General features: G+C 44.4%; 6 protein-coding genes across 8 annotated transcripts in view; 2 read left to right on the top strand and 4 right to left on the bottom strand.

Annotated features, from left to right (window-relative positions):
- Nucleotides 1–3045: 3045 nt before the first annotated feature.
- clmnb (calmin b) lies at nucleotides 3046–11264 on the bottom strand. Of its 2 annotated transcripts, none has more exons than XM_080491204.1 (10): nucleotides 11045–11161; nucleotides 10701–10762; nucleotides 10531–10626; nucleotides 9673–9756; nucleotides 9466–9558; nucleotides 9159–9385; nucleotides 8883–9076; nucleotides 8041–8123; nucleotides 5584–6914; nucleotides 3046–4079 (listed from the first exon to the last, which is right to left on the bottom strand). In XM_080491204.1, the coding sequence occupies exons 1-10, from the start codon at nucleotides 11070–11072 to the stop codon at nucleotides 3950–3952; spliced, it is 2328 nt and encodes a 775-aa protein (XP_080347330.1). In that variant the 5' UTR covers nucleotides 11073–11161; the 3' UTR covers nucleotides 3046–3949. The 2 variants fall into 2 exon arrangements, with proteins under 2 accessions (XP_080347330.1, XP_080347331.1); XM_080491205.1 differs by having other exon boundaries at nucleotides 3047–4076; nucleotides 11045–11264.
- A 2117-nt stretch (nucleotides 11265–13381) lies between these two features.
- On the bottom strand, nucleotides 13382–14787 carry prkrip1 (PRKR interacting protein 1). The gene has a single exon (XM_080490110.1). The coding sequence runs from the start codon at nucleotides 14754–14756 to the stop codon at nucleotides 14169–14171; it is 588 nt and encodes a 195-aa protein (XP_080346236.1). The 5' UTR covers nucleotides 14757–14787; the 3' UTR covers nucleotides 13382–14168.
- Nucleotides 14788–15183: 396 nt separating this feature from the next.
- glrx5 (glutaredoxin 5 homolog) lies at nucleotides 15184–18853 on the top strand. Its single transcript, XM_080490112.1, has 2 exons — nucleotides 15184–15597; nucleotides 17395–18853. The coding sequence occupies exons 1-2, from the start codon at nucleotides 15321–15323 to the stop codon at nucleotides 17565–17567; spliced, it is 450 nt and encodes a 149-aa protein (XP_080346238.1). The 5' UTR covers nucleotides 15184–15320; the 3' UTR covers nucleotides 17568–18853.
- Nucleotides 18854–22164: 3311 nt separating this feature from the next.
- Nucleotides 22165–51947, bottom strand: kif26bb (kinesin family member 26Bb; the record flags this gene model as incomplete). The annotated part of the gene is made up of 14 exons (XM_080490330.1): nucleotides 22165–24021; nucleotides 25602–25752; nucleotides 28900–29069; nucleotides 31165–34297; nucleotides 35067–35226; nucleotides 35875–36013; nucleotides 36103–36280; nucleotides 37230–37501; nucleotides 40390–40483; nucleotides 40839–41048; nucleotides 45314–45485; nucleotides 45584–45705; nucleotides 47955–48398; nucleotides 51717–51947. 14 exons carry the CDS (start codon nucleotides 51945–51947, stop codon nucleotides 23879–23881), a joined length of 5619 nt encoding a protein of 1872 aa, XP_080346456.1. The 3' UTR covers nucleotides 22165–23878.
- A 3694-nt stretch (nucleotides 51948–55641) lies between these two features.
- On the top strand, nucleotides 55642–64087 carry hnrnpub (heterogeneous nuclear ribonucleoprotein Ub). 2 transcript variants are annotated; one of them, XM_080491510.1, is made up of 14 exons: nucleotides 55642–56318; nucleotides 58040–58154; nucleotides 60052–60128; nucleotides 60214–60353; nucleotides 60442–60541; nucleotides 61057–61169; nucleotides 61303–61566; nucleotides 61675–61794; nucleotides 61876–62004; nucleotides 62098–62266; nucleotides 62346–62666; nucleotides 62739–63010; nucleotides 63117–63254; nucleotides 63346–64087. In XM_080491510.1, exons 1-14 carry the CDS (start codon nucleotides 55790–55792, stop codon nucleotides 63394–63396), a joined length of 2538 nt encoding a protein of 845 aa, XP_080347636.1. In that variant the 5' UTR covers nucleotides 55642–55789; the 3' UTR covers nucleotides 63397–64087. The 2 variants fall into 2 exon arrangements, with proteins under 2 accessions (XP_080347636.1, XP_080347637.1); XM_080491511.1 differs by having other exon boundaries at nucleotides 55642–56291.
- A 4549-nt stretch (nucleotides 64088–68636) lies between these two features.
- Nucleotides 68637–70213, bottom strand: part of lft1 (lefty1) — a gene marked incomplete at both ends in the record, with an annotated part of 2469 nt that continues 892 nt past the window's right edge. The window contains 3 exon segments of the mRNA XM_080491294.1: nucleotides 68637–68955; nucleotides 69850–70092; nucleotides 70200–70213. The exon segment at nucleotides 70200–70213 is cut by the window's right edge and continues 224 nt beyond it. Of these exon segments, the coding sequence (XP_080347420.1) occupies nucleotides 68637–68955; nucleotides 69850–70092; nucleotides 70200–70213 (576 nt within the window).

Raw genomic sequence — 70213 nt, forward strand, 5'->3', positions numbered from 1 at the left:
GCACCTCAAAAGCAAAGCCTGAAAGTGAATTCATATTATTCTGAATTGTTGACGGATGTGATGCAGTTATCATTTTCACATGGCAGTAAGTGACATGTTCAATTGCGCCGGAAGCCGTTTGTAGACCTGCGCCTTGTGGTCTGCATGAGCCATGCAAGTCAGTGGGACCCTTCTTGATTAATAGGCTGACATTTCTTGTTCCATGTGATAGATCTGCTGTCCTATTCATCAAACTGTCCTCTATTCATCATATCCTGAATGAGCTAAATATCAAAAGTGATATCACCGTCGGACTGAGGTAAAAATCAGCCACTGTTCCAGATCTCCTTCACCCCACCAACAGTGAGGATATATGGCACCGTTTCATGGTTGTTTCTTTCTTATCTTCTTTGTGTCGTGGAATCAGCCTTGATGCTCTTACAGAGCAATTTCAAATAATTGCATAAGATGATAAAGGGACGCTCGACGCGGAAATGGGTTTCCAAGTGGGGAAAAGAACAGCAGAGCTGCTTTGGTAATGGAAGAAAACTGCTTTATGTTCTGTGAACGTGTAGCAGAGTTTCAGTCACGTGGATGGATTGCAGCCATTTCAACTGGCTTTTCATCATTTTAGGAAAATGAAGCAATAACCTATAAATCAATGCTGTAATGTCTGAAAAACAGAACGCCCTTATGCAGCTTCTGTGAAACTAATGGAAATGCATTTCACCTCCTGGAATGATGAGACAAACACATTTAAACCAAAAGTTTCACGCTCAGTACGGAAATGGGAGTGTGGTATTATATCAATAGGTGAAAATGGGGTGAAAAGGGAAGATTGTGATGACTGTAAGTCTGGACATCCTGACCTGAACTGTTAGTAGTACTATAACAAAGTGGGAGTGAATGGAAACAACAGCAACTCAGCCACGAAAACCAATAACTAATAAAACCAGATGACACTTTATCAATCCCTTTGGGGGAATCATGGAGCGGGTCAGCGGATGCGGAGGAGCATAGTGAACAGAGGTGGCCAACTTTCTTGCAGAGTGCAAATCGTAGAGAGCTTCATGGAGGGTTTCCACGGCTGATCAGCTGCAAACCGAACATCAAGAAATGCAAAGCGTCGGATGTAAAAGCTCTTCCCCACTTTCCCTACTTCCCTACTTTACGCACTCACCTACGCTAATACACATACATTTATTTAGATTTTAAATTGTTAAATGTTATTCGAAAATAATTCCTCAGTATGTTTTTTCTGAATACCATGAGTGACTGTCACAAGTTTCACTGTAGTACAAACACAGATTTAATACAATTGTCATGTATTGACGTTCAACATTAGTGCTTTTATAAACATGTTTTTCATCTACAATGTTGGACGTCCTCCACAGCTCCAGCAGCAGCAGCAGCAGCAGCAGCAGCAGCAGCAGCAGCTCCAGCAGCTCCAGCAGCTCCAGCAGCTCCAGCAGCTCCAGCAGCTCCAGCAGCTCCAGCAGCAGCAGGTCCTTGGCCTCCATCAGCGGTTGAGAAATAGCGATCTTTGTATCTTTAAAAAGCAGTAATGATAACCGGTTAAAAAGAGACACACATACTTTACCTCAGATCGAGAAGCGTTGCAATGCAGCACACTGGGATTTTTCCCCGTCACTGAGGCGCCTCTTGACGCCTTGAGCCAAAGTCCCCTTCATCGTTTCAATGTTTAATAGTTTAATGGTCCTCGCCTGTTTCCCTGGTCAGAAGTCTCATGAGCATGCTGGTGTCACGACTGAATCCCTCGGCTTCTGTGTTGTGCTAGGATTTCAATTTTGTGTGTTTTTTTTGTTTTTTGCAGTCACTTGATGATAGTTGTATGGTATTCCATTACAACAAACAAATGTATGAGCTTTTCCTTGTGCAACAGTTATAAATATACAAATAGAAATAGCTGACGCTCCAGAAGGGTTTAGGATTTCCTGAGTTGAAACTTAGCGAGGCCAATTTTTTTTTTTCCTGCCAATATAAACAACACTCAATGAGTTAATGGATTTGCTCTAAACTGCCTTGTTACGACGACTGGGACCCCGCAATGCAGGGTTGCGCTCACTGATGTATAGAGAGCAGTAATTACAGCTGGCGTAGAGAGTACCCAGCATCGTTCAGCAGGCTCCACAACAGCAGAGAGCGAGGAACGGCGAGCTGTGACAAGGTTTGTGGACGTACCACTATCCATCCATCTACTGGACCACTGAAGCCGATCTCAGCTTTCTATCAGCGTGTAGGCCGCTCCACAGCCTGAACTGGGATGTCATCCCCAGGGCTTTTCACAGCTCCATCATCTGCATCAGGTTTGGATTTCAGACCCCCCCCCCCCCCCCCCCCCCCCCCCGGTGCCGCCTCCTGAACATTGCCTCCACCCCCTCCCCCCCGCCCCCCCCCCTCCCCCCCCCCTCCCCCTCTCCCTCCCTCCCTCCCTCCCTCCCTGCTGGATGCTGAGGCTACGTTGCCAGCCTGCCAGAGCAGATATAGTGGCCTCCATGCTGCAGTTGGCTGCCTCCCCCAGGGGCCTCCGGGGTCTCATTCCTGCTATCAGACTCGGCACAGCGGAGTGAGAGGTGATGCCAGGTCTTTAGGGCAAGAACGAGATGTTCTGCTGCTGCTGCTGCTGCTGATGCTGCTGCTGCTGATGCTGCTGCTGGACGCCAGGCTCAGAGTCCGTTTTGGTGGCCACGTCAGGGTGAAGGTCAAAGGCCAGAAGAACCATGTTTAAGCCTGATGCATTCATTTGCTGCTCCTGACTGACCTCTCCACCCCTTCAGAGCACCAGCCGGAGAGTTTGTTATAGTTTTCACATCAGCAACGGGAGCATTGTAAAAATTTGTAAGCGCGAACGCAGCAGTCGTCGTCACCGCTGCTTCTTCTCTCACCATCCCGGCCTCCTCGTGCAATGAGCCAAACTGCTGCCCTGGGGAAGTGTGTGTTGTGGTACGTGGGCAGGCGGGGGTGTTGAAAGTCCATCGATTCCCCCGGAGGGCTAGGACTTTGAGCCTTGGATGGAGCACAAGCAAATAATAACAGCTTGTGTTTAGTTTCTTAGAATTTAATGAATTTTTGTGTGTAATCTATGGGCAGTTACAACACAGCAGACTCATCCCCCACCTTTAATACACATTTTGGTCAATATTGACTTTGAACATTTACACGACCGATGCAAACTTTCATATCACTGGAGTTTGATGGTGGACATAAAGCCTGATATACATATGAGCTTCCCAAAACTCAATAATGAGGGCATGCAAACATATCACAAGTTTATTTTTTACATCACAGTCAGAAAAATATCAGGAGGAAAGCACGCCTTTCTAACGTGCCGCAACTATTCCCCACGACTGAGATGAAAACAGCAAAACTGTACACATCTTAAGCCACAAATGACACATTAAGAGGCTGCGAAATGCCATAGAGCTCATTAAACACTAACAGATTAATCCCGGCACGTCAATACGGCTTTAATTAAACAGCAGGCCATGCAGGAGTCTCAGCAGGCAACAGAAAGCCGCACAGGCGACGAGTCGCAGGAGAGGCTCGCAGCTCTGAAGCAGCGATGCCCTCGTGTGGTTGGCTGTGTCAACTGAGATTGGAAAGGATTGAACCTCTCGTGTTCTAATCTGCACATGCATGCAGCAAATAATGATAATTAAAAGAAAAAAACCAACAACCTCAGATAACGTGTGCGGCATGAGACCGAGCAGCTGCGAATCTGTGTAATAATGAGGATTACAGAGTTTATCTGGCATAAATAGCTCGAATTATTACAAATTATATCTGCCGGCAGACAGAAACAAACACAATCATTAAATAATTGCCACAAGGGAACTTTTGTGACACAGATAAAAGAGTGGGCCTCAGCCTGAGGTGTCCCTGTTTGGCTCATTAGTGGAAACTGGGCTGATAAGCATATCTTAATAAGAAGGGTGCACTGCGGGGAGACTCAGGCGTTCATCTGAGGCAGGACGATGCAGCAGTACAGCAGGATCCACAGGACAAAGAGCACCTCCAGCTCTAATGGGGTTATGTCACAAGAGGCGGCTGGAGATTGCGGGGTGAATCCTCCATCGCTGCTAAAAAAAAGCAGATAAACACACAACGTTAAAGCCAGGGCCCCTTCGCACTCAATAAGTTGTATTAAAGCAGCAAAATGAAACATAGTCAAATGTAATTATGCACATTTTAAATGAAAAATTCAGTTAAATCAGAATGAAGGCTGAAATAAGAATTTTGAACAGAGACACAAATAAAGTGAACTGAAGACCTTTGAAACATTTAAGTACAATTTAAAGCATCTCAAGCTAAAGCGGAGATTTAGATTATTTAATGTTCCCTTGTGTTTTTAGATAATATGCCTTAGATCGTGTTTACATGAGGTTTCAAGTGAAAACGCCAAATTATTTAAATTTTCGTTTGAGAAAAGTTTTACGAGAATGGTTTTTAAAACGATGTCCGTTTACACAGAAACTGCAGAGACGATGTAAACGATGTAGTTGCATGTCGGGCCACTAGAGGGTGCTGCTCACAGAGAACAATACTTCCTAAACGTTACCACGGGAGCACACAGACATTCATATGGACAGACAACCAAATTGGATTGTTATTAGTCCCAGGACAATATGAACTGGGAGTCATGACACTCTGGAGGGCCGCCATTGTTGTTATTATCCATCTCCGCATGCACGTGGACTATTTACTAAATTTCAATGTCATACTGTGTTTGCCAGTGTGGATACAAGCAGCTGTTAATATCAGTGACACAGATTATGATTCAGCTTTTATCCTTGTTTTGAGACCTAAACTGAAAAAATAACTATGAATAATTATAAAGCAGGTGATGGTCATTCCTGAATTCATCACCTTCTGTGGCTTCAGTGTGAATACTTGTTAACTCCTTTCACTGTGACTCTGAATCCTCCTCATAGAGGTCAGACCGAGGAAGGGAAGGGAAGGTTTTCTTGTATGTATGTGTAATTTGTGAAGCATGTAAATTGGGCAACATGTTATCTTATGAATTAAGGACCATGGGGCAAACAATGCTGTTCCATTTCTTTTGTATGTAAATCGCCGATGGAGGGAGGCGCCATTACACTTTTCTTGCTGCATAAACATGAACATCACCACATCAACATTTAGAATAAGGAAAGAAAAGATGGCTGATGTTGCTGCAGCTTGCACAGTTATTCACTTTCATTAGCCAGAAGGGCCCCGCCATGTTTGTCTCCTGCTGCTTCGACTTTTCAGCATTTAAACTGAGCAGCCTTATGACATAAATGAATTAAATGCAGATTTCACTTCTTTTCAAGACATATAGAATTGCAACACCACTTAAAATCAAGATACTAAAAGTTTGTCTGCAACTATGAAACCGCTTACTTTTTTTTTCGGCATAAAACAAATCAGCAGGTTTAAAAAGCTTTGCCTTAACTCGGCCGACTGAGACCGAGCATTTCAAGGGGACCAGAGATCGCTTGTTCACTCCGGTTCAGAGTTCGTGGGAGATTCGGAGAGACTCAAACAGGGGAATGTGAACCCGCCCCTGAGCAAACAGTTTCTAGTGTGTGGATAAATCACTACCTGATCAGCTGAGAGGCCAGAGTCCAAGTATTAACCTGACGGTGGATGTCAGCCCCTTCGTCTCGGCACTGTGCTGCGGTTCCCCGATCTCTGTTTGACTTAGTTTCTTCTATCTTTTCTTCATCTGTGGTGGTTTTGATTGAATGTATTCCGTCTGGGCACTCGTAGACTCGACCTCCACCGACTTGATGACTCTCTGACTTCAGCATTCGCTCTTTTCCCCTCACTTCACTCTCCTCTCCAATGTCCCCTGAATTGTGCACATTCTCAGATCTCGCCAAATGTCCTCTCTCATCTTCCACTCTCCGCTCACCCGCTCGTCTTTCAGAGAGCTCCCCCTCGTCGCCTTCCCCAACACTTTTCTGCCAACAAGCCACTTTAGGAGCCTTCGCTTTCACCGCATCATCACTGATTTCATCAGAGACTTCTTTCGCCGGTCCTACATTTTCCATTTTCTTCTCCTCCACTCTCTTGCTGCAGCCTCCTCCGTCGCTGTTACTTTGTTTGGCAACAGCTCCCCCCCGATGCCGTTCCTCTTTTCTTCCACTCTCAGCTCCTGGCTCCAGGTCAAACTCACTTCTGTTGTTCGCTCTTCCTCCGAGGGTACTTTCATTCATGTCCAGATAAAACTTCCTGTGAACTTCTGACTCGGCCTCAACAAGTGATTCTTGATCTAAATCTTCCTTCTGTACCGCGAAGCTTTCCCGGCCGCCATTAAATGTCCGACACGCGTCTGGATGTTTTGACTCTTCAATCATTTCCTCTGCCGTTTCCTCCTCAACCTTTGGTACTTGTCTCTTCAGCTGATTATACGGTTGAAAAACCTCTGTATTTAGATCGAGGATGTAGCTGTAAGCGTCCTCTTCATCTGAGTCCAACATTGGCAAGGTATATATTCCTTCCTCGGAGCTCAGGGAAATGTGATTATCATCCGATCTCTTCTTGCTGTGGCCCTGACCTGAATCCATCTCCATCCAAGATTGGATTTCTGGACTGATTACGGCGGCATCCAGTGGACTGGGCGGCTTCAGAAAGCTTCGACTCCTGCCTGTCTTCTTGATTAATGGCCCACACGGTCTCTCCGCAACACTTTGGTCTCTTTTCCTGCAGAAGACGTCAGAAGCTTCAGCGCCGTCCGCGCAAAGCAAAGCGGGACGGGTGCTTCCGGATTTCCTGGACCACCGTTTCCACAGTAGCTGCTCGCTGCTGATCTCCAAGCCTCTCAGGAACGCCTGGGCTTCCGGATCCTCAGCCAAAGTTTCACCGAGACCGACTGACTGCAGGGATCCAAAAGTGGGGATTTCAGGAAATTCCAGATTTGTTGTATGATCCTGTAATAAAAAAGGAACATCGTAAGGATTACATGAAAAAAAGACAAATCTTCGATTTAATGTTGTGGTAATGAGCTGACTGTCCTGAGGTTAAACATACAGATTGTAGATTAAGAGTCTCAATCCCTCTGATAGGATAATTAATTCATACTGCCTTGTGAAAATCAATTGTACTTCTTCTGTGATTTGTGAGCTTCTCATGAATGAGGGGTCCCTCAATGTTCAGCTATAGGCCTACTATTGTTTACCATGAATATCAACTGCCACGAGCAAGAAATTCCTATTTCAGGGTTTCATTTCTACACTATCTACTAACATTGACACGCTTTCATCAGAGTTAAAAATAGAAATAAAAAATAATCCTGTTGATTCGATCTCCTCTAAAAAACAATTTTGTGCTTTACCCTCCGTTTTCACGGAGACGGAGTCGCAGCATTTTCGAACAGACCCCCAAAACTCAAGGAAAGTTTTACGTTTTCACTTGATAACATAAACGTGGTCTAAATAACACAAACAGGATGTGACACTGAAAAAAAAAAGAGTTGAAGAAAACAAATAAACTCCAGAACTTCATAAGACTAATGGAAGTTAGTCTGTATAAAGTCTGTAGGGCTTAAAGTCCACAGTGAAAATATTCAAACCACTACACATCATGCAGTGATGAACTGCCAGTGCAAATTTTACATCAGTAGAAAATAAGTATCAAACTTTAGAAGACCTTTTACTGTTGAATCATACACCTCAAGAGGATTTAAAAAAAAAAAAAAAAAAGACTTCTGAAGAGCTTCTAACCGAAGTAGTGCTTGCTTTTTATTTGGTGCGTCATTATCGTATCCGCTTGACGCTCCGTACTGTTTGATGCCGTCTGTTTTCAAAGTGCTTTATAATATGTTGTTTTGAAAATGAATCTTCACACACTTTCTTGTTTATCTGTCACTTGAAGAACCCCTCCAGGCACAGAATGACACTTGGAATACTAATTTGTGCCTGATATGTTTTGGGGTTTTTTCCCCCACCCTACAAGGCACATCTCTCTGAAGAAATGTTCCAGCACAAAGCCTCAATTAGTTTTTTGTATTTTGTAAAAAACAAATAAATAGAATATAAAATGAGAGAGCACACTAACCTCATCTGTGGATGAATGAAGGCCGAGGAACATCGACACATAGACGATGATCGACTTTTCATCTGGTGAAGTGCTTGTTATGTCTGAGGAAAGAATGATTTTAGACTGTGAGTCAGGAGACCTTCACAGTTTTTTTTAGGACCACACCGTGCTACTATGTGATGAGGGAAACATATAATACAAATAAAATACTCTCGTGGTTATTTCAAGTGAGGTGAACATGAGGAGCGATCTACTGCGAGCTGTAATCTAGCACCTTACGGACGTATTTACGTTCCCCCGTTTGTTTTTATTAATTTTACTTTGAGCTGTGCTACACGCTACATGCTACATGCTAAAGAGTTTTGGGCCTCACATACCAATGGTGCTACGTGCTACATGCTTAACAGTTTTGGGCCCCACACTAACGAATGCTACATGCTAAAGAGTTTTGGGACCTCACACACCAGCAATGCTACATGCTACATGCTAACAAATTTCAGGCCTCACACAAGAATGATGTTACACGCTACATGCTAAAGTGTTTCAAGTCTTTGCACATCAACTATGCTACGTGCTAAACATGATAAAAGTATGACTAATACTATAATACTACGCACTACTCTATGCATACTGTAGATGTAGTAGTATACTGGAGCCTTCAAGGCTGTTGAAGGTGGTTCACGGTAATATATAGCGTTTGTGTATTGTTTGCGTATGGAGTATAAGTATTTGCTAAAGGTTAGTACTCGTACTTGTACTCGTCCTTTAAAAAAGTGGTATCTGTGCATCGCTATAATAGACGCCTCTGAGGACGAAAATAGTTGACTGTGAAGTCTTTACACCTTTCAGGAGGCTTTTACCTTCAGGCTCCAACAGAGGCGGTATGTCCAAACTTCGATGGGCTATGGTGAAGGCCTGCTGGATGTTTTCCTTGGGCTCTTTAGATAAACTCTCCCTCAGGTCAACCAGGTCTGGGTTTATGGACTTAATCAAGCCGAGGAACGCCAGTCCACTTCTCCAGCTCCTCCCAAAATCCTGCACGTCAATTCCATACCTGTCATGGAGATTAAATGACTCGTTGTTGGGTTCCAGGTGACCGTAATGGTTTCATAGGCATCGGGATCGTTCATACTTACTTCGAAGTGCATCTTTGGACCCACTGCAGGAGCAACTTGAGAGCTTTCCCATGGTACTTGGGCTCCCTCGCAGCTCTCTTGCCTTTACTCGGCAGCGTGTTCGAGGAACTGCGGCCAGGGTCGTCTTCCCGGGGTGAGAGGTCATCGAAGGATTGGTAACTGCTCACGGATAAGGAGGAGACGCTTGAAGACAAATGTCTTTGAATGCCTCCCATCACCTCCTTCACCTGTTTGTTAAGACAAGACAGACATATAGATAAAGTGTGGAATAACACTTCAAGATAATGAGGGAGGGTGGAAAAAAAACCTGGAAATGCAGGATGACGTTCCAAATGAGATTAAGAACAACGGAAGGAGTTCCGTCGGAGATTCCACTGGCATCAATCCCGAGCAGCTTCACCTAGAAGATCATGAGGGCGGGGTTACATCAATCTCACACCAGCTACCGGATTTTAAATTAAGATTGGAGAACATGTCAAGTGTTACCATGATGTTTACAGGGAACGACACTCACATGTCTGTCATCCAGGAAAGCCAGTGCCTTGGAAATGTTGTTAAGTCGGAAAATGCGATGAGAGGATGACCTAAATCTGTAAAGCTAATTAAAAAAAAAAAAAAAAAAAGCATCAAACCTACAGACAGAGTAGTGTTAGAGAAATCTTGTTTTGTCTCATAAAGACTGATGTGTAAATTACAGTCTGTGTTCAAGGATGACCTGTGTCAGCACTTTTGGAACGTCTGTGCTACTTTTGGTGACCTTCAATGCAGACTCAAAACAATCCAGCCTTTCAGAAGTCTGACTTCAATGTTAGACAAACTCCTGTATGATCATTCAAAGGTTGGACTGTGACACTGTCTCTTCTTGCAAGAATGATGTAATAAAATTGTTTTGAACTTTTTTTAAATAGCATTGAGAAAAAAAATCGAATCGAAACTCGAATTTTTCTTTATAAAATTATAGATTTTTTTAATTTTTTTAGGCCAAATCGTCCATCCCTATGTCATATGTTTAAGCATTGACATTAAAAGTGTAATATCTAAAAGAAGAGATACTTTTTTAAAGCAACAAACACAAATTTAAGCTGGCAAAGTCAGCAGCGGGAGAAAATAAAATTATGAATCAGTCAAAAAAAAAAAAAGAAGAATACCAAGAGAGTTACATTGAATGTCTTCATTGACAGATACATGTAGAGCTGAATTCATCTTTTGCTGTGAAAAAATGGACTAAATGAAAGTTTGAAGTGTAAACCCAGTGATTCTACAGGGTGTATGCAGAGTTACTTATGGTCAAGATTTGACAAAACGTTGGGAAGCACTGATATAGCGGATTAAAAACGTCACAACTCTGAAGTGGCGTTCCCGTCGTTCTTACCAGTCCACAGCCAGACAGCTCCTCCAGCAGGGCCATGAGGATCCTGCCGTCCTGGATGTCCTTGAACAGGTCGAGCACTTGGATGGGAGGATCCCCCTGGGGATGACACGAGGTGACCCTGGTTGGTGATTGCGTGTGTGGCCTGAGGCCGCAGTGAATTGCGACCTTACCCTTTGCAGAAAAACGTTCATCCATCTGGTGAAGACTCTCTGCTGGACTGCTTCCCTCTCATCTGACGGGAAGGAAAACGTGAAAACACGGTTGAGACGAGTTACAGTCAGAACGGGTGAATCTGTATCTTTAATCTCTCTCATCGCGCCGAAGCGGTTCAGACCGAAACTATCATTGGGAAATCCATTGCTGAAGATACGTGCTTGAAAAGTTACTTCACAAAGTAGCTGAGAAAGAGTAGAAAAGTGACAAATGGCAAATACTTTCTTTCCCCATACAGCTTCATATAGTGCGATTAAACTAATAATATGTCGAGGTATGAGTCATTCCTATAAGACTGTACCTCGAGGCTGCACAAGCTGATCTGTCATCTCTCCCGCTGGTTTCCTCTGTGGATCCCAGTCGTCCTGCCTTCTCAGTCAGACTGAGTCACTCTGCTCCTGCTCCACTGTGGGGATATGAAAGACGTTTAAAATGTCAGCAGCAACGAGAGGTGCTCCGAGGTTTCCCTACAGAGTATAGCGACGAAGGGAAGGCAGCGAGAGCGAGAGACAGCTTGTCCTGCCCCAACATGCTGAAGCTTCTGGCACCACTCCTACTCGCACAACTCCGGCATGCCGGGGTTTGTAAAAAGTCTGTGCGCTCACATAGTGTGCTCTTGAAATGTCCAAACGAAGGAGGCTGGAGAAAACATCTCCTGGTAGGCTGAGTCCACATTTCTCCTGATTGTGTCCTGCACAGTCCGGGACAGGAGTGTCCAACTCATTTGATCTCAGGTGGGCCGGAACTGTAAATAATAGCTTTGTAATCGATAAATGACTAAATCTGTTTGTGTTTTGTTTCTTTGACACTGTAAACTTGTCTTATGTACTGCAGCCAGGACACACTTGTAAAACCTCTCGTGGTGCCATGTGCCAGAGCAGAGCTGCCGAATTGTGGGAGGAGTCAAAGGGAGGGACTACCTTGATTGGGATTGGCTAAACCCCCCCCCCCGATGACACTATATAGGGTTTGATTTCTGATTGGCTGGTTGGAGCAACACACTTTTTAAAAACTGAAACAAGCCAGGGAGAGAGAGGACAGACTGTCTTCACTTCTGGGGCGTCATTCCAGGTGTGGGGACGATTAGTACTGATAGAAAACCTTTAGAAAATGAATTTTGCATCATATGACCCCTTTAAGAAGTTCACATTTAATAAACTATCCTTTTCCAACACATGACAAATCTGAACGATGGAACTGCAATTCCAACAATATCTTTCCTCGGGTCGCCATGAGCTTTACAACTAACACATCACAGTGAGTTTTTATGACACTATTTACATCTTAAAAAATGATAAAACATTTGTCCACATGTCGCTGGAACACAAAAATATAGTAGCTAGTTCATAGAATGATCAGAATAACTTGTCAAAATCTTGAAATCCTCTTTAATGTAGACACATTTCTACATGTGTGTAGTTAATCCTGATTGCCTGAATTGACTCACCACATCTTACAGACAAAAGTGTGCCCCCGGTGGTCAAATAGCTACATTGCAATTAAACTCATAATTTTCTCACAGCTGGAAAATGTCATCAGCCTGATTGGACTCCATAGAGGGCCGGTGGTATGTTTGACACTCCCAGTCGAGTAGTTATCATGTAGTATAATTATCATTGTGTGTTTTTTACTATATTCAACAAGCATTTCACTTAAAACCAAGCTAGTATACAGAGGAGTTGGTTTAGTTGGTGGAGTTTGATACGATGATGAGGCGACGATACGTGATCGACGGGGCTTTTTCAAACAGCTGCGTTAAGAGTGCAGAGTAATATGAAGGACTTCACATCAGTTTATGTTGTAATCAACACCGATACCATAACTCTGACTCATGAGCGTGACACAGCTGGGTTTTTTTTTTTTTTTTTTCCTTTGGGTGGATTAGAGACGGGAACTGACGGTATGTAGAAATACTTTAATGAGAAATCACGTGTTGAGTAACAATCACTTCATCGATGAACTAATATGACACTACGCACTCTCATGTGATGTGGAAAGAATATTTCTATTTTCACAACTTGAAATGAAATGTTTCTTTAAGATATGATATATGTGAATAAGTTCGCATAGTTATTGACAATAACTTAATATGATGGGAAACAATTTTGTTCATCTGTTTATTTCAACATTTTAAAGTCAGTGACCACAACTCGGCAGTGATCCACTCAAATGTTCTGATAAAGGCGCACTGATATCAGGTCATGTGATACGTGATGTTAGTGAGTCTTGTGATAATATCAGGAGCAATAAATACATCAGTGATAGAGGAATCTGTTTAGTTCCAGCATGGGATACTTTTTGCCATTGTGAATGTAATTAAGCCAAAACTGTAGTAAAGTGACAAACCTCGTTAATAAAGATTTACAATAAATGTTGTGTTGATATATTATTACATTATTGGCAGTTATTGCATTTTCATTGTTATTTTTCAATGCTACTCCAATAATGTATAAACTTATTCAACCGGAGATGTCAAAATCATTTTAGTTCAGGAGTCACATTCAGCCCAGTTTCATCACGAGTGGGCTGGACCATTGAAATAAAGACATAACCTTTAAATTTAAAAGTTTATTCTTTTTGAAGTGCAGAATATATGTGATGGAAAAGTTTATATTTTGGCAAAACCAAACAATTATTCAATTTATCACATTGGTATTTAAAAAAAAAAAAAACACATTTCAAATTATGTTTCCAACACATGCCAAGCGGAATGCTAGTAGAGGAACAAGAGTACTGTAAAACATAATGTTTCTCTCTTTAATACAAAAACCCGTGGTGCGACTGTGACAGCTGGCAGTGCCTGACAGGAAGAACTCGCCCCCAGTGTCAAACAATATCTGGCTGCCGGGCTTATTTCTCTACCTGCCTCAAGAAAGGCGGCGGCCACCGAGCGAGGCCGCCGCCGCCGTGGAAAGCAGGAAATCTGTTTGTGCAAGGAACATCGCACGTGGAACTCCCAATCCTCCGGGGGCCACGCCTTTTCATTCCCTGAGTTGCTGTCTGCAGCCTTGCCGGACGCCCGCGGGCGACGGGCTTCGCCGGGGGCAACTTTAGCAAGGCTGCGAAACAAATGACGACACGCGAAGAGAACTTCGGAAGAGACTGGAACTTCAGGTGTGATCTTTTATTCAGACATTTAACAATGGAAAAAATTCAGATCCGACAATACATCAGCGAAACAAAGAACCTGCTGACAGGTTGGTGGAAGGAGCCTGAACATGACAGTAAGTCTCTTCAATCGAAGCACAGAGTATTTTCCTGTCTATCAAACTAGACAGGAGGACTCAAAGTTCAGGTTTGACGGTTTAGATCTCGCAGGCTTCAGTAGTTCAGTCCCTTTTGAAAAGTTTTCTTGCTTTTTGTTGGGGAAATATCCAATGTCACGAGCCAGGAGCTCAGGAAAATCCAAAAGTCTCTAAGAAGTTTCATTTCCTCCCCATGATGAAGCTCGGAACTTCAGCATCATCCTCAGCTTCCCTGTCCTCCTCCTCCTTCTCCTCCTCCTCACTGCTCTCGGAGCTCTCTTCCTCTTCCTCCTCATCTCCCTTCTCCTTTTTCTTCTTCTCCTCCTCCTCTTTGGCCTTCTTCGCCATCATCTTCTTCTGCTTCAGCTTCTCCCGCTTCTTCCGCCGCTTGGCGGTCCTCTCCTCCGCGGCTTGCTTGTTCAGCTCCACTTTGTCCAGATACCGCACGTCCCTGTCGCACTTCTCGGACATCTTGTCCAGGAAGTCCTGCCTCTGGTACTCCCTGCGCCGGAGGTGCCGGTAGACGTGGAACTCGCCGCTGCCCGCTCCCGCGCTGGAGCCCATCACGTCCCGCACGAACTCCGGCGGAGCCCGCGGGTTCCACTCTTTGGGCCGGTCCGGGATGGGAGCAGCCTTCTCCGGGTTCCGCATCAGCCGCTCTAGCTTCAGCCGCTGCTCCTCCGCCGGAGTCTTGGCGATGATGAGCGGCTGAGCCTCTTTTCCTCCAGGTTTCCCTGGTTTGTTGTTCTTCTGCGTGTGCGCCGCCATCTTTCGAATCGACACCGTCTTCTTCCGCCTTGTGCGTGGTGACCCGGATGTCGTTTAAATAAATGTTTTCGTCCTAATTTTGTTTTATTAAAATAAAAATTAAAAATATCCATTACAAGAATACACATGTTATTGCATTCATAATAACAAATAATAAAATCAAGAATTTAAATGTCTTCCTTGTGTAACGTTTTTGATTGACGCGTAGCCTCACCGATGAGAGACCCGGATGTCCTTAAAATAATTTATGAAAATTAAAAAATTGTCCCATTAAAATAAAAAAACAGAAAACACCCATTACAAGAATAAACATGTGTCATATTTACATAAATAGCTAATCGTATTAAGAACTCGAACAGCATTTCTTGTGTAACATATCTGAATGACGCGTCGCCTCGCCAATGAGAGACCAGGATGGATTTCGTTTGTCCAATCGGGCTTCAGGTCCCGCCCACTTCTAATCAGCGTGGTGCGTGGTTGTTTTGCCCCAGCTCCTCCATAAGACAGGTCCTCCGAGCTTCCGGCATTTATTGTCTCACTCTCTAAATCCACCAAAGAAAGGCCATGAACAGTTTGCTCGGAACCACCGCCCGGTGTGTGCGGTCCGGCGCCGCCGCCGCCATGTTCCGGTCCGGCCCGGCGCGGCTCCTGTGCGCGGCCACGGACGTCCACAAGGACCTTGGGGACATAGTGAAGAAGGACAAGGTGGTGGTCTTCATGAAGGGGACGCCGGCCCAGCCCATGTGCGGCTTCAGCAACGCCGTGGTGCAGATCCTCCGCATGCACGGGGTCGACGGCTACGCGGCGTACAACGTGCTGGAGGACCAGGACCTGAGACAAGGTCAGTAACCTGAGGTGACTCGAGACACAGGAGGAACCTCCACCTGAAGCTTTAATCTGATCACACATCATCCCCTCTGATCACAGCTGTGTGTGTGTGTGTGTGTGTGTGTGTGTGTGTGTGTGTGTGTGTGTGTGTGTGTGTGTGTGTGTGTGTGTGTGTGTGTGTGTGTGTGTGTGTGTGTGTGTGTGTGTGTGTGTGTGTGTGTGTGTGTGTGTGTGTGTGTGTGTGTGTGTGTGTGTGTGTGTGTGTGTGTGAATAGTTGTATTTTCTTTTGATCTGTCCGTCCATTCCGAATGAATTAATGATAATAACAATGTTGAGAAAGTACTGTATTCGCAGTAGTTTTACAGACATTTAGTCAAGTCAGCTTTATTTAGTGTGTGTGTGTGTGTGTGTGTGTTTTATCAGTTTGCTGCAGCAGCACTCCAGGGTGTGTCTCTGACCAAAACCTCCCTGCTTTGTCACACCCTGAGCTTTTTTGTTTTTTTGTTCTGTTTTCCTGCTTTACACAATGACGGGGAAATGTGACCAGGAACAAGATGTTTTCAGTGTGACTGTGCAGTTTCAGTTCAGACTGAATGTCTGTGCACACTACAAGTACAGCAGAAATATTGTGAAATAATGTCAATACAGGAGTGTGAGACAGAATCAAACATAAGGCCCAATCCGGTCCACCAAACCAACAAGCAAACTGAAAAAAAATAAATTTATCAAAGAAAGCTTTTTGAACAAATTGAGTCGAGACGGTGAATACAAAACGACACTGAGACCCGAGCTGAGGCATCGGTGATGCCGCCATGAAAGACGGCAAACTAGAGTTTGTAAAAACACTATGGGAGGAACCTGGGACCTTCCACTGTATTTTACACCAGGACTTTTCATTGAGATTGTTGTCATTTTCGGTCATAATTGTTTTGTTGTTTTTGCCAAAATCTAGAGATTTTTCATCCCATACCGTCTGCGCCACAACAAAGAAAATCGCTAAAGTTTAAATTTAAATGTTGTCATGGCACTATTTTACCAGTCTGGCAAATGTAGCTCCTGAAGTAAAATGATTTTCACGCCCCTGAAGTGGCGTTAAACAATAACAATGAAAATTCAAAAACTGTCAATAATGTAATAATACATCAACAAGACAACATTTCTTGGAAATATAATCTTTATTTGGGGGGGACGGGGGGGTATTTGTGGACGACACGGTCGTCCTATTCATTCTTTAAGAATACAAACTGCAAACACTCTGAAAAATGGTTGTATTTGGTGTTTTCACTTGAAATTGTTGCCGTGTAAACGAGACCAAATAACTAAAGTTGAATTATAAATAAGATCAAATTAATATAATAAATACATTTTGAATGAATTAATTTATTTCCGTTACAGTTTCGGTGCCAAAATTTTATTTTTTGAATTGAGTTTATAGTGCTTAAAAGTTCCCGCACACATTTTTTGCTTTCTTCTTTTTCTTTTTTTTTTTTACAATGTCTGTACCCATAATGTGCATCGGGTTGAAGCCAAGGCTTGTTTTTTCTTATCCCTTAAAAATCCATAAAGTTAACCAGGACACCAGTCATACGAGGGAAAAACAGGAAAAAAAACTAAACATAACACAAGTCACTTTCCATTGTCACCATTAATTATTTTACAATTCAATGTTTTTTTTTAAAGCACAACAGGGATTTACACAAGTTTAAGTCGTCGTGAAGTCCATTCTATAATATGACATCCCAGACAGGAAACGGATATATTAAAGAAAAAAAAACAATGTCTCTTCTTCTATCTCTCTGCCCTCCACAGGGGTCAAAGACTTCTCCAACTGGCCCACCATCCCTCAGGTGTACTTCAACGGCGAGTTCGTGGGCGGCTGCGACATCCTGCTGCAGATGCACCAGAACGGAGACCTGGTGGACGAGCTGCAGAAGCTCGGCATCCGCTCGGCGCTGCTGGACGCCGACAAGGAGTCCAAGTGAGGCGGACCGGCCCGCCGGGACAGAGGACACGTTGATCAGGGCGAACCGCTCCACCTCCACCTCCACCTCCTCCTGAACCCTACGAAGAGACGGGAGGTGAAACGGAGGTCGGGCCACAGCAACACGCTCATACTTTGTTTTCCGGTCGTTTTAACGTGGCTCTGTCGCCCCCCCCTCTCTCGTCTTCTTCAAACCGCCCGGATACGTCGGACTGTTTCCACCTGAAGACGGATTCCCAGCCCGGATTCGGTCCAAAGCCTGTAGAGTTTGTCCGACTGAAGGGAAATAAACGTTTCTCCCGCCGCACACGCCTGTGTAATCCAAAACAACAATGATCTAGTATCTGTAAGATATTATTGTACATTGAAGGCTTAATATTAAAACGTATTTTAGATGTAAACCCTGCACCGATTAAATATTTTGTGACACAATCGGCTTTTTCTGAGTTCTTTATTGAAGCAGGTAGAAAACTGGTGTTTTCAAGGTTCAGTACCGACAACTTAAATAAGATCGCATCATCCTCCATCTTCTTCGCCACATTTTGTAACTCGGTTTGTTCTTAATTTCCCCAACATGGAAAGAAAAAAGTGTCATATGCGACTCAAGGAAGGCAACTTGAACATAAAACCAAATGGGAGATAAAAGTATAAAATAAGAATAAAAACACAAATAACCTGAAACTATGGAGGACTAAAAAATGCCCAAAATTAAATAAATATATACATCAATAAATATTTAAATTGGTCAGTAATTAATTTTTTTAATCGATTGACAGCACTAGTTTTATTAATAGTACCAAGGCAGGGCATATAGCTTTATGTTATTATATTACAAATGCATGTTAAACTTATTTTGGAAGACACTGAGTAATAGAATCTCACAATTTGTGTTCAAAATATGTACTATGTTTTGATTTTAATATTGTCTGTTTATTGCAATTACTCTGTTTCACCACAGGGTGGCACAATGGGATGGAACATTATCAGTAAACACCATCTTCCAGTGATGCAACGTTTGCTTATGAGATTCAGGCAGTTTTGAAATGTCAAAATCGCATTTTAGCAGGAAATGTAATCCTCCAACCATCTTCAAATACTTTTGGGAATATGAAACCAAATGGACTCTGGTTTTAATCAATATTCTTTAAAAGTCCCCACCATTGATTCCTTATACCTGCTATATTGTAATCCTTAACCAGTTGTTATTTTTTTTATATTTAATTATAAACATGGAAGATAGAACTTTTTTTCACACTTTGAGGAGTACTCCATACAAAACATCCAACCAAAAGAAATATAATACAAACTGCTTAAGAGCTTCAGGACTCACAACCAGAGTATTTGGATATCAGGGAAACATTTTAAACTGTATTATTTGACTTTACAGAGTTCTATTAATGCTCATTTACCATCATATTTTATCGATCTCAGTCGATTACAAAATTGCAGCATCATGCGCTTGTAATTTGACACCAGCCTCACCCTCTGCCTTAAGCTTTTAAAACCCAACTTCGACATGCATGTGAACACCCAACAGTCACTTTTTGAGAAAAAAAAAGAATCGCATTTATTACAACTGTTCAAATATCAAAATGTGCAGCTGGTTTATGAGATGACTGCTTTGCTGTATGCTTTTTATGTCTTTAACCATTTCTGAATAAAATAAATCACAAAAAATGTTAGTAAATCACATTTTTAATACATAATTTAAAAAAATTTTAATCACTTTTTTTTATAAAATAAAAATATCAAAATAAATAATCAAAACGCATAAAAAAAAATGTCCCATACAAAGTAGATGGGAGAGGCACCTCATGGAGATCAAAGCCAGGATATCAAAGTGAGGAGATCACAGCAACGAGATCACAGCAAGGAGATCACAGCAAGGAGATAAAAGGAGATAAAAGATCCTCCATCTCTTCTTTCATCTATATCAGCATTACAGTTCAGCTTCATTCAACGTCAGCATTCACACTTGCGTGCACACCGTATAGTATTGACTTTCATTTGCAGATAAGGACACTTACCTTTTTGAGCTGCATTTACTTTATCTTTGTTTATCCACGAAAGAGTAATTTGTCGTCACAAATTACTGTTTGAATTCAGTTTAGAAAGTACACATTCTACTGTTTGTTTTCCCTCTGTTTTGTTGTTGTCGGGTTCGTGGTTTGAGAAATGGACCAGCGTTGCTATCCGAGAGGCAGAAGAGGATTTACCGGCGTCGCTAACCGTGCCGCTAGGCCACAGGTTCCTCCTGAGGTCATTGCGATGCGCCGCCATATTGACACACTCATTGACACTCTCCACCATCGTGACCAAAAAATCCAGAGTCTGACAAACACTCTGAAATCCACGCGGCAACAGTTTTTCCAAGTTGAAGAAGAATTGACGGCCAAAATCGTCACACTGGAGAAAGAATTGAAGATGAAGGAGGACGAGCAAAAAATTCCAGACATCTCACCGGAGGAGGAGCTCCAGCAGATGGATGTGGAGGCAGCGGGAGAAAAAAAGGTCGAGGCCCCCTCAGAGAGCGAGCAGCTTCACGAGAAGAACCAGAATCTTCAGCGAGAAGTGGGCCAGCTGGAGGAGCAGGCCAAAATCATCAAACTGGAGAAAGAATTGAAGATGAAGGAGGACGAGCAAAAAATTCCAGACATCTCACCGGAGGAGGAGCTTCAGCAGATGGATGTGGAGGCAGCAGGAGAAAAAAAGGTCGAGGCCCCCTCAGAGAGCGAGCAGCTTCACGAGAAGAACCAGAACCTTCAGCGAGAAGTGGGCCAGCTGGAGGAGCAGGCCAAAATCGTCAAACTGGAGAAAGAATTGAAGATGAAGGAGGACGAGCAAAAAATTCCAGACATCTCACCGGAGGAGGAGCTTCAGCAGATGGATGTGGAGGCAGCGGGAGAAAAAAAGGTCGAGGCCCCCTCAGAGAGCGAGCAGCTTCACGAGAAGAACCAGAACCTTCAGCGAGAAGTGGGCCAGCTGGAGGAGCAGGTCGCTCGCAGGGACTGGCTCATAAGAGAACTCTTGGAGAAAAATGAGAGCGTCTCTGTGTTGCTCCGCCTCACCTCCGAAGAGCTGTCCGACAAGAACAGCCAGGACATCCAGGAGGAAGAGGCCCGGAGGACGAAGACCAGGGCTCTGGAGGAGGAGCTCCAGCAGGAGGCGCAGGAGAGAAGGAGGCTGCAGGAGGAGAAACAGGCCCTGTTGGCAGACAAGATGACCCAGCAGGCTGAGAATGTCCATCTGAAGGAGGCCAACAGGGTCTTGGAGGAGGAAATACGCACCAAGAAGAAGAAAAAAGGCTTCTGGAGGTTGTTCACCAGGAACAAAGGCAACAAGAGTGCCTACTTTACTGGAAGAGGAGATTCTGGTGACTGAAGACTGTTTTTGTAGAGTTTTATAACAAGCATTGATATGTATATATTATCGTGTCTTGTTTGTGGAAAAAATAAAAATAAATAAAAATAAAAAAAAACCTCTTAACACCCTCTGTGATTGTTTTTCTTTTCAAAAAGGACTAAAAACAGTCCTGTTTGGCAGCTCATATTGACTTTTATTGCAGTTTTTTGTGCTGCAGCGCCCCCTAGGATAGCCAAAGCACCCCCACAGCACCTCAAAAAAATGTGGTTTATTTAGATTTTTTTTTATGTGTGAAGATTATAATTTGTTGCCTGGTTAATTAAGAAATACACCAATAAAATGTGTATTTATGTTTAGTTTTCTTCACTAAAACTCTGTAATGTGATTCAGCCAATCGCTGCAGCCCATGCGTACACCTTTGAAATTACAACTTCCTGTTCTTACGATGTGTGTGTTTGAGGCCCAAATGAAAACCTGCAGTGTGTTTTGCTTCCTGCTGCTGTTGAGGCTCCATCAGTGACATTCTGCGGTTAAAGTTTCCATTCAGTGGTGATAAAGCTCTACCATCCAAGCTGTGAGGTCGTGCCCCGCCTCAAGAGGGAAGTTTTGTTTAGGTAGGTCATGAGACAATTTCAAATTGTGAGAATATATGCAAGAAACCAACATGTGTGGTTGTATGACTTGTGAAAAACAGTGTGTACCTTTCATAGAGAAAGCTTATTGCTGTATAAGCTGTATAATGCGCGCCTGGCATGACGCGCACGGTGCGTAAAATGCACACCACACGCACTCGCCACAGGAAACATTGATGTGAACAAGTTTCCTTCGCTTGTCATGGTTGCAATGTTGCAGTTTGTCCAGCAGGGGTCTCTGTTTTCCCACAAATCACGTCAATTATTTTCAGAAGGTCAATAAATCCAAATTTCTCTTTTTTTTTTTTTTTTGCTTTAAACATAAACTAAAACTGTTCCATAATTTTTCAGCTGTTTTTTTGTTGTTGTTTTTTTTAAACTTTCAGAGGTTTGTATGAGTCTGTGTAAGTGAAGATTGTGTTTTTATTTGCGAGCTGCTGCTGAGTTGTGGCTTTTCAGGCGAGTCTGGACAATTAGTGAAGTCGAGCAGAAAGCGAGGAAGCTCAGTATGTGTGTGTTTCTTTCACCATTTTTACTTTCACGATCTCATGAGCAATAACTGCATGTCGGGTTTGTTTGCTTAGTTCTTTTTTATTATTCAGTGTGTGTCAACACTGAGCTCCTTTATTCACAGTGAACAACAACATGCTAAAACCACAAAGACATCCAGTGTTTGTTTTAAGGGAACTCAGCGTAATACACTTTTTCAAGAACACTCACAGTATCATTAAACCATTATTTAGCTTTTTGTACTTTTTATGTAGCCTACAGTATATTTTCTATACTTTCTGCCTCTTTAAAATCCCTTCTGAAGGAGCCCGAAGCATCAAGTGACTGGAATTTGACACCAGCATCATGACTTCCAGACGAGTGTGAGGCCTGAATTCTTACCCCTGAACATCAACAATATATACATGACAAAACATAAAACATACATGATCCCATTCATAACCATTGATTTCTTCATTGATCACTGTGATTCAGTTGGTCCATTTTTTTTTTTCATTCATCAACTAGTGCATCTTAACAGTCACGTTATCAATCAGAACAGCGACACCATTTCAAACCCGCCGAGTGTTTTATGGAGCGTTTTTAACACCCGTTGGATTTAAAAAAAGAACGAAATTAAAACATTTTAAATGTTTGAATGTTTCAGCACTAAAACATTTGTACAGAGTCTCATTCGTGTGGCACAGCGCACACCTTTCAATTTCCTTAAGATAACCAACACTCAGATTACTTGATTCATGACATGTTCTGCAGATTGTGCACAAATGCCGCAAAAGGACAATATGTCAGCTGCTTGAAATGATGTTGCCCTGCAGCTTTTTGGTGAATAAACCAGCAGTCGAGTCCTAAGAAAAGAAACATGGAAGAGTTTGTTTGAGTCACAGTGTAAACCTGATGAGGCACATATGTCCATCAAATCTTAACATAACAGTCTCAGCTGGATGAAATCAAATTATTAGAAGTTATTGCTTCGCTCAGCTGCGTTTAAAGCCTAGCGATGGTTTTTAACAGCTCATATCAAACCTTTAGCATAAACAGTGTTTCTCTTCAGGAAGACTTTTCTATAGGCCTCAAATGACTATTTTAGACACTAAACACTATTTCTTGGCCACAAAATTGTAATTTGTGGCCTCAAATTACCATTTTGTGACCTCAGATAATATTTTGCAGCCACAAACTTCTATTTTTTTTGTCCACAAAATCATAATTTGTTTCCACAATTCATTCCCTCAAATTGATATTTCGTGGACACAAATTCATATTTCATGACCTTAAATTAAACTTTTGTGGCCACAAATAACTATTTGAGGTTGAGAGTCCTTAAAAGCTTCTTCTCTACAAAAAAAAAATCATCTGACTAATTGGCAATTTAATCTGCCTGAAACAGGCGAATTGCTCCTTAAACTGATTTTGCATCCTTTTTTTTTTCCGCTCCCGTCCCTGTTCTTCTGTGATATGTTGCAGTCATGAGATGCAGTAAATATAGATTATTTATATCCTATAGTGAATAAAGTATGGGTTTTAAATAAAAATTTCATTTACTGCATTTACATTTTACACTTCTACACATAAACCTCTTGAAATCTGGGTTGTATTTACATTGTACACTGCATTCCGACTTTTTTGGGGGGAACTTGTAGCACTCAGTTAATTTAACGTGGTCTTTAATGTAAAGTGTGTACGACATCCCGTATTTCTTGTTCTACAAACGCCAAAGTGAACCGAGTGCAGACGATACAACAGCAAATGCTTCGTAATAAACTCTAGAGTTCAGGATTTCTGCTTGCTGGAGCTTTTCTCCTTCTTCTTACGACGCCTCCTGGTGGCGGCGGCGAAGCCGGTGGCCACCGCGACGCTGGCCTTGCAGACGTTGACCCTGTTCTCCAGCCGGGTCGTCACGGCCTGGAGCGCCTCCAGCTGCTCCAGAGAGTCGACCTGGAAGGTCTGCCCCTGTGGAGGGACGGCACAGTCGCTGCGCTACAAACGTCAACAGGTTTTTCTTACGTGACAGAACTTGGGAAAGTTTAAGTTTTCATTTTCTCGGTCTGTTACGTGCTACGTAATCAACCAGACGGCGAAGGATAGTGATGTCATAAGCTGAGGGGCAGAACTGAAATGATGTGTTTGTTGTTTTTAATGTTACTATAGACTCGGTGAGTTGGGATCTGGTCTCCCTCGAAGAGGCGGAGACGCTGAAAACGACGTAGTTTGCTTGTTGGGCCACAAGGGGGTGCTGTTGTTTGTATTTGTAATGAAACCACAGAGAATATTATGCTATAAACATTAAGAATTAAAGTGCGCAGACGTTCATGTGGACAGACGACCAAGTTGGATTGTCTTCAACACTGCCCCCACAGGTCATCGGTGGTATTACTCTGTTTTGCTGCACAGTAATATACATGGAAGCGTCAGCCCCATTTGCACACTTTCAAAAACAACGTTTTCAAATGAAAACAGAACATTATTGTTGCGCTACGCTATAAACACCAACAATGGCGACTACAAAGACATTGGTAACGACAGACGATCATGTTGGATTGTTACTACGGTGATAGTCAACTGTAAAACTACCGAGTCAGCAGGAGAATGTGGACTGGGGGCCATGACACTCTGGAGGAAAACATTCTTGTTACTGTCCATAATGAACATGTGCAGAAGAACTATTCACTATGGCGGCGGTGCACATGTGCAGTTGCAGGGTTCACGCCCGTCGGCATGGAGACGCGGCCCGAGCGTTTCCCGGGAGTTCGGTTTTCGCACGTTTACACAACGAAGGAGTCGGAGCGTTTTCAAAAAGTTCCACCTTGGGTATCTGTTCTCAATACGGGTAATGAAATGTAAACAGACACAGAGATTTATTAATTCCCAAACCTTTGCATGTATCAATACTAGTAATATTTCACAACGCATCAGGATCGTATTAATGAAGCCTTCCCGATGACGTCCCAGTAAAAGCAGGATGCTGCCTCCAGTTTGCCCCTTTCAGAATACCACCACTTCATTATTTGTCCATTCAGTGAGTGAGTTGATCGATTTGCTGACCTTTATTTCTTTGTAGCTCAGAAGCGACTGTCTGTTTTTTAGTGTTTATATCAGAGCTTTTTAAAGAGCTCTGAGACGGCGGAAAGCTTCAGTCGGAGCAAATCAGAGGGGCCTATCCATCTTGTTTTAAATATATGAAAGTAGCTCATGATAACAAGATAAGTGTTTTACATGTAGACTATATTAAAATCAATATTTAGCATTGAAAATACATAAAATATAAATATACTATATTTTAAGTAAAAAACATAGACTTCCATGAGAACAATTATGCTTTTTCTTGCCTGTAGATACCAACAGCTAAGGAATAAATATAATATAATTATTATTATAAATCTGTCACGTTAACTGAAATAAGGAGTAAAATTCAGTTGCATCTCTTTCTTTAATGTCCTACTGGTCTAAGACAGTGTCTCTATGGCCTCCACGTACTAAACAGTGTGTCTGTAGCTCTGAGTCAGACTCTGAGGAGGAGACGCTTCACTGACCTTCTTGGTTCCACTTTCCGGGCTCCAGCATGAGACTGTGTTTGACTTGCTTCAGCTCCCTCCTCAAGTTGCTGTATTTGGCTCGAACCTCTGAGATCCTCTGCTGCCGAAGCTCCAGGAACTTCAGCTTGGCACTGAAGCAGGCTGGGCCCTGGAAACACACACACACACACACAGATTTCACTGATTTTATTTTCATCCACGCCGCACCAAAATACTTTGGAGGAAGGCCGCAGGGTGGATATGTAACCCAGTATATCTTTGGAGTGTTTTAAGCAGCGTTAGAGGAGGTTTTTATTGATTGTGAGAATTTTGTATCCATGCACACATTCACACAGTTTTTCCTCATTTCTGTTGTCTTCTTTTTTTCCTTTTCACTGGTCACACTTGAGCTATACTGCTCAACACTGCCCCCACATGTCATCAGTGGTATTGCTGTCTTCAACATTGCCCCCACAGGTCATCGGTGGTATTACTGTTTGCTGCACAGTAACGTACCTGGAATCGTCTAACCCTAACCCTTTACTGCGGTCGTGTTGCGCACAGTAGCAGTGTTTCCGCCGTCTACACGGAGACGGTGCGGAGTGTTTTCTAAAAGTTGCGGTACGACAAAGGGGTCGGAGCATTTTCAAATAGTTGCGTTTCCAGTGGCCCCGAGCCCCGTTTTCCGAATAAACAGAATCCCGAAGCGCAAAACGAAAATTTAGAATTTTCACTTGAAGACCTGACAAAAACACCATAAGGCACAAACGTGAGTATAATAGACTCCGTTTATATGATAACGATTCATTGGAAACGCTTGATTGTGACGAGAAAAAGAAAAAAAAAAACACAACATGGGAGACGATTGAATCAAAAGGTCCAAATTTGAGGCACAACACAGAAAAGCTGCGGTGAGCCAGCTTATTGAATGCTGCACACCACAATAACAGAATCAGATCTTAAAAATGGTTTTTAAAAAAACTGATTTCATGAATATTGTGCATCGTCCGTCGTTTCAGCCGCATATTGTTAAACCTGCCTGATGTTCCATATTCATGATGGTAAACCCTAAATGTACACACAGCGCTCCAGTCCATCAGGACCAGTGTGTTGCCGCTCCGCCCCTCCGCCTACTGCCTGTTACACACTCACAATCTGCCCCATGTAGCCCCGCTTCATTCAGCCTGATAACAAAGACTTGGCTCTGTGCGGCAGACAGTCGTTCAGCCCGAATCGCTGGTCTGCGCAGGCGAGTACAACGCCGGGACGTTTCGAGGTTGAATGAAGAGCAGCACATCCCTTGCTGCCTCGCCCTCCCACACATTAACACCGTGCGAGGGCCGAGACAACACCTCTGGGGACTGAAGCAACACAGAGCTGCAAGCAACATAAGCACATTTATTCTCTCGTTATAGTAACCAGAAGGTTATTAACTGTGAATAAGTCCAATACTCGCATGTTAAATGTAACAGAAATTAAGAATAAAAATAAAAGCTTGAAGAATGCATGGCCCTCCCTTTTTGTGTTATAATCATAATTATATATATATTTTTTTAACAAACAAACTGTTAAAATTATAATTATTAAGTGATTTCGTTTTCCCCTTTTAAAGTATTTTAGCATGATTTTGCTTCTACTTGTTGTCTTTGTTCCTTGCAGCAGTGGCATTGACCCAGTTTTCCCCATGTGGTCATTAAAATTGAATCAAAGTCGCCCTGCCTCCACCGGGCTGAGGTTGGAGGGGTGGGGGGATCCCCCGGGGCCGGGCCCCTCGCCATCAGGGCGTTACGTCATCGCAGGCACCACACAGGCGGTGCTCAAGTACGTTTGTACTGTAATATGTATGGATTTATTCTACATGTTGCTCAGTGTTGGTTTATTAAGCAAGAAATAACCTCTTAATTATATAATCACACACACACACACACACACACACACACACACACACACACATACATACGAAAGCCTGGTGGCTGGGTCTGAGTCCCGGGTGGTGGGTGGGGAGGTGTGGTGGTTGGGGGGATTGGGGGAGGGGGAAGACTTCAGTCTGTCTCTGTCTTTTAATTCACCCCCCAAGCAAATTTTCTTTCAACCGTACAGCAGATCGATGTGAGCTACAGTAGTGCTGCACCAATACCTCTTTCTTAGAGTACAAGTACTTTTAGCTGCTGTATATCCAAATATTCATCCCAGTGTATATGTTGCTATATTGTAATGCACTGTTACCTTCGCCAACGAAAGTTGGCCTTGGAGGTTGTGTTTTCATCAGCGTGTATTCATCTCTTTGTTTATTGGTTTGTATGTATGTATTTTACCAACTTTTTGCAAAAACTACTCACCCGAATTCCATCAAATTTTCAGTGATGATCTGTCATCATCCAATGACCAATCGCTTAGATTTTGGGACGCTAACGACTAATCGTTTCCGAAGAAACCCCAAAACACTGCAAAAAACAATGTCCCATACAAAGCAGATGAGAGAGGCACCTCATGGAGGAGATCGGAGGAGATCAGCGTCTGTTGCCATGGAGACGCTCCCTGCTCAGTGTTTCACACAGTGATGCAGCTACCTGACAGGCTCGTTAGCGTGGATATGAGCTAATGGCTAACGTGCTAACGATGCTAACTCGTTTCCACAAACTGTGCGTGGCGTTGGCGAAGGTCTGCGCTCTACCGAGTGAAGCTCTAGTTTCATAATGCTTTGTATCACACCACAGTATCATGTCTACAGCTATTATTCATATTGTCTTGTACTGGGTCACATCGCTTTACATCATAAGATATTATATCATCATGTATCATATCAAACAATTTCTGAATCAAAGTTCTATTATATTTTCATTCTATGTCCTTCAGTCAGTCAGAACAGTTCTATATTTTCATTATACAAGTTTGATGCTGTGACGTAGAGTTTTCGTTTTTTGTTTATCAATTCATTTCAGGCATGTGACATTCAAACATTTTGTGCAATCACACACATAACCAATGTCACTATAGATACACACGTATCCAAAAATGTGATGATAATAAATGATTAAATTATAGCTTATGAAAATATATAATCCATGTTTAAGTAGACCCACTCATACTTATCAACATCCATACACACAACACACACACCACACACACATGCCTGAAAAGAGCAGGAAGAAGTAAAAACTCTACAGTGTATATCCGTTGTATTAAATAAGAGGAATGCTTGTTCAAACTGAGACGTTTGAGAAAGTCTGTTGCCGCTGTTGGGTGAAAGAGGAGGTGGATGAAGGTGTGTCATGGCCTCTTAACCGCTCAAACGGAATCAAAAGAAACCCAGCACCTGTTTGCCAGCACCTGCTCTTTCCTGCATCCTCTGCACATTGTCGATCTCATAGACCTTGATCTCGTAGGCCTCCGGGATCCCCTTGTGCGTCCAGCGGGACCGCAGACCGCCGGACGAGCGCCTCGGCGACGTGGGCGTCCCGCAGGGCGGACGGCGGTGGTGAGAACCTACAGCGGAAGGAGGTGTGCAGTGAAATGAAGTGAAATATGAGGGGCAGATTTACACGACAACGTTTTCAAGTGAAAACGTTGTCGTGTCTTTTCTCCTTTTTATTTGGCATCAGGGTCAGCAGCACAAATACGTTGACGTGACACTTGCATGGGGCCTCGTGGACCTGTGAGTAATCCAGTATTTATGAGGAACTACATTAGCGTGTGTGATAAGCGAAGGCTCGTGTCCCCGTGTGGCCTCAAGCACCGTCTGCCTCAAGCACCGTCTGCAAGACCGGGGAAGCCTGTGCTGTCTTATTATTCAAGTCTAAGATCAGAAACATAAACTCTTTGCATCATTTTATGTGATATATAATGTGTTTCTTACTTTTTACAACCACTGCTTTAATTTTTCAGAGGAATTTGAATCCTTCATCGTGTTTTTTTAAGCAGCTTTTCCATACAAACCTTTTGAATTCTAGATATTTGGGTTCTGTTAGTGTGCATGTGCGTCTCTCTAACCTACTGTGTCACCCAGACATTGTTTGTCTGCATTTCTGTGTCCATTAGGAAGCGCCGTGGCTGCGGGTTCATATATTAATGATGGTGCTTCCTACACAATTAGGCTTTTATTGGCGATAAGGAAAGTAGGTCTGGCTGAATTCTACAGATGTGTGCCATCTCTAATTAACGTCACATTAATATGTTATGTGGTCAGACTGCAAGGCACAAATACTGTGATGGAAGTGTGCTTCATGTGAAGGAAGTGTTATAAACTGACAGTAGTGGATTTTTATTTTTAAAAAGAACCGATTCTTGGGGGTAGTTTGGCAGACGAAAACAATAAACAGCTGTAAAATTGTTTGTGATAGTTAGTTAGTTAGTTCCTTAGTCAGTCAGTCAGTCAGTCAGTCAGTTAGTTAGTCTGTTGGTTAATTAGTTAGGTAGTTAGTCAGTTATTCGGTTGGTTAGTCATTCAGTCAGTCAGTTAGTCGGTTGGTTGGTTAGTCATTTAGTCAGTCAGTTAGTCAATCAGTCAGTCAGTCGGTTTGTTAGTCAGTCGGTTCGTTAGTCAGGCAGTCACTTAGTTAGTTGCTTCTTTTGTCATGCTTCCTCTCCTTGAGTTCATTTCAATATTTTCTGCAGCTTTAGCATTTTCAAGTGAAAACAGAAAACGTTCGTAGTGTTTTAAGTGTCCGTTTACACGACAACGGTGCTCGAAGCCTCTGAAAAGGCAACAATTTTAAAATGGCTCCAAAAGTGGGACTTTTTTTTTTTTTAAATGCTCCGACTTCGTCTCCATGGAAACGAGGGAAAATGCAACTTTCTGCAACGACGCTACTGCGCACAACTAGTTCTTCTGCACATGTTCAATATCGACAATAACAACAATGAAAGCTGTCGTGTAAACGGGGCCTAAATTATGAAGATTCAGGGCACTGGTACAGTTTTTCAACATTGATGTGTGTCTATTGATTACTAGGTAAATGCTGAGGATCAATAGGAAAGTGCCCTATAAGTTCACATAAGCACCGTTCAGCTGATGAGATTCATCCTGAAGTGGTTGTAAACTCTGCTGTCATGCAAAGAAATGATCATTTAGTCTGGCTGGAATTCAGAAATAAACATTAAACAACCAGCTGCATTTTGAAAGTTGCGGATAAATGTTTGGAAACAGAGGTGCATGTGGAATATGAATAGCAATTAGCTGCCTCATCTTTTTTCGTTGAGGTAATTTATTTGGGATTTACAGTGCGCAGTGCAACAAAATTTTAACAGTAGTAAAGTTGGCTTTTGTGCATAAATCTGGTAACAAAGCACAGGGTTAGTGAAGCTTCAAAAGAAAACATCAGGACATGTAGCAACGACAATAAATACAAGACAATATTCAGACAGGGTTACATATTTAGCACAAATCTACCTAAAATATACAATCGGGTTTTCTAAAATGTTCTCAAGACATCCACACTCATCTGATTTGGTTAACTATCCTCATGCCTGCGGTAACATGACTAGTGCTAAAAGCATATGGATTAAAGGGTTTGGCTCTTTTTACGAAAGGAAACTTAGTCCATTTCAGTTCATAATGGGCCATTCAATCCAGGCATTTTACCTGCGTTGCCCCTTCTTCGAGAGGATCGGCTGCTGCGAGCCACGCTGAGGGCGGAGCCGCTCCGGTCGCTGACCGAATCCCTGTTCGAGGCGGCTTCGCCGTCCCTCGCCATGCTGCCATAGCCGCTGCTCACCAGACTGCTCCGGTTGGAGAAGTGCAGGGATGTCTTGCCCATGGCCGGCGGCAGGTCGCCGCTCAGCACGCTGGTGGTGTCGCTGGCGTGCCCGCTCATGTGGTCGGGCATGCGCGGGGCCGTGACCTGGCTGTATGGAGAGGGAAAGGAGGCCATGTGGTCCAGCCCCGCCGAAGTGGGGCTGGAGGGCCTTTCCTTCAGGAGGTCCGAGATCCTACCGTTCACGAACCCCTGGATGGCGGATTTTGTCGAGGAGCACGTGGAGCTCTGGCTGGGCGTCCGACTGACTGAGTGGAAAGACCGAGGAGGGGAGGAGGAGAAAAAAGACGAAGTCCGCTCAAAGCCGACTGTCTTATCATCCGGGGAGAGGCTGGCACTGCGGTTGACGGACTGCTGCAGGTTTTTGTGGGAAAGGCTGAGGTTCTTGATGGTCGGGGCAGACAGTCGACGGACTTTAGGTGTTGATATCTTCAGTTTACCGACGGCAGAGAGCTTAGAGTGGTGATGTCTGGAGGACTGAGAGGAGGGTTTTTCAGAAGGGAAGAAGTGATGATGGCTCTGATCCGACCGAGGGTTTTTCCTGGGGCTCCTGCTGGCCCTGGGAAAGGTACTGTCTCCCTCACTGTTTCCTTTATAGCGTGTCCTCGAGCTCCCCTCAAGACTTCCCTTGGAGCTTCCTTTAGAGCTCATGGACGTGTTGCTGCCACGTCTTTCAAGTCCGGCTGGAAAGTCCCTCGGGATCCTCCCCAGGGAATTAGTGCGAGTCGCCAGCTGCTCCAGCTTGGAACTGAAAAGCTTGCCACTGTCCTCACCGGGTGACCTCAGCCTCCTCTTTGCGTGATCATGTTTCATAGTTAGACTGGAGGTGTCGAACAAAGAGCCAACGCATTTTTTTGAAACGTGGCTTGAATCCTGTTTGAACTCCGAGCCATGTTTTCGAGGAGAGGAGATATGGAGGGCGTGGTTCGCAGGGGAGTGCAGCTTTCCCTGCCTCCTCTCCAGAGTTACCCCGGGGCTGCAGGGAGTGAATGATGTCACCCCCCTTGAGTCTCTGCGGTCGTCGGTCACGTGACGACGGGAGTAGTGTTCCTGGTGGCTGGCGTCCTGCCAGGCCCGGGGTAGACTGCCTGTTTTAGAGGAAGCCAGAGTGGTTTCTTGGCAACCAGGTGAAACACCAGATCTCTTGGGGATACTCCCGACATGTCTGCAAACGATTTCACCCCCCTCGGAGACCGCCGCACTGTTTGCGGCGTAAACACACTCACTGTCTCTGAGGTGAGTCTGGTCTGTTTTATGTGGTCTCTTTTCACACGTTTTGTTTTCTGGAGGTTTGTTGCACAAATCTTCCAGGATGGACGTGTTGTATAAAATTTGGACTTTAGATGGGTAACATGACTTGTCGAACTTTTTGACATGTGCCGCAGAAGATAACTCTGAACTACTCTTCTCTGAAAATCTGTTATCTTTCGGTCGTTCGGCATTATTTCTTTGGGTCTCGGGCGCAGACTTGACTCGTACCGACGCTTCATGAGGAAATTCTTTTTCTTTAGCACCATTGAATTCACATTCCGCATCTGCATCAATCAACATGGGGTTTATAAATGAAGGCAAGAATCCTCTTTCCCTTCGTGGTTGATATTTGGGGTTTTCAGAGATGGAGTTTGTCGTTTCCTGCTGAACTCCGGACCTTTTTGTCATATCAGAGCAACTTGCAGCTGCAGATTCTTCACTGACATTACTAATGATCCTGATTGGTTGTGAGCTGGTTGAGCCTTGACCTTGTCCCTGTGACTGGGCGGGGTCTCTGATGCAAATTATATTCCCTCCGGCGCTCCCTCTTTCGTATGCTCCACTGATGGTCACTTCCTCCACCATTGAGAAGACAAGTTCATCTTGACCTTTTTGGTCCAGCGGCTGTTGAACAGTCACTGTGATGGTGGCTTTCATTTCCTTTACGTCTTGCGCAGGGCGGCTATGCAAGACGTCACCGAGCACAACACCTTTAGCGACGGTGTGCGAAGCGGTGCAGGAGGAGGACGGAGATATGGGAGAGCTCTTGCCAATTGGTGAGGCTCTTTTGTTTGGTTTGGACCAATCAGCAGCCTCCGCATTCTGTTGTTTCTCTGAGGGCTGATGAGCAGCCTTGCCTTGAGTATGAAAGTCCCGATCGTGACCTGATTTAAGAGTTCCAGTGTTGGGAAGCTCAGACCGACAGGTCAGGTTGAGGCTGATGGCTTGGTTCAGCAGTTCCTCGCTGGAACTGTTTGCACTACACTCCTCGCAGTCATACAGACCTGAATCTTCTCTCTGAAAGCTGTCTCCGGGGAAGGCACCATCAGTCGGCTTCTCTCTGACGGAGGCCTGAGTGCAACCTGACCCCTGATTCAACGATGTCTGCGGCGCTTCGGGCACGTCAGCATCTCCCCGTGTCCCAGATTCCCTCTGCGGTTGGGATTCGGTCGTGACATTACCATAACAAGCAACGTTTAAGGAAGACTTGAGAAGATCTATTGTCACCTCACTTCCGTCAATACAACCCAAGCGTTCTTGAAGTTCGGCAAACGTGTCACATTTAAGGCAGTCCATCACGGGTTTCTTCCTGACGGCGCCGAGAAGATCTGCATGCTCCTGAGCAGTTTCCTCCGTCTTCTTCTCTCCGTGCAGCTGGGGAATCCGCAAAAGCTCCTGGAGGAGCGCAGTGAACTCCGGGTCTTCCAGGTCGGCCTTGTTCGGATGCAGGGAAGGTATGATGGGCACAAACTCTGGTTGTGCCAGCCTTGGGGCAGTTTTGGTGTGAACCAATCCATCCAAGTCAATCTGGATGACCGTGTCACACGACTGGTCACTGCTGGAGCGTTCGTCCATTTCACCACGCAGGCGGAAAGGACGAGTGTCCACGTCCACCTCATCAGTGGAGTGAAAAGCTCGCAAGGACAACGACGGTGGTCCTCTCTTTTCTCTTGTCAAACTCCTCCCGCAAGGAGAACACGAGGTGGATTGCTGTGGAAAACAGATAATTTTTTAAAATTAGAAATGACATGGGACTGTTTTAAAATCCAAAACAACAAACAGAAGTTCAATGATCAAATAGTCCATGAACACATGAAGTCTGTGGTGCACTTCAGCTAATTCAAGAGGGCATTGTTTCTTAACACAATGTGTAGATATCAACGTTAAAATCTAATTAAAGTTCCTGTTCTTTTTGAGGGCCATGTGCACCGCGTCCTGCTGCATAAGGTAGACAAGACAGTTTGGGTTTTTTTCCACAGAGGAGGTGGATCTGCTTCTACATGGAGTGAAAGCCACAGCTTGAGCTCAGGAATGAGAAAGCTGCTTTGTCACAAATAAACTACAAGTAAACTTGTTATGGATTATCTGTAACGCTTGCCTGTAGAGCTCCGTCATTTATAGCGATGATAAAAATGGCCTCGCACATGTAAAATGTTCATTTCAATACTCATGTTTGAGCAGGATGTTACCGATGGTTGCGCTCCCACATAGCGCATGCAAAATGAAAGCACAATTTATGAGAGCATGCAATTCAGCACACTTTACAGAGGGAAACTGGCAGATTGTGTCATCCTATTAACATATTGTATTTTGCATTCCTGAAATACCAAGAAAACACTGTGGACTCTGAACCTAATAACTTTCGGGGGGCCCCAGATGAACTGAAGTATATTTTGGAATTAGATCATGTTTTGGATGAGCCTCTAGAATCTATTTGAGGCTGATGAATTAGAAAAATGTCCCTGGATATGTGCCGTACCTTCGTCCTTTTCTGTGTCTTGCGAATGCGAGATGCCAGCTGAATGATGGAGAAGGTCTCTTGAAGGTGTTTGAACGAATCGACAACGTCGGCCATCACTGCAATGTGGCAATTAGCGTGACCCAAGGACTCACGAAGAAGCATCGTCAACTTACTGCCCCTGTGCAAAAACAATACAAATGCCAAGACATTAGCTTTAAGGGGTCACATTATGCAAAATTCACTTCTAATGTTTTTTCACCAGTAATAATCGTCCCCATAGTCCGAATGTTTGTCCTTTGTCTCAATGGCTTGTTACAGTTTTTAAAAAGTGTGTTGCTCCAACCAGCCAATCAGAAATCAAACCCTATATAGTGTCATTGGGTGGGGGTTTAGCCAATCCCAATCAAGGGACGCCCTCCCTTTGACTCCTCCCACAATTAGGCAGCTCTGCTCTGGTACATGGCACCACGAGAGGAAGTACTTCCTCCTCTTCCCAAGATGTGTGGGCGGAGCTAGTCCAGCTCACACAGACACAGCAGATTCTGAATGCAGCTCCTATGATCCAATATTCAAATAAAGGAAAATCAAGGAAAAACTGGATTTGAGGCAATAAACAAAATATTTTTTTGGACCAACAAGACCAATGTGAAAATCTGTATAATGTGACCGCTTTTGTATACAAAGCTGTGAGTCTATTCACTCGACTGTAGCTCTAATTGTAGGATTTTATTAGTATAAATGTGTTCGTAGACTGTTCTTAGATACTAATGTGGGTATCGGTGCTTCCCTACTCATTAGATGACTTGGTTTGGAGCTGCATTCTTACTTGCTGGGGGTGGTTTTATATCCATTCAGAAGAGAGAGGACGATGGGTCCCAGTTCAGCATGCGGAGGTTTGTTCTTGCTCATGCCCCTCATGCCACTGCACACGTCGATCAGGGTCAACTTGGTGGAGCCGCGCGAACCTGAGGACGGAAATCAGACAGAAGAACGCCAGAAGTCTTTGCGTGTCCGCCGAACGAGCACATGATGAGACTACATGTTCATTCCCCACCTTTTCCGATGGTGCTGCTCTCTGTGCGCGGGGGCTGGACGTGAAGCGTGAAGAACATCACGGAGCTGTGCGACAGGTACGTGACAAAGTCGCTGTGCCGCCGCGCCGCGATGGCGGCGTCCAGGAGGGAGGCGGCCCGCTCGGCAGTGGGAGCCTTCACACGGTTGTGGTTACGCAGCTGAGGAGTGTGGAAAAAAGATATGACAGACACTTTAAGAGGTTTTATTTAGAGTTTTTGGTCAGTCAAGAGATCTTTTCTTGTAAATACACCAAGAATTTCTTAGTTTATAACAATGCTAATGAATAATTACTCCAGAGTTCCTCTACTCAGTGTTTGCTGAAGAAGTGGAAAGAGCTGCACACCTCCGCTAATGACACGCTGGGCGAGTAATTAACAAACAGCAGTGTGAGCGAGGTGCACCGTTGTAATGTAATTACATGTAGTTTGTAATGCGGCCTAATAGGGTTTAATCACTTATCTGATCCAACACAGAGTCCATTGTGCCTCATCTCGAGAGCAGAAAAGACACCACATGTGGTGCTACTCACACTTTATAATTAAAACAGAGATTTTGACAGTCAAGATGGGAAATGGAGTGTAAAAAAAAAAAAACGTGTAAAAAATTTTATACAAACACTATGCAGGCTGTTGAAGACTAATTACCAATTCATGGATTTTTTTTATTCGATGGCAACAACAATAGCGTGATGTGACTTAATATAATATAATATAATGGAATATAATACATAAAATAAAAATATACTTCCTTTTTTGGAAATGTTTTTATTTTTAAAACAGTAAAAACATCAGTGAAACAACCCTGTAATTGTGAACTAAACTCTAAATGGTGTCTCAGTCGCATTGCCAACAAAGCTGAGCCAAAAACATGTCAGTGATCAGCAGTAAAAACGTCTTCCCTGAGCACTTTGCTTTCTAGATTTGCGTTAGTTCTGCATTCAAAGATTGATGAGGATGTACATAATCAGGCCAGCAGGAATAATTCAATCATGGTTTCGATGCGGATCGTGCTCAACAAGCAATCATCCATCGATGTGGGTCAGCGGAATCGTTGCGTGCACAGGCAGAAGCACGTCAACAAGCCGAGGAAGAACGTCTCTTCGTCTACCTGTATCCCGTTGACTGGGTCCTCCTGGATTTTAACGTGGGCTTTGGGGCTGTCCTGGATGCTGCCCGACGAGGGGGCGATCTCCCCCAGCAGGTCCCTCAGCGTGTCCTCGTCTCCGCTGCACAGCTCCATGGCGGACACCGACACCGTCAGGTCGGTCCAGGTCTTCTCCCTGCGCCGCTCGATGGCGCTGTAGAGCCAGGAGATGGCACAGGGGATCACGCCCAGTTTCTGGTGGCTCTCACCACTGCCCACCATGCTGGACCAGGAGCCTGCAGAGGCCGGAGAGAGAGAGAGAAGGAGAGAGAATTGCAGAACCCACATATAACTACTGATCCTTTCTTTGCCTGACGTTCATTTTGAGAGTAAAAACATAATTTAGTTTTCCCTCTATTGCTTATAAATCCAAACACGTGATCACAATCAGGAACTTGTTAACAACCTTTTACATGACGGTGTTGCAAATGAAAAGGCATCGTTTTTTGCGTTTTCGTTTCGGAAAAGCTTTGAGTTTACACCACAACGATGTCAGTTTACATGGAAACGGCAGAAACTCTGAAAATTATGTAGTTTTCCTGTATGGCCACTAGTAGGTGCTGTTGGTCGTATTTTGTAATGAAACACGGACGTATGTCTGTCATAAGACGACCATGTTGGATTGTATTTCTGGGGGATTCATATATAAAACTACCAAAGTCCCAGGAGAATATGGACGGGGAGTCACAACACTCTAAGCACACACGGGCAGAAAAACTGTTTTTCCTTTTTCCTTTACGCCATCGCATGCATGTGCAGAAACAGCATTTCCTTTGTTTACATGGAGCTCAAGCTTTCTTAAGAAGTTCCACTTGGGAGCCATTTTCAAAAAGTAGCTTCGAGCACTGTTGTCGTGTAAACGTGCACCCAAGGCGTAAAGGAAATTTTTGCGTTTACACTTTAAAAACCTTATAGTGTAAACGAGCCCCTAAGTGTACATGATCATAAAGTTTCACTACGATTCCAGCGTTTGCAGCCCTGTTCATCTGGATTATATAATACAGGAGATATATTTTATCTTCTCCTGCAACAAAAACAACCCAGCTAAAAGGGAGGAGAACGTGTCGACCATGGTGTGTCCCTCTCATCCCTGCTTATCACGCCCAGCAATTAGCAGAGCAGTCTCTCCAGGAGTGGATTCAACACATCATATTGGGATGTTGACCCACTGGCAGAGGCACAAATGAATGCAGAGCTTTCCAAAATGCAAATCCATGCCACTTAAAACATGGCGGGACGACGCTCTCCCCGGGACTCTCTCATTAAGTCAAGCATCACGTTCACATTATTCAACATACATGCTCATTTCAGCTCATCGTGAAGCTGATGTCAGCCAATTTCGAAAATGTACGACCGTGTAATGCACTTTACGTACAGTCGAAGTGCAGTAAATAGTACCACACTTTGTGGCAAATCCAAAATAATTTAATTGAACAGGCAGCGTGAACCCATTGTTCTGAAAACAACCGCCTCACTTAGACGTTTGAAGATCCTGTACTTATCTTAACTTTGAATTTGTAATCAACTTGAACAAGCAAGTGAATCTAAGTTGAATAAACTATTTTGATAATTAGATCAGCACATTGAATGAATTTAGTCTACCACGTTGTTTAGTGCGTGACTTTCTATAAAGGTTTCTGCATAAAATAATAATAATAAAAATACTGTACAAATAATATCGTTATTCATATTGTACTTACAGTTTGTATAAAGTTTTTTAAATGCGGTATGTACACATATTCATATATGTTCTATTTACATCACTTCACATCGCCCCCTCTGTAAATTATTATTGCATTATATACATTCAATCACTGCTTACATCTGCATTTCATTTTCTGCATGAATGACAAAGATAAATGTACTCTAATTCAATCTAATTTGATCTAATCTACAGTAAAATCTAAGAACTGTGGCGCTCTACCAGTAAAACTCATATTTAACTTTCACCTCACACAACAACACAAATTATAACATTAAAATGATTTTTTTTTTTTTAAATGTTTCATTCTAAGTACTGAGGCAAAAGGGTGATTTATGTAGACTGGATGGGAGGTTGGAGGTCTCCAGGTCCACACAAAAAACTCAAACACAATACAATAAACTCAAAAAAATGCCTAAATGAAGGTTTTTAATGGTCTCCTGCCATATTGCATCTTGTCCTCGTGCACTTTTGCCCCACATTAGTTTGGAGTTATGGGCCTGGTTCACCCGCTCCCGTCCTACCCAAACTCTAATTGAATGAGGACAAGAGAATTGGTTTACTCCAATTAAAGCTGCCTGCCGTTACTGTGAAAGAATAGTATTCTGTGGCAGGAGATTGATATCCTCCTGGCTGTCGGCCACATGTAGTCTGTATCGCCCCAACTAATTCAATCAGATTTACGGAGAGTGGCGTCATGCGAAAGAGCAGCTCCAAGGAGACCCTGTCCCTTACTGTGTGTGTGTGTGTGTGTGTGTGTGTGTGTGTGTGTGTGTGTGTGTGTGTGTGTGTGTGTGTGTGTGTGTGTGTGTGTGTGTGTGTGTGTGTGTGTGTGTGTGTGTGTGTGTGTGTGTGTGTGTGTGACACAAATCTATTAAACCCCTTTCCCCAGCGCTGAGTGCAGGCTTCCATCTCTCTAATAGCAACATATTACAGTCCGCTTTGTTTACAGTTTTCTCTGAGATTAAAAAACAGAAGAAAATGTGTGTGTTTCTGCGCCATATGCTGACATGTTCTGCAATGTAAAGCTTTAAAAAAAAAAAAAAAAAAAAAAAAAGGGGGGGGGGGGATATGTGCTGTATTATTGATGACTCGGCTTTCATTGAGCAGTAACAGACCAGAGGCGATCGACTAAAGCCAAGAGATTTGTCGTGGCAACAAATTGCCGTCACGTCGGTTAAGGCCGGAGATCGGAGAGAGACGAATGGAGCCGGAAAGTGAAAGAACAAGGAGGCACGGGATGTGCATTAAGATTGAAACAAGCACTGAGAGAGAGGGAATGCAGACAGGCAGTTTAAGTGATAAAGACAGGGTGAGTGATGGCGAGATGCAGGAAGACGAGGAAGGGGGCGGCCCCGCCCCCACCTCCCCGCCTTTTGAAATTTTAACCCGCGGCCATTTGTAAAGTGACCGTTTACTCACCCACATCGGCGCAGCCCAAACCCAAAACGCATCCATCGCTGCCGCTGAGCACGCAGCGGATGACGTCAGCCAGGACGCCCGCGCTCACCTCCGCCTGGCCGGAGAGAGAACAGGAAGGGGAAGACAAGAGCATCTCGTGATTCATCTGCGCCTTGAAAGAAAAATGCCCCCCCCCCCCCCCCCCCACGCTCCCCCCGGGGCTCGGATACTGTAAGCAGAGCTCGCAGAGAGTCGAGTGGAATTGACGGCCTGCATAACTGAGGGTGGCTTTCCCCGGCGATATCGGCTTTCGGGTCATCGAACAGATGGAGGAGCGAAACATTGGTGATGTACGGAGGAGGGAAAAAAAACAAACACGTGACACAACATCGAGTCCCACGATTAAAGCAGAGGTCATCAGCCCAGATTGGCGTTGCCAGAGCTGGAATCCTGCGGGCTGAGAAACAAACCTGGCTGGACTCTTGAGGGTAGGCAGCGTCAAAGTTGAAGGTCTTCAGCAGACTGTGTCCGTCCCTGCCCAGCGTCATCGCGCCGAACGGTTGGCTTCTGGTGACGGGTTCCACGATGGTGACTCTCTTCTTGGACGGGTCGATCCGGAGGACGGGTGGATGGCCGTGTCCCTCCGACAGCGAGGGACTCACCCTCAGCACTACTTTGACCTGCAAACCATTAAAAAAAAAAAACGTGCTGAACAGGACACAGGAGTGACTCCAGTCGTCTTGTTGTCAGACGAGAGACTGGAACGGCTCTTATACCATATTAATGGATATTGCTCATATGGCGCGTGTTTCCTCTTAATTCACACTCCGATGGTTAACGCTGCCACGCAAGATGCTCGCACACCATTAGAAGAAACTCTTATAACTACTGTTAACTACTACGGCTACTGTTTCCTGTTTCCGTTTAACATTCCCATTATGGATAATATAGGTCAGCATCAGCAAGGCTGTTTCAAGAAAAAGCAGACGTTGATTTTTTTTAATTAATTGTGACACAATATGCGATTTGTGGCCAATTGAAGTTGAGCTCTAAGGTTTTTAAAGTATGTTAACCTGAAATAAACAAAACGTGATATTAGTCTTTTTAAAAAAACACGTCAAATTAAACAAATCATGCGAGTCCTGACTACAGGAGGACAGGCTAACTAAACATCTGGTCACATAAAACCAGTAACTGTCTACGACTGTTTTTAAACTGTTTAATGCTTAGAGCTTATGATTAAATACTTTTTACCAGCTTGTAGTAGGCCAGTCCTAATTCAGTTTATGGATTCTGGATTATACTAAAAGGCTTTTTCAAAGAAAGCTCTGCTGTTTCACTCAGCCAAGTATGCATAGTGTGTATGTTTATATATATATATATATATATATATATATATATATATAAAAAAGATATATAAATTTCATTATTTATTGAATGCATGGATGCTTTTTTGTATCATGCAACATGTATGATCTGAGGTCTCATGTTTGATGAATGGTAAGAACATGGCTTTAACTACTGAGGGTAAAAAAAAACCCAGCAGCAATCGGAACCTTTATGAAAAAGGAATGAGATTTATTTTAAATATCTTCATCTATCATTTAGCAAGTTCAGCGTTTGTGACATCGACGTGTAACTAGACACCGTTTTCAAAACGTTGTGGAAACGAGAAGATTTTTCTGAAAAAAAACTCCTCCGTTTTCACTCGGATACAGCGGATGCCGACGCAGTCATGACCGACGCGCCGTCTTTTGGCTGCAGCAGACGACACGATCTGATCAGAATACGGCTCATCTAAAAACTGCACGGTGACGCTCCATCTCCGCATGTCGTGACATTAATTCCTTAATGCACCTCTGCCACAGAAAGCCTGAGATCTAGAGGCTTTAAGCTCCTAAATCAAGTTACATCCTGACTCCGACAGCTATTTAACAAGCAGCGGGACATGCCGACATGCACCCCACAACATAGAATAGAAGGCATGTTAAGGTTTATAAGCCAATTAGAAATTCAGTCTGACTGAGGACTCGAGGTCTGCGCGATGCTAAGCATACTGGATTGGCCATGACATCCAATCAGAGGTTGTTTTCTTGAAGCTGTGCAGGACCGCATTACACCACCATGACATCATGGACGGAATCTGAGAGCCATATCCCATCTGCCGTGCCGTGAGAGCCACTCCCCTCGTCATCATTTTCATACTTTACGCAAGAAAAGACCCTCGAACTCTCATGGAGCATCTATTTATGAGGGCTAAATTATTCAGGATGTCCACTTAGAAGCTGTGAAATCCTTCCTATATGAAATATTCTCATGCGCAACAGCGGGGGGGGGCTCACCCAAGCCCTCCGTCTGTAACTCTAGACTAAAACCCAGGAGTCCATCTATGAGGCGAAGCCAGGGGCCGGCAGCCGTATTGATCGGCCCCCGATCCTCCCCCAAATGAGGCGAGGAGGAGAGAGGAGGAAGATGGAGACATTAGCACAGCATTACAGCGTATCGTGAAGGAGAGGTGATATAAGATCGCCTCCAAATTGACTGTGATCGCTTTACGCCTCAACAGGGGTGGGCGGGGTGGGGGGGGTGAAAACCTCTTCAGAGGTGCTGCTTGTGGGCAAGGATGGTGGTATATATTCACCAATGTAGAGTTTATACTATGTATTCATACATAATACACAGGACAAGTTCTTACTATTTACACCTGTTAAGTCGATGAGTAACTTTAATACCTTCGCCAACAATGACGCCAAAATCAGGGGCGTCACAGTAAAACATCACTCCCTTATTCCCAAGCATGTTGGTACAGCTGCTGGTCATGAGCCATGAGCTCTACTGTCATCTCAACTCTCATTGATTACATTTTGTGCATCTACTTTAATTGCGTTTTCTGCCATTTACACGCAAAAGTCGGAGCGTTTTCAAAAAGTTGCGTTTTTAGGGGCTCCGAGCACCACTGACGTGTAAACGTCGAGTTTTAACTTGAAAATGTTGCGCAAACAAACAACATAAACTTACAATTTATGTATTATAGTGTGCTGATGTGTAATTTTTTTTTTTATCATAAGCTTGTAAGCCATGTGCTCTGACTGACTTCTTCCGTTAGAGAAATGGCTACAGACAGGCAGCAACACTGCCACCTAGTGTACAAAAGTGGAATCACTCTTCCATTTTTGTAAATAACCCTGTTTCCACAATTTCGTAATTTTGACACCGTTTTTGACGCAATTATTCTTTTTCAAGCAGTTTGTGTGAACAGTATCAGATCCAGACAAAATAAAATATATATTAGGCTATGTGGCTGAAAGGCAATAAAGCTTTTTTTTAATTAATGATCAGTTTTTTTAGACATTCAGACACTAAATACACTCGTTAGCCACACGATGTTGTGGCACACAGGAGTGGAATTACAGCAATAATGATGGATTTATTGATCGCGGGCACCCCAGAAGGGTCTTAAACTGGCCCGTTGATCCCGTGAATGATGTGCTGAGCTGCCATGTGCACGCCGTCATGGCTGGAAACAGTCTTTCATGGTGGAATATACGGTGGCCCTGAAGTGCAAACCACAACAACAAATCACTAAACCCAACAGCAATTCGAAAAGCACAAGTGCCTCATGTACCCATTCATCCATTTTAAATACCGCTTTACATGATAAGAGTTGAAGATGGGTGAAAGCAGACGGGTCACCAGCTATTCGCTGCAGGAAACTGGGGAAAACTCACACATGCACAGGCAGGAAACGTAAATTCCAGGTAGAAAAGCTTCAAACAGTCAGAATTGAGGTATTCTGTCTGTGTTTCATAGTGTGAATACTAAGGCGGAATGTTTTTAAGTGAAAACAAAAAGATTCCGTTGCATTTCGGGTGTCCGTTTACAGGACAATGGTGCTCCGAGCAATTTAAAATGCCACTTTTTGAAATATTTTTTTTTTTTTAGACACTCTGACTCGATGTAAAAATAAGAAAACTGAATTTTCTGGAAACGCTCAGGCTCCATCTCCATGTAAGTGGTAGAAATGCTGCTTCTCCGAATGCACATAACCATAGAAAACAGTTCTTCTGCACATGCTCAGTAGATGGACAATAACATCAATGGTCCATGTTCTCCTGGGACTAACAATCCCACTTAGTCGTCCGTCCACATGAATGTCTGTGTGCTGCCATTGTTAATGTTTATAGCATACTGTTCTCTGTGAGCATGTGTGTGTGTGTGGTTTCATCGCAATAACAAACAGCACCCACTAGTGGCCCAAAATGAAAACTACATCGTTTTCAACGTTTCTGCCGTTTCTGTGTAAGCGGACATCATTTTCAAAACGTTGCTCTTTAAAGCCAAAACGTTTGTGAAAACATAAATCATACATCGCTTTTTTACTTTAAACGTTGTCGTGTAAACGGAGCCTAAAACAATGACAAGAACGAAGGAAATTGATAATTAAGTATTTATATTGTGCATTTCCAATTGAAAATATTTCTGCTCAAATTTGAGAAGTTGCTGCTTCTTTTTTGACAGTTAAGTGAAAAATGAAAGACATTCCACTGAATTTTGTGAACATGTCGATGAATTGCTCCTGCAGTGCAGCGTGAGGACCATATGGAGTTAATCCTCTCCACCTATCGTGACAGAGCACTTCTGATATACTGGGAAAATGGAATATATTCAACAGACACTCGACTCAAATTTGTATCAAATGAGCTTCATCTTTTGGAAATCGATTTGTCAGTTTCTAAAGTCTGCTATTGTGTTTGTAGCTGTTGTGAATTTAAAAAAGTGATAAAGCAAACAACTTCTTCGGAACCTGAGCTTTTAAAAATCTCACAATCAGAATTGCATCTGATTCAAAACGTGTGAATATTTCACATTTCTGTGTCGTTTTCATTCATGTTTTTTCCGTGTGTGATGGGTCTACGTGTTGATTGTGTGAGAATGCAAAGTCCACCTTTCCAACGCCGGGCGAGTCCTTGCTTCTGGTGGCAGCTTGGAGCAGGCAGGGGGGAACCGGCGGCGGGTTGTTCTGGATCACCTCCCTGAAACAGGTGGAGAGATTGGAGGGAGCTGGATCCGAGTCTTGGCCCCTTTTCCTCAAAGTCAGATTGAGCTTCTCGGCAGCCCTGCAGGCGAAGAGGCGGGGTAGGGGGGTGTGAGTGTGACAAAACCAGTGACGGTCATGTTTTGCAGTAAAAAGCGAGTGTGCGGTTTTCGGATTTACCTCGCCAGGAAGGACATGGCGGCCGTGTTGGCGATGTTCACCACTCGGGAGATGTGTGGGATTTTGGAGCTGGCCTGTACTGTCCCCGCGTCTCCGCAGCTCAGCGAGGCATCATCTGCCGCCTGCCAGGGGGAGAAAGCTCATTATTAAAAAAAACCAAAAAAAAAACAAATCTGTAATTGCACTCCAGCACCCTCTCCAAAAAGGGGGCTATTATCACGGGAATTACTCTGGGTAGGAAGACGGAGTGCATCTGTGTGTTAAGTAGGCCATCCAGTGCTGAGAGGGGTTAAAGATACACCATTAGTCATGGTATGGGTGTAGCTGGCTGCATTCAGAGAGCGAGGGACACACTGTGAAGGCGAGTCGAAGACATGACTCAAGAGTGGAAGAGGTACAGTAAGCAGACCCCCCCCCCCCCCCCCCCCCCCCCCCCCCCCCGGAGGCGGGAGGAGGGCTGAACTCATTCATAACCGCGCAACATGACCGCCGCCGCTCGCATCCCTCGCAGCTCAACGTGGAGCGTTTTCCACGTTCGTGTCGTCAGAGGCCCGGCTCCACTCTCGGGGCGACATGACGACGTCGGCCCGGCTCTTCTTTTAGTAACGTCCTACGGTAAAGTGGCAATTAGTGCCAGAGGAGATCTTGGAAACAGGATGGAAGAGGAGCTCAAGATATTATGGTTAATGCACACATGCCCTCCTCCTCCTCCTCGCCTCACATCTTCAGCCATAACCTTTTTTTTTTTGTAAATCATGGCCTCCTCTTTCTCTCTGCTCTAATTTCTCTCCATATTGGCTCTCATATGTCCTCTTGTTTTCTCCCAGTGTCTCCTCCATTTATCATTTCGCCCTGCCACATCTAACGTCTTGTTTTTCTTCTATTTTTCTGCCCCCAGCTCGTTTCAATCCTCCACTTTCCCCATTCAATTCAGTTCTATTTTATTTCTACAGCTCCAAATACAACGCGGTCATTTCAAGGCACTTTTACAGATTTAAAAACAAAAACAAAAAAACAATTCCACTCCAAGCAGAGGAGAAGGTGGAAAAGTAAAAAAATACTTTTAACAGGGAGGAACCTGCAGAACCAGACCCAGTGAATTATGTCACTGATCTCCTGTCAAACTGGACCCGGCTGGTTGATGTTGGACAATACAGAATCATTTCATTTGCTAATAGGATGCAGAAAAGTTTTTTTTTGTTGTTTTTTCTTTTGTTGGATTTAATTGGATGCACAGATTACGAGCGCCAGGTAATTACAGCCGATGAAAGGATCTCTCAAGGCTGCTCCGGTTTAGCTGAGTGCTGATTCAGCTTCTCTTCTCCTCCCCACCCTGCACATGAATAGGCAGATAAACCACTCCAGTTTTAGGTTTTTTTGTTATTATTGAAGCAATGATGTAATGCAGAAGCAGACAAAAGTCAGTGCTGCAAACAGATTTTTATCAGCTGGCTAATTAAGGCAGTGCATGCTCCATGTGTTCAATGGAAATTGAAGTCTATTGCTGACTCAGTTAAAATGAGACTCCTGTTGAAAGGATCTTGAATGTGAGAGCCAGGAAGAAATTCTGCTCGTCTCAGAAATGAAAAGTTTCAGCAACTCATGACTGATTCATGTGTGAAAGGTTTTTATTGTTTCATAGTTTTTTTTTTGTTCCCTCCGTCATTCAATATTTAACAATTGGACCTTAAATTGCTGTCGGAATTATTAAATTCAGGAGAAGCAGATGATATTGGGGGTCCATATTCTGCTCCATTTTATCTAAAAGGGGCCCGGACCAATGACATGATGCCATAAGAACATTTTAATTGAGAAGGAAGTTTACGTTTATGAAGAAAGTGAAGATCGTCTTCCTAAAAAAAAAAAAATAAATAGTGAACCACGTCATTTTCTAAAATGTAAAAACAGTTCACTCAGTCACCTTGTGCTGATTTAGCTATATAACCTTTTCATTAGGGGCTGTGTGTGTGTGTGTGTGTGTGTGTGTGTGTGTCGGGGGGGGGGACGACCCACCGCACCGCACCTTCCATCTCGGTAATGCACACTTCACCAGCCGCAATGTTGGACGTGACCGTCCCTCCTATTGATCACAAGTGCTTTTTGACTGGCCTCCTTTTACGATGGGCTAAATCACGACCCGATTCCATTCCATTAGCAGGAGTACTTTCGAGCGCCGTGCTCCGCCGCGGGATGGAAATAGGCTCTGATTGGGCCCCGTAAATCATTTGGCATGCCGACACGTGTGTGCCCCCAGAAGGTACACATTACCCACAAGGCTCGTTAATATAAAACGGGGGGTGGGATGCACACTTGGGGGGTGGGGGGGGTGTTTATGTGAGATTTAGTGCGAAGAGGAGGCTTTTAGGGGTACCTGACGGTAAGTGTAGCGGGTCACACCGTCGGAGCCACTCGCGGGTTTGGAGGCCTCCACCACCACCAGCTGCTGCTGCTGTGCCTCCACCCAGCGGTCCATATCGTGGCCGGGAAGCTTAGGCCCCCTCCGCCGGAGGGTTTGGGGGGTCCTCTGGGGCGTCTTGGGGCTCCGTGGGCTGTGGGGACTGTAAGTGTGACTGCGCGGTTGATGGCTGGCCATGGCCACCTCCCTCGGAGGCCTGTCGCCGAGCGTCGCCTCGCCCTGTCCCACTGCCTCAAAGGGAGGCTTGGCCAGTGACTGACCCCGGCTCATCGCCAGGTGGATGGCCTCTTGTTTCAGCTGATTCGGGGTCGTCCCGCAGGCCGAGCACCCGCCCTGCTCCCTGTCCCGCCCGTGGACGCGAAGGTTGTCGCGGAGAAACGCTGACAGCTCGCCAAAGTCCTGCAAAAAATTTCAGAAAATAAAGATAAAAACATCCCAGAACGTAGCTCAGCTGTTAATAAAAACACTTTGTTTGACATCTGGCTTTGGTTTTATGTGAACGGGGGTTCGGTCACGGGTCTTTGCACTTAGAGAAGAGATCGTGGCGTCGGGAGTATTGATTAACACAAGCAGCACAATCCTGGAAAGAGCAGTTAAAATTCTATTTACTGTATGTTTATGATTGAGGGAAAATTCAATAAATAGCAGTTCATGACAAACGTTAATGCTCAATAAACTGCTCAATCAGAGTTTGTAGGAACGATGAACACAAGTTCAGGGTTGAATAGTAGTGTTGAAGGTCAAATCACACACTTTCTATCAAGTATTGGAATCTGAATATTTTTGGTATATAGAATAGTGCTTTTAAAGTTTCAGTATTCAGCATTATCTAAAGCTCCTGTTTCCAGTATGGTGAAGCTATGTTACCATTAATCTAAACTCCTGTTTACCGGAGGAGGAGAGCCTCATTAATCCAAAACAAACCCCGTTTACACGTCATGTTTACACGTCATGTTTACACGTCATGTTTACACGTCATGTTTACACCCCATGTTTACACGGCTACATTTTGAAAACGATGTTTGTTTATGGGGAAATTAATGTAGTTAGCATGTCGAGCCACTAGTGGGTGCTGTTGTTTGTTTGTTTTTTTTTAGAATGAAACTACACACACAAGCATGCAGAAAACAATAAACATTAACAATGAGAGTACACAAAAATATTGACTCCATGTCCACGTCTTCGGAGCTGGAGCGTTTTCAGAATCGTTGCGTTTCCCCCCGTTTCCACGGAGACGGAGACGGGAGCGATTTAAAGAAGTTATGTTTTCACGGCTCTGCTGTGTAAACTGAACACCAAAAACGCAAAGGAAAGCTTTGCGTTTTACACAGTAGAACAATAAGGGCTACCACGAGAGTTAATTTAGTTATTTGCTGTAAATATCCAACAATGTTCACTTATAAGGAAGTCAGTGATAAGTGTAATCCATTAAATTAAAAATGCTAGTATTTCCTCCTTCGTTGCCTCTCCCAATGCAAAGTTTCCGGCAAGCTGCCAGTGACCCTTGTTCTCCCGGAGGAGCACTACAGGAGCTTTCAACTGTTAAAAACAAAGTCAGTCAAACTCTCAGAGTGCTGAGGCTGCACATATTAATGTGTTTCCTACATAAAATGACGTCAAGGGGTTATGCATCACATGGAGGCTCCAATGTAGGCGTCTCCCATTCGGAGAAGAGAGTGATGACAAACCTACAGGCTGAAGAGGAGAGGGAGAGTTGTGCCGCAGCCAGACGGGAGGCGAAATGATGACATCACACAGACATGATGCTGTTCAGAAGTAATGCTTGGATCAATAAACCTGCGAGGTTCAAGCTGGATTATCAGATTTCTACTGACCATGCCTGTGGCCACAGATACCATCTCTCTCTCTCTCTCTCTCTCTCTCTCTCTCTCTCTCTCTCTCTCTCTCTCTCTCTCTCTCTCTCTCGCTGTAGTCCCAAATCCCACTTAGGAGGACCAAAATAAATAGCGGCCGCTCACTGGAGAGGACTGTGGAGATGACACATGGATGTAGGGATGAAATATTCATGTGCATTTGAAAGCCACTGGCGCAGGAATGTCACTGGTTCACTCAGTCGATTTGGCCTGAGTGATGGATGCTGCTGGAGGTAAGTGTACAGACCTGCATTCCCCTAAAAGGGCTAATGTGCCCCATGTGAGCATTAAAGCACCAGTTAACCATCCTCATCGTCACACTGGTGTCGGAGGAAATGTGTCAAAACGGGATGTTCAGTTGATGAAGTCAAGCGTTGTTTATTCTAGGCTGACTTTCATTCATTATTTTCTTTTTAAAAAAAAAATAGTTGAAATATTTATGCTTTGTTCTGCTGGTTTGTAATAAAATTATGATGTTCTGAACAATGAAATAAGTCGATCTTTCCAAAATAAAACCACACTAAAAATAACTGCACGCATCCTCTGCAGGATCGAAACGTCATTACATCTCAAGAAGACATTATTCAGATGGATATTAAATACAGTAGTATGAATAAAACCATAGACGCGATGAAATCTCAAGTGTTGAAATCTTATAGTTCACATTAAACAACTCGAACTGCTACAACCATATGGTTTCATCACAACAACAAACAGTGCCCACTAGTGGCCCTACATGGAAACATCATTTTCAGTGTTTCTGTCGTTTCTGTTTGAAATGTTGTAGTATCTCTGGTTCAGTTGTGTTTGCTCTGTGGCGTTAACATGAGCATTACATTAATCAAAGTCTTTAACAGAACCATCGGCGTGAATTTGTGAGTGATTGTCTCTTTTTGTTCGCCGTGTGACGGACAAACACCCAAACCAGAAGCACACAAGTGAAAAGAATGAAAAAGGAATCAACTTATTCATCAGTTGTTAAATGACACCAGAGCACCAGAACGAAATCCGTGCACAGGTAGAAGGTGCAAACTGAGGCCAGCGTAAACCTACGCAGCAGCGAATCCATGTGCATCAAAAACAGTTTAGTGCAGTCGAATTAAATCTTGAATGTCGGACTGGTAAAATTGTGTCTCGTAATAAACTTTAACGTTTTTTCTTTGTTGTGGCGCAGAGTATATGTGATTAAAATGTCTATATTTTAAGGAAACCAAACAATTACTACGGAAAATAGAATCACAACATGAAGCAAATTTGAATGAAACCTTCTGTTGAAAATACAGTGAAATGTACCAAAACATATAGCTGTTGAATTATGCATGTTTTTTTAGAAATTCAATCTGACATCAAGGCTTTGAGGCGAATGATAGTTTTATATCTAATATCTCAACTTAGATCTGTGTTGTCTTGTATCCCACTATAAGAAAAGTATTGGTGTTTTTTTTTTACAATTTTCTTGGTGGTTTGGCTGGTTTGAAGCCTCTTGGCGGGCCAGTTTTGGCCCACGGACCTTGTGTTTGACACCCCTGATTTGAGTCCTGATGTCATCTGTCTTCTTGGATGAGTTCGACCCTCCTGATACAGAAGACGGATACTCTGCTCATTTCACGTAAATCTGCTTTATTCCCATCAAATACGATTGTTTTTACCTCAAACACTCGCATCAAGAACACAAACAGCCAAATTTAATGGATCACCTGCTGGGAAATCTTAAAATGCCACTTATTCTGTATATAAATCAAAAAGCCAAAACACTTTTCCCCTCATGAATACATATATAATTATTTTTTTTCCATTGATGAAAGTGATCGTCCAGCCCGTGCAGCCCCTCGGTGCCACTGACCTTGCATGAGAAGTGATGGTGCACGGCCAGACTCAGCGCCTGCTTCTTGAGCGCAACAAGGCTGGCCGAGCACTTCTCGCAGCACGCAACTTTCCGCTCGGACCTCCCGAAGCCGGGATCCGAGCCCCTGCCCAGGGTCCCTCCGCCGAACGACATGGTGCTCCTGATGCGGTCCCCCACGGTCCCGGAGAGGGATTTACTGGACGGGACATCGTCCGCTCTCTGGCACATGGTCCGGAGCGGCGCGCCGTCCGGCGCGGGGCGCGCGCCTCCGCCCTCTGCGCGCCCGGAGAAGGACAAGCGCACCGGGTCGCACTGATCCCGCTGCACTGCTGAGCGCTGAGAAGTAAATCACCACACGCAGGATGTATGTGGGCTTTGGCGCAAGGCAAATTAGATATCAATCGATGTGGACAACTGTAACCACACCCTGCTGCTTCTTTTTTTTTCTTTTTCCACCAGAGCAACAAAATCACTCTATAATAAAACTCTAATCCGCGCAATCTGCAAATGTCTCCAAAGAAATTGTTGCCCAGGATGAATAAATCTGACTCACCCAGTGCGCTCCTCGGATGGGGGAAGGAAATCTCTCTCCTCTTCCAGTCAGAGATGACATGACAACTTGTAAATATTTAAAAAGATATCCGAACAAAGGCAGGGCGCATGTTTGTGGAGTTCAGCGGCTCCGGAGGCGCAAAGTAGAAATAAGACGCTCATGATATGCCCAGAATAAAGAAAATACAACAAAGTGGTGGGTCTGCAGACACAGACAGTGGAGGTGGGACGATGTGCAGCAGCTCGGAGGACAAGGAGTGAGCTCAGAGCACTTCATCCACTCTGATGGGATTTTTTTTTTCTTTGGGTTTTTTTTTTTTTTTTTCATATTACCTCCTCGGGGAGGCGGTACAGAGCAACAGGACCAATATTTGTTGTCATTTACAGTTTTGCCCTTCACATGTGTGCTATGAAAGAGCATCATGGGCCACACACACACACACACACACACACACTGAAGTTCAAGTATAAATCTGAATTTCTGACTTCATTCGCAGAATTCCAGAAGTTCAGAGGAGGCCGATCTTTATCTCAAATTTCTCAAATTAAGGCCAGACTCCTGACTTTTTTCTAAAGTAGATTAAACAGAATTCTGACTTTAATGTTTGAATTCTGAGGAAAAAAGTCAAGATTTTGAGGTTTTAATAAGAATCCTGCCTTTGATTTTACTCTTTTGTTTTTAAAGACAGATTTATGACTCATACTTGGGTTTGTGGAAAAAACACATTGAGGATTTATATATATATATATATATATATATAGAGAGAGAGAGAGAGAGAGAGAGAGAGAGAGAGAGAGAGAGAGAGAGAGAGAATGGGATATGTCACCAGATAATTGTTGTTGATAGTATTTTTCTTGATCTGATATTTGAATAATCAGTTCATTGTTGTAGTTCTGATCACATTGCCAACATTTAGCTTGATTATGTTTACTATACAGTATTCCTTAATTCCAGAACTCATTTATTTACACATTTAAAACGACACTTTAGTACAATCTATATAATATTATCTTCTTGCATGTTGTCCTCTTTATACTCCATTCTGGTGGTGTGCTCAGCTGTGATGTTTCTGCCACAAGGGGGCACTGCTGTAACAGTCAACAGCTTTGTGTGTAAAAAAATATGTATTAATACTTACTAATACTTAATAGCAGTATGCTAATGAAGCTTTTTATAAGAATTCCTTGAGTTATTAGTATTGGCATTAAATTATTTTTGCGTTTCACAAAGCACTGGAATCCAGCTATTTATGTTCATTTGTTTTGGGATGTTTATTGAAACTGACTTAATAGGCTTTATGCACAACTTCCTGAGCTCAATACAGCGACTTTATTGACCGTTGTTGTTGTCAGTAGTTTGGTTAGACATGTCTGGATCAATCAGTTTGTCCAATAATGTAAGAAAGGAAATAAATGACCTGTATTGATTTCAGGAAGTTGTGTAGCTGTGCATAAAGCCCATAAACTACCTAGTATGTCGATCACCACTGCTGACAAGTATAATCTATATAAAAAGCCCCATGCGCACATGGGGAGAACATGCAAACGCCACACAAGTGGATTTGAACCCACAACCTTCTCTCTGTGCAGTGAGAACGCCACCCACTGCGCCACCAAGCTCCAGGGAAACCTTTTTTTTTTTTTTTTTTTTTTTTATTAAATCTGACTTTTATCAAAATGTTGTGCCTCTAGTCGGAATTCTGACTTTAATCTGATTCAGAAAAATTAAATTTCACATTAATCCCAGAATGTTTCACCTTTTCCTCTGAATCCTAAACCTGAACACCGATAAGTCAATATTCTGCCTTATATCTCAGAATTTAGAGGAAAAAGTAAAAAATGTGCCTTTATTTTTCAGATTTGTGGAGGAAATCGAAGATTAAAGTCATAATTTTGACTTTGTGCTGAGATTCCTGAGGGGGAAAAAATTCAGATTTAATCTTCCTAGAAAAGGTCAGAATTCTATGTTAAGTATCAGAAATCAAGGATTTGAGAAAAAACTGTCATTTTAGCAAAAGAACTCCCTGCTTTTCCTCTTATCAGGTACTTTCCGCTAGTTTCCAACTTTTCCACCCCACCCCTCCAGGCAGCGGTGGGAGAAGCTCCATGGATCCCCTTCCTGAGTCGCTCCTGGCCTAAATGACAACACTCCAGCAAAGTCAGGAGTTAGAACCAGGACTGAGGCTGGAGGGTGATCGATTGGAATCTCGTCCTCAGAGGGATTAATTAATCCCAGCTCAGCCTGCGACCAGCTCACACCCACACAGTTCAAAGTCCTATTTCATTCCTCCAAGGCTTGTTTGGCTCAGATTTGTCCTTCCACCTCTGGTCGCTGTGACAAATGTCACCCTTCACCCTGACATGTTTTATAAATGCACATCATTATTATAATATTGTTGAGAAAACTGGCTGAGAAAACTTCCCAGAAAGGTAAACGTCTCCTCCCGTGGTGCTACAGCCGAAGATTATAAAATGTACCTGAGTTCGTTCTTCCATCTTTACTACTATAGTAGTTCTTTTGTGACTATCTCAACAGTTTTTTTAAATATTTTTTTTTCTGCTTAATTTTCCATCCTCTGGGAATGACCTCTACATTATGGCTCTCCACAGTCATGACCATGCAATCCAAGCCTCTCTCTCTTTGTCCCTCGTTGTAGGGATTAATTATTTTCTTGTTTTAACTTTTAACTGTTCCGTCTAGAGGTCGATCGTGGAGAGTTCACTGTCCTGCCATTATTGTGTCTTTTTTTTTTTTGATAAAAATAATAGATACAATTTCGGAACTAAGCGATTAAAGTCAGAAATGTGACATAAAAAGTCAGAACTTTAATCTCATTTCGAAAATCTAACCAGATCAGCAGTTTCCCTGTTTATTTTGGACATCAACTTACATGGATTAACTAACTTCACAATTTAAATCATATGTAATTAACTGCAATTTGTGAGAAACAGACAGAATTCAAGTATGATGAGTTTCCTCATTTCAGGTCAGTACTGTTTAGGCAACTTTATTTCTTTTACATTCCTTCTTTTTACATTGAAGCTTCCATTCACATGTAAAGTGTGCACCAATAACTGCCATTCATTTTAGTTAAATATTGTTGTAAGAAGAGCATGAATAAATGTCTTATTTTATTTTATTTCCTGTGCTTGCCTAAGAGGCAAGGCGCAGAGATTACTATCCTAGGCGACTGTTTAATTTTTTTGTTTGTTTTAATTATTCTATTCTATTCTATATTGCCCTGTATCCTACGTTGTTCGGTTGCCCTTCATTGTCGTTATTACGGTAGTGACAGAAGGCGGTGCGCCGCTCTCCGGGTCATTACGGTAGCTGACGTCTCCCTCCCCCACACCGCGAGCTCAGCTCAGCTCTTCGCCGTTGATTGGTCGCACGAGCCGGAGCCATTTGGCGCAGTTTTGAGCTACGTTCGTTGACAAAGGGCGTCCTATTATTTATTTATCGTCGAATATATTTTTTAAAAAGAAAACACACACACATTTCGCGACCGAACATCAAAATGAGCGCCATCAACGTGAAGAAGCTGAAAGTGAACGAGCTCAAGGACGAGCTGAAGAAGCGCAATCTGTCGGACAAGGGGCTGAAGCCTGATCTCATGGCCCGCCTGCAGGCCGCCCTGGACGAGGAGGCCCTGGTCCCCAACTCCCCGCTCGCCCAAGACCAGGACGCCGGCGAGGACGAAGGCTTTGGCCAGGCCGCCGACCAGGAGGGCATGGGGGAGGAAGAAGAAGGCGACGGGCCGGTGGAGGAGAGCATGGAGGCCAACGAGGAGGAGGAAGAGGAGGTAGAGGAGGAGGAGGAGGAGGAAGACGACGAAGTGGAGCCGGTGCCCGTGCCGGTGCCGGAGAGCGCGGGCGACGGCGACGGAGACGGAGACGGCAATGGCGTTGACGAGGAGATGGGCGAGGGAGAAGAGGAGGAGGAGGAGGACGACGACGACGAGATGGACCCCATGCTGAAGGGGGATGTGGACGACATGGAGAAAATAGACGCAGAGGACGGTGAGCCCGGAGACCAGGCCGCAGAGGGTGAGTGCGGCGGGGCTTGCTTCTGGAGGAATGTGGCTGGTTTGGATGGACTGTTGGCGGCTGGGTGTTTTTATTTTATTTTTTTCCGCTCGGTGGGAGCAGTTTCAAATCCGCGTCCATGTTGGAGAGCCAGACCTCACTACGAGGCTAGCCAGGCGTTAGCCCCACTCTAGCCGGCCAGCACCGGGCTCCACATAGGTTAATCTAGCGCCCCCAACGTTTCTGATTATCCACCGCCAGCTTTGCGCATCGACAGCCAGTCGTTTGGACGTGTTTAGCTGCGTGTAGGCGAGGTTTTAGAAGGGAGCTTTTCGGTTTTGTGTTAGCCTGTTAGCTCGCCAGTTAGCTCCGGTTCCTTTGTGTCCGTGGTGCAGCCGGTCCGCTAACACAGAGGTTCCTCCGGTTAATCTTTAACTCCGAACTGGGTGCTCGTTGAACTAGAGGAAACCAGCACTTGGTTAAAACACTGAATCTTGCATTTATATGTTAAAAATAAATAAATAAATAGGGTTGTCAAACATAAGGCCCGTGGGCTAAAACAGGCCCGCAATACAACCGCCGTTCTGAACAAAACTACCGAAAAAATAAAAAGAGAACTTGATTATTTTTAAGGAACCTTTAGCGAACTAAACGCTGTAATTTGAGATGTTATGATGTTGCCATGAGAGCTAGCAAACTAGCATTAGCTCCGAAGCCATGCTGTCTGACATGAATTTGCAAAAACATGCATAACTCAACAATTATACGAGTTCTTTGTACATTTCTCTGTATTTTGCACTTTATGTTGAGATTGTAGTCATTCTTTCCGACGTAACTGTTTGATGTTGTGGAAATATTGACATTTTCAAGTACACTCTGTGCCACAACAAAGAAAAATGTGAATATTTAAAGATATTTATTTTACCAGTCCGGCACACTTTTAACATGAAATTGGACTGTATATTGCCTCTGGACTAATATATGTTTGACACCCCTGGTTTAAATGAACTGTTGGCTTCTCAATACGTAGTTGATTTTTCAAATTAGGATGTAATTATTTTGATTATCTGAAGCTAGGCTCGACTTGCAATTTTGTTGTATGTTTCCACGATTACCTTGTTATATACTCCCAAGTGTATGACCTCAATCCAGGGTCAGGAACCTCTGATTTAGCCAACCTGCGGCTGCGCAGAAGGAGTAGTCTGCGTTGCTCTAACACGTGGTTAAGTCTGTTCCTGGTTTTGAATAGAGTTATTCCGATGGATGGAGATAGAATCTATTACCTTACTGACTAGTGTTAATAATAGCTAGGTGGGAAAGGGTTAATCAAGGGTTAGCTAGGTCTCCCTGCATGTTACTTTTGACCCATTTTCCCCCCGCAGTAAATTAATCATACATCAGTATATCGTCAGCCCTTTAATTCAGGGTTAATCACACTTTACTTTTCAGAGACTTGTTTTCACCATGCAGCCCCAGCAGACACTGTCCACAAGGTTCACTTGGGCCAGCTTCTACTGTAATTACTACCTGGTCTTTAGAGCTGTTACCATTTCTGGAGTATGACTGTATTTGTTGTAAGTGTAACTATTGAGGTGTTGCCTCTCAGTAACATTGATGATTATGGTCGACTCAATGTAACTAATGAACGGGCTTCGTGGGGCCAGAACCCCACTGCCAGTCCGACCTCTCTCTCTCTCACAAAAAGGAGCACCTCATTCTATATCTTTGTTCTATTTTCAAAGGAGATGCGGACAAAGACACGAATGCTGATCAGAAGAATAAGAAGGGTGTTAAGAGACGCCGGGAGGAACATGGAAGGGGCTACTTTGAATTTATTGAAGAGAACAAATACAGCTGGTAAGGATGGGACAGAGCAAAATGGCCTTCAGCATCCCTGAAACGCCATCCATAGCTTTGTTGGACTGTATTGGCTTTAAGTGCCAATGCACATAACTAGCAAGAGGAGAACCCTCTTTTTTTTTTTAAGTATTATACTATTTCCCAATAACACAACTTTCACACACATGTTTGGAGGGTCATCCCTGCCGTTTGAAAGAGCCTTACCATTTTTACCTTGAACCTCTTTACAGTGCCCACTCACACCGTGTCTCTAATGGACTGCAATTCTGTAGCAGAAGTGCATCTTTCAAGTCTCTCTGAACTGTCACATATGTTCCTCATGTCACGTATTGTTTTGGAGAGCCCGCTGTGTCCTCGAGGTGAATCGAGGCTGCTCAAAAGAACCCAGACAAAAAGTAGCAGATGTGTACTTTTGAATGGAAGGAGGGTGGACTGGGGGGAGAGGATAGTGACGAGGCGTGGGAGGAGGAGGGGGGTAGCACAAAAGAGTGTGTGACGTCCACGGATGAGCTCGCTATTGGCCGTCCCATCGTTTTTCCTCGCAGTGGTGTATTTTTATTTTTTTTTAAATTTGTTTTTTTGTTTTTTTTTTACTTTTCTTTTCACTGGTTGTATGATGTCAAAATGCTATTTCTGTCCCATGTTTCATGTTGCGTGTTTGTGTTATCACGGTGTGAGAAAGTGGGTGTGTGCATTTTGCAAGGCTCCTTCTCTACTGTTGCGAGGGTGGCATCATGCATGGAGTGTGTGTGTGTGTGTGGGTGTTTGAGAGAATGTGTGTACATGTAAATACTTCTTGGTCAGTGTTTTGTTTTCATCGCGCTGTTGACACCGAGGGAGGATCAACGGGCAGATTCCCCCACCACCCCTATGGTTTTATAATTTTTGAGGGACGTCTGGGACTTTTCACTAACGTTCAGGGCGCCAAAACTCCTGGAACACTTTTTTCCCCCCTCTTTAGACAAATCGAATTTTTAATTTTTTTAATTTTTTGGCTTTTTCAAGATCTAATTATGAAAGTCTTGGTTTAAACTATTTCTCCTCCCATGTAGAACTTGAATCTGCTTGTTGCGAAATCGACTCATTTTTCAACCATACAGCCGCCACACATCTCCCCACGAGCAGCTACTTGTGCACCACTCAAGGTCGTTTTGGGGGAAAACAGAGAACGCGTTTCTGGAATTGAGGAGATGCTAATATTGTCAGACATAAAAGTTGGCTCACGAGCTCCTAATCTGGTGGATTCCAAGTGAATAATTAGTTCTTTGGATTTCCAGGTGAAACGTCTTAACATTCGTTAAGGTGCACTTTGAGTTCTCAAGCAGCCAAGCATAGTGACAGCTTGTACTGCATCGTAACTTCGATGTGACCTTCTCTTCTAGACGTCCACAACATGCAAATATAAATATAAGTTGACCCCCTTGTTGCTGGGCCTGACCCCCCCACACACACATATATACACACACACACACAGCAGTCTTGGGGACACAAACACACTCCTGTGAAAGAGGAGCTGTATCTGCTCTCAGGCCAGCAGACAGCCTGGCATGCTAAGGCTAAAGTTGGAGCTGTTTTCTTTCTGTCTTATCTTCCATGTTGTAGATTTCACTGGATGTCACGAGGTAAGTGTCATCTGCCATGGCCTACAATACTGCTGACATTGCCAAAAGTTTGCAGACTGGTTTTTCCACTCTTTTAATTTATAATATAAAAAATATATATATATATATTTTAACCCCCTCCCCCCAGTCTGTGTCCCCTCTTTTTAACCCCCCCCCCCCCCCCCCCCCCCCCCAAAAAAAAATGTTTTCCCTCAAGTCATGCCCTCGGGCATCTGTTTGTAGCCACGATAAGTCGTGAATCCTCTAACTGGTCTACTGGCGTCTCTCTTTAGGGCCTTTAAGTCTCCAGTGCCCCCCTTGGAGGAGGAAGATGAAGAGTTTGATGATACAAAAGTCTGTCTGGACACCTGTGAGTTGTGATTTCTGCGACCAAGAGAAATACAGAAGACATTACAACAGTTTATTCTCAAACTGAAGTCGTCTTCTTCTTTCAGACAACTGTGACCTCCACTTTAAAGTGTCACGGGACCGTTACAGCGCTTCGTCTCTCACAATGGAGAGTTTTGCTTACCTGTGGTCTGGAGGAAAGGCCACCTACGGGGTGAACAAAGGCAAAGCCTGCTTCGAGATGAAGGTGCAGTAACGGGGAAGCGGTGCTTAAAGCTCTCGGTGGTAGCCGAGCCTGGCGTGTTGTTTAAAATCTTCTGGTTCTCTGTCTTCAGATCACAGAAAAGATTCCCGTCAAGCACATTTCGGGCAAAAACATGGAGATCCACGACGTGCAGGTCGGCTGGTCCCTCACAACAAACGACCTGCTGCTCGGTCAGTGCCCGCGCCGCCGCCATGCTTCTCGTTTAGAGAAAAGTGTTGTCAACAATCTAACTTTGTCTTGGACATGTAGCAGCGATCGTTCTCTGTTAACTTGCTCCCAATCACCAGTTCCATACAGACATGGAAACAGATGTCAGGGCGATACTTGATCCCACATATCAAAGTAATTTTAGTAAAAACAAAAAGAGACTCTGGATTTGACATTTCTACTGACTGTCGGTGCAAAAGAGAGTGCAACTTCAAGGAAGAGGCATGGAGATTCAGCCCAAAAAAAATCTCACCTTGAATGTAGAGTTAATAAATAAGATGTGCAATATGTGAAAAAAATATTATTGTGAAAATAGTTGAAAGTTACATGAAGTGTGAAACGTTGAGCTGTTGTAGATGTATTTTGAATAGATGGGTGAACCCGCATTATGTCATAGACTGGAGAGCTCCCTCTAGTGGTCTGCAGCCAGTACCACGTGGACTCAAACAGTTGTTTTCTTTCCCTCATCAATGTGCAGGTGAGGAGGAGCACTCCTATGCTTACTCAGGTAAAGGCAAGAAGACTACAAACTGCGCGACCGAAGACTTTGGAGAGACTTATGAAGAGAACGACGTCATCTGCTGCCTTATCGTAAGGAACCTCTCTTGTCGTTGGCCTGACTACACGGGATCTCCGCTTCCTTAGTCTCTTGCTCGTATTTGAGGTTTCTCGAGTCATTTCGTCATGCGAGTCTGACGTGTCCCGCCCGTCAATGTTCTCTCAGGACTTTGAGGGAGACGAGGTGGTGTTGTCCTTCTCGAAGAACGGCGCCGAGCCCGCCGTCGCCTTCGAGATCAGCAAGAGCAGCCTGGACGGCCAGGCGCTCTTCCCCCACGTCATCTGCCACAACTGCGCCGTGGAGTTCAACTTCGGCCAGATGGACACCCCGTACTTCCCGCAGCCGCAGGGCTACACCTTCCTGCAGCAGATCGACGTGGGCGAGCGGGTCCGCGGCCTCAAGGGCCCCCAGACCAAATCTGACTGCGAGGTGAGTCGGAATCGTTGAGCGGCCGAGAACTGAATCGGTGGTTCGTTACAAAGCTTTTTTCGTGGAAGTGTGCCTCGCGTGTAGATTTCATTGAGTCTTGTTGTGCAGATCATCGTGGTGGTGGGCCTGCCGGGCTCAGGGAAGACGTCCTGGGTGAAGAACCACGTGCAGGAGAATCCCGGGAAGTACTACATCCTGGGCAGCGACACCATCGTGGACAAGATGATGGTCAGTGCCGACTTCCGCATCCGGGAAGTTTGGACAAATGTTATCGACATGGTGATTAATATATTATCTATTGTGACGTAGATCAACAGCCTGAAGCGTCAGTCAAAGGACATCACCAAGCTGACCGCCATTTCCCAGCGCGCGCCCCTTTTCCTGGGGAAGTTCATCGAGATCGCCGCGCGCAAGAAGAGGAACTACATCCTGGACCATGTATGCGACTCGTTCTGATTCTCCACTTTCGTCCCCGTCTCACAGATCAAACTTAAGTTCAGGCAGTAACCACGAATCCTGTCTCCCCCTCAGACCAATCTGTCCGGCCCGGGCCAGAAGAGGAAGATGTGCCTTTTCGCAGGCTTCCAGCGCAAAGCTGTGGTCGTCTGCCCCTCAGAGGAAGACTACAAGGAGAGGGTCCAGAAGAAGGTTGAGAGCGATGGCAAGGAGGTGCCGGAACACGCCGTGCTCAAGATGAAAGGTGACAGAGAGACAAGTCCCTGCTCTTGAGTTTGGTTTCCCTTCGCCTCCCGTCTCTGACGGTTTTCCTCCGCCGGCAGGTTTCTACTCGCTGCCCGAGGTTGGCGAAAGCTTCGATGAGATCGTCTTCGCCGAGCTGCAGAAGGAGGAAGCGGCCAAGCTGCTGGAGCAGTACAAGGAGGAGAGCAAGTCGGCTCTGCCCGCCGAGAAGAAGCCCAACCAGGGGAGCACCACCCCCAAACGGGGCGGAGGCCCACGAGGCGGCGGCCGGGGGGGCAAGAACCAGTTTGGACGCGGCGGCGCCGGTGGACCCGGCCCGAGAGGCGGCGTCCGCGGAGGCTTCCAGAACAGAGGCAGCTTCCGAGGAGGCAGAGTGCATGCTGGGGCCAAGAGCAGCTGGAGTGAGTTTTGACTTTCACGTCATTTTAAAAAAACAAAACGCATTGTTTAATCCGAACGCTCCGTGCCTGCAGGTCCCGGCCCCCGCGGAGGCTTCAGCCGACCCCCCCGCGGCTTCCTGCCCCCTCCCGCCTTCCGAGGAGGCTTCCCCAACCGGGGTAACTTCAGCCGAGGCGGCGGCCCCCTCCCCAGCCTGGGCGGCTCCCCCAGAGGATCGCCCATGAGGGGCAACATGGTCCCCAGAGGAGTGCCCATGAGCAGGGGCGGGCCCATGAACCGCGGCAACATGAGCAGAGGAGGCGGAGGCAACATGAGCCGTGGTGGCAACCGAGGTCACCCCAGCCAGGTGGGCCGACTAACACTTCAGTACGGCAAGCTGGCGGACGTTATGAGTGGAATAATAAGATCAAACTAAATGCCGTTTGTTGTTGTTTTTCTCCCCACATCTTCAGTTCCAGCAGAGAGGCGGCGGCCGCGGAAACTTCGGCAACAAGAACGGCAACTTTGGCAACAACAGGAACAGCGGCAACTTCGGCAACAGGAACGGCATGGACAAGGCTCAGGCCTTCAACCAGAGCTGGCAGCAAGGGGTCAGTGCTTCACTTATTGTTGTTGTTGTCGTCATTGTCGTCGTCAGTGTGTAACAGTGTGTGTTTGTGACTCCGCCCCCCCCCCCCACAGTTCTGGAACCAGAAGCCCTGGAGCCAGCAGTACCAGCCCGGATATTACTGAGACACTTGTTCTAATGGACTGGTGGACGACAACGAGATCCACCGCTAGCCACGGAACATCTCCCATCGCCCTCCTGCCGATTTCATCTTTTCTTTTTTCCTCTTTTTTTAATTTTCTTTCTTTTTTTAAATCCTCTCTGCCGACTGCCGAGACTGAAGCGACTACATTCCACCGGAGAGTCGAGCGAGCGTCACCGGCGCTCTCCACACACACACGCATGCACAGCGTGGCCTCAGTCTCATCCCGCTTGTTTTGTTTTTAAGTTGTATATTTCCAGATATTCCACCACTTTTAACCAACCACGCTTTTAAGAGAATCTACTGTTTGTTATTTGAGGAACCAGAATTTTTTTTCTTTCCCCCCCCGTTTGGCAGATATTAAGAAAAGTTTTTTGTTCAGGATTGTGTATTTTTATGTGCTGTGAGTTTAGTTGTTGTTTTTTGTTTGGCTTTTTTTTTTTTATATAAAATACAAATTGTAAATAGATTTTTCTTGTTTTCTTTGCTCAATTCGCAAAGTGTAAGAATTTGTATTGAGGCTCGTCGACGGGACGGTTTGCCGGTTTGTCGGTTCGTCGCCGTTGAAGAAGCGAAGATACAACAGCAAGTTAAAATTTTCTTCTTTTTTTTTTAGTTCCTGTACTGCCATCGCAGCGCGTACTCCTGTGCAAAACTAAACTTATCACACTTTATGAATACCTTGCGTAAATTCCTTTTTCCGCAGCCACATTAGAGTGTGTGTGTGTGTGGGGTGGGGTGGGGGGGGGGGGTGGTTCAGGGGTCATGCTCAGGCACCCACGGTGCTCTGGGAATCGAACTTGCGATCTCGCTTCTCGAGCCTGAGGGCCCCCGCAGCCAGATAACATCCACACAAGACTGTTTCCTCATATGCAACACGTCCATTTCTTTCCACTCTTTCCTTGATCGATCGATTGAAGACAAATCGTCTCCGTATCAAACTTTTAACAGTCTGTTGTGCCAGAGATAACGAAAACAGCAGATCTCTCACTCCCAACACTTTTCCGAGAACAAACAAACCCCCCCCCCCCCCCCCCCCCCCAAGAGCCATCACACTCCTCGCTTGATCCGAGGAGAACGGACACAATCGAACATGAAATGCTCGGTCCTCCGGCTACGACATACGCAACGTCTCCCATCCTTTAAAATCCTCGCCTCTGCCTTGCTTAGCCGTTCCATCGGCCGTTCAATTCCGCGGGTCTGACTTGTTCCTTCAGTAGGACGGCAGATTCCTAAAGATCCACCAAGAAATCATCCGTTTTAAGCAGCAGGAACACAGAAGCTCCAGTTTCCCAGCTTCTGTCACACTAAATGAAGCAACGTTTGGCGAAAGGACCGTCGTACTCTGTCCGACGTCGTAGGAATTTAGTGGAAAACGTCGGGTTTTTTAGGCTGAAGTTGACCAACGTGATCGATTTACTGAATAAATTAAGAACTGCAGGAAACGACTCGCAGGTCTTTGAGTCTGCAACACTGACGACCAGCGATAACTTGAACACTCGATTATTAAGCGGCATTTCATGAAGTGCTACAGTCCGGAGTATATAATCCAACAACGTGCTGATTTAAAAGACATTCAGACATTCCTGCTGTATAAACTTGGTGGGGGGGGGGGCGCTCTGTAATGGTGAAGGTCATAAGAAAAACTCCACTATTTGTTTCACCAGTTCCAGTTCTGGTGCGTTAAATCCTGAATAAAAAAAACGGTCGGCTTTTTTCCCTCGTCGAGTTTCAGTTCAAAGGTGCATCGATGACCTTTTGACCTGGTGGGAGCCATACCTGAAAGAAAGGATAATTACTGGCGTTTCATTTCTAACGGTTCCTTTAGTGCAAGAAACTTCTGAGAATTCGTGCACAAATAACCCTTTGTTTTTTGTTTTTTTTAAACGTGTTGATTTCTGAGGTCATCTTGATCAGCACAAGAAGTCTGGGTGGCTCATCCTCACCAGCAGACATGAACTAAGGGCTGCACGGCGGCGGCGGCGCCACGCTCCTTCACACTGACGTATTCCCCCCCCCCCCCCCCGCGGCAATAACGGCAACAACAAACCCCCGACACCGGCTTGTCGGTGTGCAGCCATCCTCCGTTTTCCCCCGTATTGATTTGCTGAGCGAAACCTGTGTGTGTATATATATATCTATATATAGATATATATATATATATATACTTGCTACGAAACAAAAAGGCCACTAACTGAACCGTGCACGAATGTTCCTGAATTAACTGACTAGGTAATTGATGTGTCGTGATTAAGGGAGTATTAGTTTGCCCGCGTACTGCTGTGTGATTCTATTTAAACGTCCGGAGAGGTTATTAATATTATTGTTGTTGTACTGGAGACCGACATTGAGGCGGAATGCAAAGCTTGTGAGCCGACGACACGATACAGACACTATATTTTTATGGCTTTTTGTGTTGCAGGTTGTATATCAGGTCTTTTTATTATTAAACCCGACGGTTGCAAAATCTTCTTTTTTTTTTTTTTTTTTTTTTTTGTCTTTTCTATCCGACGGTTTTTAATTTTGTGTTTGGAAACGTCGGGATCGTTTTGTTTCTGTCTCGATTAAAGGTCGAAAGAAGCTGACGAACGACTCGACGGTGTAGTTTGTTGTTTGTGCTCTGACCATTAAAAGGGGTTTATTTTACAGTTTGAATAGATAGATCTATTTGTGCGCCGAGGGATTCAGAAAATACCCAGTATGTTAAAGAAGAGCTGGGGGGAAAGGGGGAATGTTTCACCGTTTCAGAGGAGGGATGGGAGATAATATCTGAAATACAATAAAATCCAACCAGTGGAATGGATGGAGTGACAAACTAAACGTTAAGGGAAATTATGCTCACGGGTGGGAGCAGCATAAAAAAAAACTGTTTAAAAAGAAATAAAACTTAAATATTCATAAAGAGACATCGGTAAAAATAGTTAATGCAAAAAGACGGTAGCCAAAAAATAAATACAAAATCTGAGGAAATTGCTCTATTATCTATCTGTCCGTGCAGCAAATCCATTTTACTTAATAAAAGAAACTCTTTAAATATTACTTTTAAATCTAGATTGAAGTTTATACCGTAAAGTCAAGGATTAAAGATAAGTAAATGACTTTTAAAACAACTCAGATTGTCTAAAGATTTTAAGTTCAAACAATTTGCAGTGTTATTATAAAGATTATTAAAGTCACTAAAAAAAAAAGGGATTTGACAAAATGGAGTGTTTTTGAAACTTATAAAGTTTATAAAACTTTTCTTGATTTGAAAGTAAAAATATATTTGATTATTAACTGATTGCTTTGTTTTGGATTTTTATCCCCCTGAACAATTTATTATACCAATAAACTCAGCTTTTAGTTTGTTTTTTTATGAAACTCTGAGTTTGCGTTTGGCTTTCTGTGGGTTTGGGTGCTTGTGATTTTCTCCGGCTTGATAAAGTGAAGTATGTCTTTTATCCCGGGGGAGAGGGGGGAGGGGGGGGACGGGTGATTCCCACTTAAACGTCGTGCTGCAGAAGTAAAGTCACAGAACAGAGCGGTTAGCGCTAGCGCACGCTGAGGTCAAGGCAAATGTTACCGATCAGTGAATACGTAACCAAGAGAGAACACAGACGTTCTCGTGGACAGACGATGGATCTGGATTTTTTTTTTACATTGACTGTCAAAATAAAAGTACCAAGTCCCAGGAGAACATGGCCTGGGAGCCACGACTGTCAGGAGGAAAACATTGTTGCTATTGTGCATCTACTGAGCATGTGCAGAAGAACTGTTAGCTATAGCCGTGGCGCGCATGCACACCAGCGGCGTTGCCGCCATTTCCGCCGTCTCCACGCAGACGAAGCGCCAGCGTTTCCAAAAAGTTGCTAAAGTTTAGCGCTTTTACTTGCAAAGTCGAGCGATGAGGCCACTGGAAGATGAAAGGAAGAGCGAGAGAGGAAGAAAGAGCGAGAGAGGGGGAGAGAGGAAGAAAGAGAAAGCGAGAAGGAGAGGAGAGAGGAAGAAACGGGGGTGAGAGTGAAAGAGAGGAAGAATGAGAGACAGAGAAGGAGAGAGGAAGAAAGAGAGGTAGAAAGAGGGGGAGAAAGAAAGAGAGGGAGAGTGCAGGAGAGAGGAAGAAAGAGAAAGCGAGGGGGAGAGAGGAAGAAACAAAGAGGGAGAGAAGGTCAGAGGAAGAAAGCGAGAGAGGAGGGGAGAGATGTGAGAGGAAGAAAGCGAGGGGGAGAGAGAAAGAGGAGAGGGCGAGAGAGGAAGAAAGAGGGGGAGAGAGACAAGAAGAGAACCATTCCATCCATCCATCAAGGAAAGAGATACGATGCAAACTGAACAGTCGACTCTTTGACCTTTAAACTGTGAGGTCAAAGGTCAAACCACCTCTCAATATCTCCTCACTCAGAGCATCATTACCAGTTTCTACATTCTGCATTAAAGAGAGAGTGTGTGTGTGTGTGTGTGTGTGTGTGTGTGTGTGTGTGTGTGTGTGTGTGTGTGTGTGTGTGTGTGTGTGTGTGTGTGTGCGTGCACGCACGTAGGCTTCGCCGTCCGGCCTTCCTGACGTCTGTGTGCGTCTGGAGCTCCGGCCGTACTCCCTGCACTCACCGCTGGAGACGGGCCGATGAGGATTGGCTCCCCCTGCCCAGACGGTCAGCTGCTCGTCTCGGCCAGGGCGGCCATGTTTACCTATCGGTAGCGTATTAGTGGACGACAGGACCCCCCAGGCAGAGAGCAAACGCCACATCCGGAGCGGCCCGCTCTACGCCCACCCTAACCGGCTTAAAGCCAATCGACTTCATGTTTCTCTATATTCCCCCGTGAACGCCTTCATAAGTCAGCGGGCAAACAGTTTGCTTGGCTTTACGACCCCCCCCCCCCCCCCCCCCCCCCCTCCCTCCCACCCTCCCTCCCACAGTGAGTGTAAACAGGGCAAGGCTAAGACAAAAGCCGCGTGTCAATGTGGTCGCGCATGTGAATGGAGGCGGATCAGGAAAGAGCAGAGAGTGCTAAGTGAAACTAAATACTTTATTTAACTAATCTGATGTTCATTCAAACATATACAACACCTCAAACACACCGTGAGTGACTGCAACACATTTTAATTAGAAAAAAAACAACAACACAATGTACTATATATATATATATACAAAAAGTGCTCGTGTGTGAAAATCCTCCCAAAATGCCCGTTTAAATAGAAAGTACTGTATTAAATACGCCAGTGACAAAACACTCGCAGTGTTTGCCGCCTCACGCTATGGAGACATTGTCCAACGTGCACGCGCACTTCTCCACCACCATGTTGGGGAACTCGGCCACCTCGATCTCCGTGTAGTCGCCCTTCTTCACCAGGTACATGATGGGCAGCGGCGCGCTCTCCGACACGCTGCAGCGCCGCTCGCCGTAGCCGAAGTGGCGCCTGGGCTGCTTGCAGGCCCCCGCGCAGCGGTAGGCCTGGTAGCCCGCCGGCTCGATGACCCAGTACTGCGTCCAGGTGAGCGAGCGGAAGTTGATGAAGTGCTCCTCCCGGCAGCAGGCGTCTCTGTTCCGCTCGCAGTCGCCGCGAGAGCTGAGGGAGGAAACGGCACAGGGAGTCAGTCAGGAGGTCGGCTGTCGTTTAAAATCTTTTCTTTAAGTCTCATTTGCACCTAGAAATACAAAACTGTTAAATAAATGTAATTTTTCATTTTTATTTTTTAATGTTTTTGTGTTTGGGACATTTAAGAAAGGTTAGATTTCATTAAAAAAAAAATTACAATTTAAAACATGGAAATCATATACTTCAAGTTAGATTTTAAAAAGGTCAAGAAGCACCTTATTTTCTTCTAACAGGCTTTTTTTTTTTTTTTTTAAATACAAGCAGATCAGACTTTCAGAAAAGGATATTGGAATTAAAGGCAAAATGAACTCATGAATTAAACCCATTACCAACTGCTGTTATAATAATGCTGAATAATGTGTTGAAACTAGAAAATTCCACAGGGAGTTTTGTGTGCCTGCCTCTCCCATCCACTTGGCACGGATACATTTTTTCGCAGTTTTTTGGGGGGGGAAACGTTTTGATGTACTTTTTGTGTCTGTGATCCCAACGGTGCTGGAATCAGTGAATAAACAGCAGGGAAAAGTAATAATAATAATAATAATAATAATAATAATAATAATAATAAAAATAATAATGCCCAGGATAGTAATCTTGGTGCCTTGCCACAAGAGGAGGCAAAATCAAGTCTGTTAATAATAATTAACAGTTAATATTACAAAAAAGGAGCTAAAAATATATACATCCTTTTTTCTTTTTTTTTTTTGAGTGCCGCATTTCTCCATCGTGCGTAAAGGAGCGAGGCGACGCCCACACCTCGCGCGCTCCAAACCCTCCTCAGCTCGAACCGCAAACGGCGACCTGGCCCTAATTGTCACACTGATACAATGTCCTGTATATCAAAAGCTGGCGCCTCGGCCTTACCCGTACTCTTCGAGGTCGAGTGTGTAGAGGACGAGCTCGGGCGTCACCGAGGTGTTGTTGTTCGTCTGCTCCTGGGTGGTAAAGCGGACACTCTTGGCCGCCTCTGCCGCGTAGCTGCCAGGTCTCTCGCCCTCGATCCACACCTCCAGGTGCATAGGTGTGTTCCTGCGCGTCTTGGACCAATAGTGCACCGCCTGAGTGACATCAAAGCTCTTCCAGCCGGTCTCGCGAATGGGGATCAACCTGTGAACGAGATGATTAATTGAAATGGGATTTTTCCGCCGACCACCACTGAGCGTTCGCGTAATCCACTTAAATGGAATTCAATTTGTTTCCAGACGGGTTCTTACCGTGAGTCCACCAG

Source organism: Lipophrys pholis, assembly GCF_963383615.2.
Source record: "Lipophrys pholis genome assembly, chromosome: 21".
NCBI lineage: Eukaryota > Metazoa > Chordata > Actinopteri > Blenniiformes > Blenniidae > Lipophrys > Lipophrys pholis.

What these genes read in the sequence shown, in the direction of transcription:
- prkrip1 (XM_080490110.1), bottom strand. Translation starts at nt 14,756, where the DNA reads ATGGCGGCGCACACGCAGAAGAACAACAAACCAGGGAAACCTGGAGGA.
- glrx5 (XM_080490112.1), top strand. Translation starts at nt 15,321, where the DNA reads ATGAACAGTTTGCTCGGAACCACCGCCCGGTGTGTGCGGTCCGGCGCC. An exon ending in GGACCAGGACCTGAGACAAG is followed by an intron (nt 15,598 to 17,394) that starts GTCAGTAACCTG and finishes TGCCCTCCACAG; the next exon opens with GGGTCAAAGACTTCTCCAAC.
- clmnb (XM_080491204.1), bottom strand. Translation starts at nt 11,072, where the DNA reads ATGACAGATCAGCTTGTGCAGCCTCGAG. An exon ending in AGCTGTCTGGCTGTGGACTG is followed by an intron (nt 9,757 to 10,530) that starts GTAAGAACGACG and finishes TTTTTTAATTAG; the next exon opens with CTTTACAGATTTAGGTCATC. An exon ending in CTTTCCTGGATGACAGACAT is followed by an intron (nt 9,559 to 9,672) that starts GTGAGTGTCGTT and finishes ATGATCTTCTAG; the next exon opens with GTGAAGCTGCTCGGGATTGA.
- hnrnpub (XM_080491510.1), top strand. Translation starts at nt 55,790, where the DNA reads ATGAGCGCCATCAACGTGAAGAAGCTGAAAGTGAACGAGCTCAAGGAC. An exon ending in AACAAACGACCTGCTGCTCG is followed by an intron (nt 60,542 to 61,056) that starts GTCAGTGCCCGC and finishes ATCAATGTGCAG; the next exon opens with GTGAGGAGGAGCACTCCTAT. An exon ending in TGGGGCCAAGAGCAGCTGGA is followed by an intron (nt 62,667 to 62,738) that starts GTGAGTTTTGAC and finishes CCGTGCCTGCAG; the next exon opens with GTCCCGGCCCCCGCGGAGGC.